Source organism: Cyclopterus lumpus, chromosome 7 (genome assembly GCF_009769545.1).
Source record: "Cyclopterus lumpus isolate fCycLum1 chromosome 7, fCycLum1.pri, whole genome shotgun sequence".
NCBI lineage: Eukaryota > Metazoa > Chordata > Actinopteri > Perciformes > Cyclopteridae > Cyclopterus > Cyclopterus lumpus.
Genome location: NC_046972.1, coordinates 15,635,956 through 15,708,044, shown reverse-complemented (window position 1 = coordinate 15,708,044; position 72,089 = coordinate 15,635,956). Strand labels below are relative to the sequence as shown.

The following is a 72,089-nucleotide window of genomic DNA, read 5'->3' as shown; positions in this document are numbered from 1 at the left end:
CAGAAACCAAACAAGTTCAATTCATGTCACATTGTGCAAAATATGTATGGTAAAGTTTTGGGGCATGTCAGATGCTGTGAGAAATTTCTGGTAAATTACAGTGCTATGATGTGAATACAAATAAATAAAAACTTGCAAACTAACTTTTCATCATCATCATAACCAAGCGTTGGCCATCATGTTAATATGTTTATGCATTGAAAAATCTTTGAGGTGAAAATAAAATGAGATGAATGTGAATTCCAGTGAACATTTAGCAGTTAATAATTCAGAAAACTTCCTCAAACATTGGTGGATACCAAAACAAAGCTAAAAGGGTGAATATTGGACTCATTCCCATAAGTACTAACAGAAACTGAGAAAAGAGATCATATTACTCCTGTATTAGCTTCTCTGCACTGGCTCCGTGTAAAATCAAGCATATTATTTAAATTCGTTCTCCTCACCTACAAAGCCTTATTAATTGGTGAGGCCCCGTCATATCTTGAGGAGCTTATCGTACCATGTTACCCCACTAGAGAGCTGAGCTCATTGAATGCGGGGTCAGGTGTGGTTCCAAAAAGGGAGCCAGAGCCTTCAGCCTTGAGCTCCTCTTCTATGGAACCAGGGGGGCAGACACTCTCTATTTAAGAGGAGGAGTCTTTGTGCTTTCTCAGAGTCTTTGGGCTTTCTCGCCTCACAGGTTTCTATGGATTATGGTTATATCTGGACGTGGTCGTGCCTCCCGCCGTGGCGCTGCTGACACACACTGCTACAATCATTATCATTATTAGTCACATTATACATTACTGCTTCGCACCGACAACGTCGGAGAGAGACCTATTGTATTTCTAGGAATTATTATTATTTTCCTCTATGGTTATTTGCCTTTTTGGGGGCTTTATCATATCCCAAAACTTATTTAAATATTATTCTACTATTTCTACTGCTGCTGTTATTATTAGAAGTTGTAATTTGATCATTAGTCTGCTTAGTACTCTCAACATATGAATAATGTATGTCATATGCATTGAATATGTTGTAACTCTATTATGTTGTTCATTCTGTACACATGACATGCATTGATCCTCCTCTGTTGCTCTCCCTAAGGCTTCTTCCTTTTTTTCTCCCCGTTAAAGGTTTTTTGGGGGGAGTTTCTCCTGTTCCGATGTGAGGGTCCTGGGACAGAGGATGTCAGATGTGTACAGATTGTAAAGCCCTCTGAGGCAAATTTTGGATTTTGGGCCATACAAAATAGATATAATTTAATTGAATAACCTCAACCAAACCTTCAATTGAATGATAACAAAGCATATAGCTCTGTTCGTATTTGTCATCCAAATTAATTTAAATAAATGCAACAAAAGAGCAACGACAGGAAAAAATCAAAGGACAGACAGACAAAAAGAGATACGTTTGTATTAAAACACAACTGCTGAAAGGAATTTGTTGTGTTACTAACAATGACATTTTGAAAATAAGTGCTGCATTTGAAATGTCAAACAAATATGACAAACAGGCTTACACATTGTTGGTTTTACTGTTTTAATGGGCTTTGTTGACGATGCCAACATATACTGTAGAATATCACAAGCCCTTTGCTTTATTCAACATAATGGGCTGAATCAATTGATGTGTTGCATGAAAACCCTTTTAAAACTGACTATGCGGTAGACCTGAGGAGTCAATACAGGTCATGTGACCTAGCTCCTGAACAGGTTGGATAATCTTTGTCTCAATTAAATGATATTATTTGGTGCTTAATTTATGTAACACAATTCTGTATATGATTCTAGGGTTGTACAGAATATGTATAGGATACTTTTTTTTTTTTATTCAGTAGGTTTTTGTGGAAGTGAGAAGTGAGAACAGAGCAATGATATATGATATACCAGCTGCAACTTTTATTTGTCCTGCTTTGCTGGTGAAGGTCCTTCTGCTGCTCTTGAGCCTTGAGTACTTTGTTATGCTATCTAAAGCTGATGATTAAAAATAAACAATTAGAGAGCAATACGTCACATCTAGCTCTCAGGCTGCAAAGCAGACATTGTCTGCAGACAACTGGCCTAGACTCTTCTCTCAGAATGTCCCAGAATGTGCTTGACATGACTGAGCAGCATTTGAGGATGTTTGGGTGAAAATCTGCTATCAAATGGCAAGCCAAGAAAGTTTTTATGTAGTGCATTTTCAGAAGAATACAATATTCATAAAGTACAACATCCAAATAGACCTGCTGAATGCACAGGTACAGGTGTACAGAAAAGGAGATTGGAAAGTTAAAAAAGCGTGTACAAACATGTTTTGTCATATAATGAGAGAGTAAAAAAGGAGACAAAATCTCTTACTGGTGAAAGAAGGAGCAGATAAAAACAAACAACGAAAAGAGACAAGTGGAAAGAGAAGAAGTGTGTGGGAGTCGTGAGGGCAGACTTGGGAGGAGTTTGCATGTGTGTGTTGCTGGTGGAGAGAGGTTAAAAAGGACAGAGCGGCAGTATTATATAATACAAGGGGAGGAGAGGACACAGTATAAGAGATAGATGCTGAGGAAGATAAAAGGGGAGATTATAAGATGCAATAATAGATGCAAAGCCTTTTACTGGTAAAGTGAGGAAGCCCTTGCTTCTTCTCCTGCTTATTTGTCATCAAAATAATTTAAATAATTAACTTAAGAGAAATGAAGAGGGACACAATAAATCAAAGGACAATCAGACAAAAGAGCTAAGTTTGTATTAAAACATATCTGTCTGCCATTGTTCATGTTGTAAGATGAACAATGTCAAATTAGGCGTATTGCCTAATTTCATTGGTCGACCTGTGCTTATGCAAATGTGTTCTGGTACGTGAGTTCGTTCTTCGATAGCCGATGCTGCTTAAACGGGGTCAATGTTTTAGCCTGTTATTGTCGCATTGAATGAACATGTGCAAAAACAATTCTGTGCACCACCACGTCAGCTTGTTACATTATCCAACTTTGATAATGAGTCAAGGGAGCCGACAGCTCGCCTTCAAAGTAAAAGTTGTGTGTTTTCAAACATCTTCTTAAACTAAACGTCTTCTTAAAGCCATATTATACTATTTGGGTGAATGTTACAGCCTAAAGTGTCGAGATGTGTGATACTCAAACGTACCAGAATACAATTTGCATGAGCACAGGAATACTACAATACAGGAATACTTTTTAGGGTTTCACGAGCTTTGTTGACCGATTTATACTGTAGAATATCACCAGCCTTATCCTTTCAAGTATTACAATAATGGGCTGTATTTCTGTGTGAATAATAATTCACTGTGTACTAAATTTGAACTGTTTTGGTTAAATATTACAACAAGACACAATATGCCAGTAAGGGTTAAAAACTGACGGCCGCTCTAAGTCAGAAAAGTGAAGCCAATGAGGAGGTGCCTTAAACTTACATTTATTCTAATAGCCATGAGGGGGCGACTGCAAAAAGAAGTCCATGAGAAAATGACCCTACTTCTCACTTGATTTATTACCTTATACGCATATATACATATACACTAATTGCATTTGAAGGCAGTATGTCAATAAATGGTACCAAGTAGTGTGGTGGTGCTAGAGGTAAGCGTATTAAATATTAAAACCAAAGGGGTTCATCCTCTGGGGAACATTGGCGAACTCAATGAATTTCATAGCAATCCGCCCCTCTTGGCTTTGATATCTCTCAAGTACAAATGGGACATTTTTCCTAATAGTGATGATGAGTATCACCCTGTGGGGAGCATTCGGATCCAAATGAAATGTAATGCAAATCTGACCAATTTTGTCAGGGTTTTGTAAAGGACCAAAGTGATTGTCAAGATGAGGATTTGATCTGAAATGGTGCTGTGCCAAAGGACGGGGTCACAATCATAATTAGGATTTGTCCTAGCATAAATATAAATTACATATATTATGTTGCTCTTGTACTTGTTTGGTAGATCGACAAAGCAACCAATTGTCAATGCTCTTTTTAGAATGCTTGTCAGAAACATTCGCCGTGAGAAACTCAGTACACAAGAAGCAGCCGTCTATAGTATCCACGGTGCCACAAATACAGGACGCATAAAGGATGAAAACAGATGACCCTCAGTGCTGAAAGGGCGACATTGGGAAATTGCGTTTTCCTCTCAGAACAAATTTTTACAAGCTCTGAAAAACAATTTAAAAAGGTAAACTGGTAGTGGTGTTCATATTCTTCTTATGGAGATGCTTCTCCCTCTTGAGTGTCCTAATAATGTGTCCTGGTGTGTTCATTTTATATTAGCACTAGTGTGTGCCTGGTTAGTTAGCCATGGACTAGTCTATTAAATATATTCATTTATTTACTCACCTCCGCTATGTAGCATCTCAAGATGTGCACTGATACATATCTTGGGTTTTATCAGCCCAGTGACCAAAACGATTTTCTTCAAACCACGAAATGCGATGCACAGCAAATTTAAAGGAATAACAACTTCCCAAAGCTTTAATGAGTCTTCAGAGGCAGTAACTCTATTTTAAAAGGTTAACTCGACAAAAATAAAGTTACAAAATTCATTCTGTGCTCAACTTGGCACAGCGGTCAAAGCGGTCTTGCTCCACAGTTACTTATTAAAGACCAGATCATTTGTGAATTTGAGGAAGCAAACTAGATTAGTTTGGGTGTGTGGCTAAATATGGTGGAGAATTTTGTAAATCAAGCTCTTGACTCATAATCTATTATTAATTCTTAATTAAGCTTTTTACTTCTTCACAATAATTGTATATATGCATATAAAGCTTGTACAAGTAGATGATTATATAAGACAGTGTTTCTAACAACAAAAACTATGGCACAAACTATACAACATATATAACAGTCATTAAGTGGATTAAATGTGATTTGTACCGAATGAGCTGACATTTGGAATAAGTCAGGCAAACAGTTAAAAAAATTAAAGAATGAGTCATGCATGGCCATCATTTATTTATTCATTTCATATGCAGAGAAAAATATACAATTTAAACTTTAAGCTTCAGCAAAAAGTCTATGCTTTAAAGACAAGCCAGCTAGCATGGTAGTTCAGTCTGCCATCTGCAGAACAGGAACATTATGTTTATGTAGCTACAGCCAGAGTGATGTGATATAAACAGCTCTGTCACCTGACTCCAACCAATCACAACCAATACTCAAATCCCACTAACAGCAAATTGTGACCGGATAGCATCAGCCAATATTTAAACCAATATAACGATATCACATTTCATCATTGAGCTGATGCTCTGACCTAGTCCCAACCCTAACATGAGAAATAACTGTAAAAACGACTTTTGTGACCAAAGTCAAATTGTGTGAGCAGATTTGTGGTTGAAACAAGGTGAGGAGTGGGGCCTTGACAGCAACAACAGCAAACTGTTTCATTTCATAACTCAGGCAGTGAGCAAAATGCGGTCCACAAGTAATACATAGATACATACTGGACAGTCTCCCACACAGCAACACTAAGGCGACACTGTTTTTCTCTTTTGATAGCAAGAATAGTAATAACAACAACATCAACATTGTATGTTTTTGTCTTCCTCAATTTGGAATTTCAACAGTTATTTCATTTGACATTCATGTGGTCTGTAAAACATAAACAAATGAAAGGAATCTCCCTGCGTTCAGATGCACGGAGGTAACAATACGTACCATTACGGTTAGCAATAAATAGTTTGTATTTATACACCAAGAATAAAAAGAGGTCAGACGTTAAACCATTTTCATATTTTTACATAAGTGTAATATTAAAACAGAATGTTCATACAGAGCTAACAGACAGTATAATTATGTTCACTCTGTGTTGTTAAACAGAAGGATTTGCCCTCTTTGAGGCCTTTTTATGTAATTTTGTGCTACAAAAAAACACCAAACAGTAATACAAAATATTGTAGCGCCTTCAGTTTGAACATACACAGTTAAGCACAAAGAGCCTAACAGCTAGGTTATAGCTTCGCCTTGATAAAGCTGAACCGTGTCGAAGCGAGTGTCTTGATGCTCTGGACATTGTTACTACACAAAGTCTGCTAGGTTGTACAAAAGACGACCAGTATTCATAAAACTATCTTAAGAAAAGAACAGACAGACTTGATCATCAAGGATACCAGGGGTGTGGCAAAACTGTAGAGCTACGAGAATTTATGAAACTTTACATGTCAAAGATGAGCCTCACAAAGCCGGACTATTTAGAAACGAGTCTTTAAACGAAGATTCAGTTACTGATTTTTTAAATACCAAATGGACCAGTTCACTTTTTGAGTGTCAAAATATTCAGTATATGATAATGTGTGGGGAACCTGGATATCAGGAAATTACACAATGTAGAGGCAAAGCCGGCTCTATTATGTTCTATATCCGATCACCTTGGAGTGTATTACCGTGCTTATGGCTGGGTAACTTAAATATATTAAAAAGCAATGTAGGTCATATAAGAATTTTCAAAGTTTGTTTGTGAACAGTGGTTACACCTTGAGCTTAGAAAGATGCTTAAACTGTTGACTCAAACTCCATTTGAAGTGTCCCCATAAACCAAATGTCAGAAGAGCTGACACATTGAGTTTTCCCAATGGCCATATATAAAACAAATTATCAGGATATGTTTAAACTACTGAAAACATGTAATATAATAATGAAGCAATGTTGTCTTACTTTGGCCTAGTTTAGATTTTTCTTTTCAGAAAGTGATTTCGATGGATATTTTAGGAAATTTGACAACCCACAACAATGAGTGGTGTGTTGATCAAATCAGGTTTACCGTATAAAATAGATCATACTAATGTGTAAATAAATGCTAAGATTTTCAGTCATCTAATGGGGCATCTATTTGAAATAATGGCAGAACAAAGCTTTGTCTCTTGTGACCTTCAGGATCACAAAAGAGAAAATTTGACTGTTTTTGTGTAACTAGAAAAAGAAAAAGGTTGCATTTGCAGTCATTGTGGAGTTTAAAATGTATGTGACCTCCACATGATGAGTGAGACCAATACGGTGAAACTCAGTGGGAAGTAATTCATGGTATAATACAATATATGCAGTATCTGTAACATTCTGAGCTGGAGCCTAACCACATCATCATATCCTACAGAAGCCAAGGGTTCCTAAATGTTAAGCTACTCGCTGCAGTGAAGCCAATGTGAGGGGCACGTCAGAACATTACGTAATCATGGCCTCTGCGTCATGTGCGAAGGCCGTACACCTCAACATTTTTGGAACTTGCAAATGCTGCACGCACGATCAAAGCTTCTTAAACACGACTCTCATAAATAATTTACTGATAAAAGCACTATTTACTTGTCTATTTTACAAAAAACGTCAATTTGTTTTAAAATGCCATAGAAACCCAAAGTCTAAAAAAATATTCATTTGAGTATATAAAGTAGTCTATGAATATGAGATATATGTTTAAAGTTAATTACAATTTCTTTCTCGTCATTGAGGAGGTTGGTTTATGGTGTTTTGCCGGTTACACTCATACATAGTATTTTGTTCATACAACGGCGTATTGAGCACAAATGACATCTGTTTACATTTTTGTCGGTGTGCACTACCTTGACGTACATGAACCAAAAGTGACAGCAAAGTTTAAGGGAGAAGAATAAAGAAAAATGACACTAAATTGACCACTGATACTTTAGCTGTTGGTAATAAAGTAGTTCAATGTATGGGTAAAGACAGCTATTCTAAGAACAACAAAAATAAAATTGAATTGTTCTCTGGTTTGATGGCTCTTGTCTTCAGAGGCTTTATGAATACAGGTCTGGACTAGTATAAACTAACAGCGAAGCACCAGTAAAAACTAGAACACATGTTATCCAGCCAGAGAGCGAGCTTCAGTCTGCAGACTTCACTTGATATTTAAGGCAATGTAAGTTCATAGAATGGTTCCTCTCAAACAAAAGACTATTTAAGAGTTATATATGATGCAAAGAGTAACTGCAGAAAAGAAATTGGTTTTCACAGACATAACTTAAACAACACAATTGACAGCAAATCCACAACCATTCATTACAGCAAATGGTGTTAACTTGTTATACTGAAATTCATCTGAATATTTCAAAAGTTTAAAAAAAATCACCAATCAAAAATTACCAAATTGTATGAAGGGATACACATTTAAAGTTAAAGGGGACACCAACCTTAAAACAGAATCCACAGTTAATTCTTAAGGTCTGGGCACTTTAACCACTCACTGAAACTGCAGCCAAAAAGTGTGTAACTCCAAAAATGTGAAATAAAAACTCCATTTGTTTAATTCTTTAAAGCAAACATTGAGCTTAACAAACAAATAATTCCAATGAATACCAAAATTAAATTAAATTAAATATACAGACATTGAAATAGAAACAGTTTCTGGATTGGAACTAATGACTGTTCATGACAAGCTGATTTTAACATTTTTAAAAATTTTAAATTTTGTTATTGTTTTAATCTAAATGTAAAAGTCAAACAGTGAGATCCCTTTGTTATTTGTAATGAGCATTATCAGGAAAATGTGTAAAGACTTTGTCTGTAAAAAATGTAAGGTAGGAAGGTAGTTTTTGGTCATCACGTTAGGGCTCATATACAAACTGCTACAAATGGAACTATGAAAAAGCATAGAAATTGTCTCAGTTCAACGGTTAGAATACTGCATCTCATCTAATGCGTTCAGGAAAATAAGAATACCCAATGTGGTTTCTGTTTCAGAGTGGAATTCCACTTTAAGACACGAAGAAGAGAGAGAGCCCCTTTGTCCCTTGGATTGGAGTCAAAAAGCACTGTGACCCTGATATTCTGCTAACTCATAGCACTCCTTCCCAACCCCGCCCAATGTAATTGTTCCCACCTCAAAATATCTCAAACCCAGAGTTCACAACCAACACTCCCAATCCCTACCGTGACTCGGATCCCCATCAGTTTCAGCTCGGATTCCCCAAACCTGACAGCAGCTACAGACCTGGGAAAAAAACAGCATACCCATATGTATGATTTTCTAAACAACACTTATTATCTTGCCTTTGTACGTTCAGTTTGCTCTTCTCCAAATGCCGAAATAAAATGGTAGGTGTCATGGGAAATTAAAGTGTGAGCTGCAAGCATGCTTATAGTATTTAAACAGGAGGTTTCAAATTTGATCATTTACTTTCTACAGTGGGTCAGATTAAATGGCTTGAGCCAAACAGATGAACAGTGACTTCCCTTTTGACCTGCAATTCGACACATATCATTTACAACTGAGAGTTGAATTTATAATATCCCCAAAATGTATCCTAAAAAGGCCGTAAAACGTTATCAAAACAGAAAGAGCTTGTTAGCCGGTTTCCAAGTGAGTCCCTATTAGATCATAAAGGCTGGATATCAACATAAAGTTTGGAATTTGAACTATACACACATTTAAAAGAACCAGCTCTTCCCTGAAAACATATCCCAACAATTCCTTTTTCCCAAAAGCTAATACACTTCTATATAACCAGTTTTGAATGCATCAATGCTTATGTATAGTTATTACAGTATGGCAGGTAAGAGGTAGTGCTTTAAAGTGTCACTAAGCTTAGCAGAAAACAGTTATGACAAATATAATCAAACAAATATAATCAAAGCAGGGAAGGAGGAAAGTGGTATTTTTCTGCAACAGAAGAATACAATGTTTGTTCATGAACACATCTATGGTCATAATGCTTCATACCAACATTACAGTTTGAAGTTCCAGCTCAGGAAAAACAATTGTGTGAAATCACAAACATTGAACTTGCTTATTTCAGCTATTAATCAGAAAAAAAAAATTATTATACAATTCTCAAAAACTACCTAATAATTTATGAAAACGTACTCTTTAAGGAAGCCAAAATCGTGAAAAAGTGGAAATTTTTAGATTTTGCGATATATATATTAATATTTCTTTATATGAAGAGCTGTTGGCGATAGGTTGCAGAGTACAACTACTTTCACTTTAGCTGTTCACAAAATCATGCCGTGTGCAGCATTAAATCCGATCATGGTTGCTCACAGAACAATGGAAAAGACCAAGTGTTGCCTGACTTCTTTTTTTAAACAGCAATGAAATCTTAAGGATTGCAACGTTACGTTGGTTTCTGTTTGTGCTGAAACAAAATACAAAGATTCAATATTTGGATTCAATAAGAGCTATAATCCTAGACTTGTAAGCAGAATCCAAACAAATCAAGTATAAATGATTTTTCAACTAACTGTGGCAATGTTGGCTCAACGGGCCAACTGTAGCGTGTGACTCAGGTAGTGTGCTTTCAGGTGATGTTGATTTCCTTGTATTCATTTTTAAACCGATTGCCTTGAAAAGTTCCACAAGAGAGATAGCTGGTTCAATTGTAAATATCATGATGTTGTGTTTCCAAATCTACGTTTTTTTCCCCAATTTGTATGACAATTACGAAGAATAAATTCAGTATCATTAATCTCTATCTAATATGTAAAACAGCTTTCATGAATTAATTTTTTTTTGCCCAGGTCATGTAGATAATAAAGAAAGATGATGTTTGTGTCTAAAAAATCTCAAGTCCTCGCTGCAAAATTGATTGACAGGCTAATTGACGTTTCATGTGTGGACACACCACAAAGAGGCACTGTCATTCATCTTGTGTAGCAAGAACAAGAACAAGAATTGATAAACCAGACGGGGCTTGTCGCAAACACAGATTTTTGTTTTGTTTACTATACCACCAGTTTTTCCTCGGCCCCAAACTCTTAAATTCCCCACACCCCCTGAGTGATCATAGAGCGTTTAAAAAACAACAACACAACAACTCTACAACACTTGACAGGATTTCCCAGTCTTAACTTGCTTCAGAACCCATCGAGAAATGTTGCCCCGATAAAAAATAACATTCATGTGTTCCATTCAGGGTCCATAGATACAGTTTAAGAATATTGTTCAAGAGCAGCTTGCAGCACATTGTTCTTTTCCTTATGCCAGCTATTGTTTTACATCCAACTTCATGTCTAAAGGCTGAAATATCACATTATACTTTGATTGGTCCTTACGTGGGCTCATATTACAGCAGAATATTACTATTATGTCGACCTTTAGAGACACCAATATAGACCCCGTACTGGGATGAGTGTGGGACACAGCAAGTTGTTAATTTGGAAACATCAACTGATAAAGATACAATAAACTGTCATGAAAGTGTTTATTCTCTATTTCACACTTCCAGAAAGCTTAACTCTTCCTTGGCAAGTCTTCAGTCCGTGGTCCTTACTGCCAGATAGCCACCATCCGTGCTTCCAATATTGTTTGTTTATATTATTTCTACAAGCACCAAGTAGTGCATGGTCTTTTTTATTTTGGTATATATACCCACTCTATTAAATCTATTAAATGGTCTCTACAAATGTCCCTCCCTGACCCCTGGCGTCTCATACTCAAGCACAGAGCGAGGCATCTTTCTAGAGATGCAGCAACTGATACCAGACTCAGTTGGTACGTGCCGTTTCTGTTAGTGAGACTTTTGTTTTTGGAGCTGAAGTGTCAAATAATGATGTCACCTCTTATGTGTTTACGTCCACCAAGATAGTTGGATGAAAGTTTTACATTCCAAAATATCTGACTGCCTCAGTGGAGTAAGGACCGTAGTCACACCCATCCCATCCAAGCTTTCAACATATTCCATTTCCCTAAACCCATATACTGTAAGTACCCATTGTTTTTCATCCTTATCCATGTTCCTAAATCCTTTTCTTTTCAACTCCATCCTCCTCATCTCCCTCCCCCCCACCCCAAGCCAGTCTTCTAGTTTGGGGGCGGGGGGGGCTCGTGCCGCTAGAGAGCTGTAATCTGAGTCAACTCTGTATTAGAGTTCCCTGTCCCCTGGTTCTCTCCCCTCTCTTTGGGGTCTATCCCCACCAAGGGGATCTCCACGCCTAGTCATGCTGGATTAGACGTCCCTCCTCCTGGCCCCCTGCCATCAGCCTTGTAGCTGTAAGCAGCTGCCACCTCCCTAGCAATGCTCCTCATCCTGCCCGACTGTTGGGTGTCGAGGCGGAAAGGCGAGGGTTTGCAGAACTCCCGAAAGCAGCGCTTGAAGTTCTCATCCAGGAAGGCATAGAGCACAGGATTCAAGCTGCTGTTGACGTAGCCCAGCGCGATGCAGAAGTGCATCAGGACTAGTGTGAACAAACTGCTCAGGTTGAAGCCCAGAGACTGAGCCAGGACCATTATCTGGATGGGTGTCCAGCAGACGACAAATGCTGCCACCACCACCAGGACCATCCTGGTGATGCGCCGCAGGTTGCGGTCTTTTTCCTTGGAGCCGGACAAGATGCGAACGTTGCGCAGGCGCTTGACCATCAGGCTGTAGCAGATGCTGATGATAGCAACGGGGATGAGAAAGGAGAAGAGGAAGACACAGGTACCGAAGACAGAATCCCAGTGAGTCCTTGGTTCAGGTAAAACCATGATGCACTCAACACCTAGATGCATTGGAGAAGCAGAGGGGAAGCAAAGAGATTACATTAAAAAGTTGAATATTGACATGTAGGGTACAGCCTTGTAGCAACAGAGTAAGTCTAGGATGTCTGTAGTCTAAGTCGGCATAAAGACTGGAAGAAGGGAGAGACAGTATTGCAAGTTATACAAATACTATCAATCATACAATCAATTCCACTGGAGCTATTTCTTGAGCAGCCACTATTCAATAAAGCTGTGGTGACTTCTGGATTGTCTGGTGACAAGCTTGCTAGTCTAAATAGCTGTAACAAATCCGTTCCCCAGGCTTCTTGACTTTGTGCTAAGCTAGACAAAGTCTTAATGCATACAGAGGAAATTAATATCTAATGTGACTGATATGTATTTCCAAAAATAAACTATTATTCACACACTATGTATGCAATTAAACCAGGATTAAAGCCTGCTTTGTTTATTACAGGGAACAATGTGGATGACGTCTGAAAAATAATTGTTCATTAAAAATACAAATTTGGACACTCGATGCAGGAAGCAATGGATCGCAAATTGAAGAAAACATATGAAGTTGACTCAACAGCAGTGAGCGAAAGCTCCAATTAATAAGAAGAGATTTGCTGCAGATCCAAGGGGGGCAGTGTTTACCAATTAGCTCATTAGCTCTCGGGGATATGATAACAAATAAAAAATACACATATGCTCAATCTAACGAGTATTGGACAACTTGAAATTCTGACCTAATGATGGCGTTAGATACATAGTTAAGGTTTCACCATTAGAGTTAATCCCAAGGAGGACATGAATGTATGTAACACATATGATGGCAATCCATCGACAAACCGACAAAGCCATCCAACAGAATTTAAAAAATGATTTACATTCTCACTTGCAATACAGCGGACATTTATGAATTTACAGCTTTGAAATACGAGTCATCTTGGGTTATCATTTCATGACTATAACATTCTTATATTGATCTTTTCATGGGAAAATGTTTCACATTCAACATTTTACATTATTGTGTATTATCTAAGTATTAAACTGGAATGGCTGGATAACATCTTGTAAAACGTACTTGATGATCCAGTCGTCAAAAAACAAATGGTCCAAACTATTTATTACATAGATACATTTTGTCTTTCATTCACAACTCTGAAGTTTTTATGATCATGAGGCTGTTTGAGAGGCCAAGAAATCACTTAACGAAAACATTTAAGCAAATAGGCTTTTGGGTGTAACAGGATGTTGGAGAACTGTTCAATCACTGTGCCTTCTAGTTACTGTCATTGTAATAATTATCCGACACGGACAAGTGTTTTTTAAATGAATGAATGGATGTTAACAATAACTCATGAGAATAACTTGCAATAAATCATTGTCCCACTTAAATATAAAGATAAAAGCTTTAATGTTTTTATGCTTTAAAACCACACTCTTCTACCATATCAATTAGCAATGATGGTTTCCATATTTTGAAGTATCAAAGCTGCTAAATTCCAAATTTAGAGCATATCTATCATTGTGGGATTGCCTCCACAAGGCTCTCAACATGGTGACAGCTGAGGCGGCAGCTAGCAGTTAATTGTGCAAACAGCGCTAACAGTGTAAACAATAGCAACAGTGCTGACAGAGCCAACAGTGTTCTTGAACCAGATGGTGTCTGTTATGCTTCTGCTAGGACGCTGTTGGTCACAACATATTAATGGTCTGAATTTTGAAGTTAGCATCTTTAAAAAACTATTAATTAATTCATTAAGTGGTATTTTTGTCTTATTTTTCCTCCAACATAGTCACAAGTAACTTCTCATACTTATGATCTTGTGATAAGAAAAATAAATGCATGTTTTGAGTTAATTCCTTAAACTGTGTTTGCACCGGTGAGATAACACAATACCTACACACACTACAGAATAGACTGCATACATACTCGAGGGAGCTAGATTAAACAAATAGGAATAGGAACTGTTGAAATAAAAAGTTGATATATTATTCCAATTGGTGGATGCTTTTATCCACTGCATCTCGCAGGGCCATGAGTGTGCATGATTTATAGTGTGTGGGTGTTCCCAGTAAAAATGGAAGCCGTAGCCTCTGATCCATTACTGCCAGGTTCCAGCTATTGATCAAAATCACAGTAAAAGTCTGTATGAAAGGACAGGAGTAGTAATAACTTGCTACGTGGTGAAGTTTATGTGTTTAGAAAAATGCTGTGAATGGCTATCTCATCTTAAACCTAAAAGAAAGCAGCACCAACAAATGCAATAATGGTATTGATCTCTGTGGGTAAATAATTCATCCTCACGGAGGGTCAGAGGGCATGTCGACATGTTATAAATAGAATATAAGAGAAGCAAAGTTGCCGCTCCAATCCCTTCAACAGTTTTGTTTTGTGTAATGTCCATGGGTCTGCTAACGTGACCAGATCGTCTTATTTCTACCTTCATTTCATCTTCCCCTTCTCCCTTGTCTTGGAAACTGCTTCCTCTTTGTGTTGATCTCCATACATTCTTCAGACTTTGCTAACATTTCTGACAGCTAAACATTTTGATTTATTCTCTAGAATTTCATTCTCATTCTGCTCAGAGATATGCTGACAGCTTGTCAGTACACTGATACACACAACAACATGAATACCTAAAGAACTACAGATTCATCTTCATGCTACATTATGATCAGAAAACACTTTGCAAGGGACCTGTACATCTCTGTGGAGGTTTTAGGCACAGAAAATGGCTCAGGTTTAACTTTGACCAATCCAGGCATATTTCTCTCAGGCTTTCTAGAAGGGAACTAATTTAAATTACTAAATTACAATTACATTTTTTATTGGTTACCTAGTATGACCATTGTGTTAAGCCACACTTTAAAACACACAGAAACATGTTATTTCAATAAAATATGTTGATAAATCCACATCAAATACATGCAGTTTTCAGTAGTTTGACAAAAGACATCCAATAGCTCTCATCTCTCTAAGGAGCTGGTACAGTAAAAGTAAATCTCATGGATTTATTGCTGTCCCATTAAAGCTTCTCTGCAGCGCTAGGCACTTTTAACAGTCACTCAACGGCTGTTTGGGAATATCATGGTTGATGGTTAGTCGTCATGTGACTACAGAGTGACTTACAACTCGTGACACGTGACTGGCTTGATAAAATACATTACAAAACCTGTGTTTTTCATAAAATAATGCTAAGATGACATCTTATATGAAATAACTATTGTTTTGGCAAAACTACATTGACTGACATCTGCAATATAATATGAGAAAAAGGGACAAGACTAAATAAATTGTTGACAAAATGAAGAGAGAAACCGTAATTACTAACATTTGTAAAACGAATGATACAAATAACTTAAATGTGCCGAAGACGAGTCATTTTTGTCAAAAGACTAAATCTATAATACCTGCAAAATGAACACTGCTTGAAACGTAATCGAGGATTCAGTTTAGCCGTACGGAAATGTATATCCGTAGGTGATAGGATTTTACAGAGTTTCTACCTCAATGAAACTTAAAATCCCAGCCAACCAGTGGGAGTTGCTCATTCAGCATAAAAAGGACATGATCCCTCACTGGCTTCCCACGTAGAAGTCTATTGGATTGCTTGACCAAGCCGGAAACACCACTCCGAGGAACCACACATCTCTTTGGAGTGGTTTGTAGGTACCCTTTTGATTGACATTCAGTATTAATCCACAATAACCTCTCTTTATAAAACATTACATTCGAAAAAGGTGCTAGAAAACAAACAACTTTAAAGTAATTGTAGACTGTGTAAAGTGATCAAGAGCATGAATGGTTAGGTCTGGTTAAGACACACTTGGTATAAGGCTATGGAAAGATTGTGGCTATGGTTTTTTAAAAAGCAAATGACAGGGTGCACACTTCGGTACCTTTCTTTCTTCCTGTCTGTTTTCATATATAACCAGGGATGTGTGTCCCATCCTGATTTCCATTTCACAGTTGGTGATTCTCCACCGCGGCTTTCGTTCTTCTCATTTATGACTTCTTTTCTCTCTTTTGCGTTTAGCCTACCTCTTATTTTTTTCTTTTCCTCCATCTGGGATCGTCTGTATATTTCTCTCTGCTCTTCTCATCTATTTCTTTTCAATCGTGTCTTACCTTTCTCACGTCTTGCTTAAATCTCTTGCTTACAAAGCTTTTTATTTAGGATTTCATTTCCCCATTCACATCTGTTCCATTTATATTCTTTTTAATATATTTTCCTTTCATCTTTTGGCCCTCCTTTCTTGCTTTCTCTTCTCCTCTTTATGGATGTATCTTCCTTTCCTTACCTTTATTCTCTGTAGAAAATATCTTTATCCAATTATCTGATCTCTGGCTTTTTTATTATTCCTCTCTTTTTGCTAATCCCCTCTGCCCTTTCCCTCAGAGTTTAACGGCATTATCCTATCTTTTTCCCTTCTTACTGAAATTTGTTCTAACTTTCTAACTCATCATTTCTTACTTTTCCTTCCTCTCCTCCCCCTTTATCTTCCATGTTCTATCTGAGGACAATAGCTGTGGGTGGGGGTCTTGTGATTGGATCCTGCTGCCCTCCCACCTGAATACACGGACGTCTGTTAACTCAGTGAAGCAGCTGCCTCAGTAACTGCTGAGTCCTTCTGACATTCTGATGACATTTTTGATTTGATACAAGAAAATTGCAAGGTCTTCATGGCCCGGTTTCCACAAGGAAACACACTTTCAGGATGAGAAATGATGAAGAAAATACAGTATGGTCATGATTATATAAGCCTTTACAAAAGTTAAACCACATATAACAAACATATACAACTTCTCAATTCTTATGCTGATATTTCTATCAGAAACAAAAACGTCAACATCGTTGTAGTGCTGTATTAAAAGTCAGGGGATTATCATTATAACTGGTAATCCCAACTGGAAGCAAGACGTAGTCGAGACATGAGAGCCGTGTACATTTGAGGGATTCAAATAGATCTGTGCAGATAATGCCTCGATAAACGCAATTAAAATTGACTTGAAGCATTAAAACATGGGGGTTAGTATGGATTGACAAATTCATTAAAATATGTATGTAAAATATGTATCATTGGTGGAACGAGCTCCCCATTGACATCAGGACAGCAGAAAGTCTCTACACCTTCCGTCGCAAACTAAAAACACATCTTTTTCGACCTGGAATAGGGAAGGTAGCCTCTTAGTAGCACTTTGGTAGCGCTTAAATGGCTCTTACGGATAGTACTTTGTAGTTTAACGTTATTGAAGAAATTGTACTTGCTTGATTCTTGTTGTTCTGAGTTTGGACTCATGGTTTAATGCACTTATTGTAAGTCGCTTTGGATAAAAGCGTCAGCTAAATGACATGTAATGTAATGTAATGTAGTAATGTACGTAATTGTTCCATTGCTTCCAAAAGCACCTAATTTAAGGATTTGGCTAAAGGTCATTAGTATTCATCCTCTGGGGACCATGAATGTCTGAATCAGACGACTGACATTGACATGACATTTTGTACAAACAAGTATTGCCATATATGAGCTATTATTTCTATGCATCAGTTTAGGCTCTGGAACTATGTGATGGGCATTTGCGATGGGATACCAGTTTTGCATTGCTCATAAGGAGAAGCTGCACAGTGCAACCATTATCAGCTACTCAAACACTTAATTACATGTCTGAAGTATTTCCTGGGCTTCAGAGCACTGTGGCTCTGTTCTCAGGTATTTGAAGTGAACCGTTTTTTTCTCTTGCGTCTCCCCTCCCTCTGCTTTTAGAAGAGAAGGACATATTATGTTGCCATTAGTTACGCATAGAGCAATGGTGACTGAAGTTGTTTTTCAGACAAGAGATAAAATGAAAGTTTTTCAGGGCCAAATAAAAGAAGAAATATAAAGAGCATTATTAGAAGCTGTGTTCATACGTCTCAGGCATATACAGAATAAAGTTGGAAGCCAGTTGATTATATGTGAACTTATCCACATATGAAGTGTATCTCCGAGGCTTCCAGCTGTGTCAGCTTCTTAAGCTCCCTCCCTGACAAATGGCTCTGACAGTTGCTGAGCTGGACTTCTACATGAGCCACGTTTGCTCCTGTTGACCTGCTCTTGCATGCAAACATTACAGCTCTATATGTATTTTACAGGCGCTGCCCTGTTGAATATGGTCCCCATTCAAGGATGTTGAGGACAACCAGGTCTTTCTAATTAACCACAGGTTTTATAAAGATACATTGAAAACATGTTCATGTCACCTGGACTTGACACAGCGTCAGCGTCAGCTTTGGTTGTCTGTCACGATATGTACTTTGACACTGATCCAGATAAAAACTTTCATTTTCTGATTAAACATGTAGAGGTTTATGCAGCCTTCATTTTGTGATTTCTAGTTTATTATCAAGTTTGACAACTCTGGGATTGACAATCAATGACAATCCTGATCAACAATTGGTAAAAGCAGGTAACACCAACGGAGACAATTTGACAATAAAAGCGATTTGATGTGGTCTGGCTTTCTTAACCTGTTAATCTGTGTGTGGAAGTGGTATATTATCATGTTTTGTCAGGTCACAGGTCATCACACAGTAGCTTCAGGCAAAACATATGGGTCTGATGCATGCCTGTCAAAAAGCTGTGAGTGTGTGTCAGTTTGATTCGGACACTTCAACAAGATGGCATGTGTGTGTGTAGGTTTTTTCCATGTGTGTGTGTCTGTGTGTGTGTGTGTATATCCTTGGGCGATACAGCACTTGTCATAAAAGTTTTATCAGGTTGCGTCAGCAGTGGAGGGGGCACACAACTCTTTTACAGACACACACACACATGCACACGCACACACACACACACACACACACACACACACACACACACACACTCCAAATGGTATTTCTCAATTACTCCTTTGTTACAGTTCTCTTCCATCACACTTTATTGCTGGATTTTCTATTCCGTCAATTTATCTTCAATATCTCATCACCCTTCACACAGAAAACTATGAGACACAGAACTTTACTCAAGTTACTTTTGGCCTCTTATTCATAAAGGAAGGAAGGAAGGAACCAAATCTGGAGTCTTGTATTCGGACTTGATTCCATTCCATTATCCTCCATCAGGCTTCCTTTCCTGTGTAGACTTGTATGTTCCAAGCATTTGAGGAAGTGGCATCACAAGCAGCCCAGATCTTTACATCATATTTTGCAGGTTTAGATGTTATATACTGCCTAAAGGGGAGCAGCCCCTAATGGTGACATTAAGACCAGGGTTGTAAAACAGGGGGAGGCGCTGCACCCACTTGTCCCACACCGTCCTGATGGCAGCTTGGTTGTCTCTCTGCCGTCAAGCTGGTCTCTCGTCTCGGTTATAAAAGCAGATAATCCTGGAAATTATGTAAGACATTGTTGCACAGAAAAGTGATCTGCCAGTTTCAGCATCCCAAAGGGATTCTATGGACCTGAAAACTCCAGCAAGGATAAGAACCCCATGTAAATGGGTTTAGTCCATCTCCTTCCACCTCTCTCCAAAAGCATGCCTTCCTTCTAAATTAGTGCAATCCGGAATAAGTTTCTGGATGGAATCTGGGATGAGAAACTCAAAAGAAAACTTGATGTCCTGCACATGAGTAACTGCCATCCATGTTGGCCCTGGTCCTTATCACATTGGCAGCCATGCTGGTCCCGGGACCGGCTGCTGACGGGCTGGTCTTTGTTTTGGAACTAGCTGATACTCAATTTCAAATTTCAAAACACACTGCGACACATTCCCGAACATTCTTTTGGATGGATTAATAAAAGCAGCTATTAATGACAGCAGGGTGGCTTGCTGATCATAGCCTCCTTCCTGCCACGTGTCCTTGAGCAAGGCTTTTGACCACAATAACTGAGAGCGTCATGCGTCAGGTCATGAAGCTGCTTAGTTTGTTGAGAGGAGACAGCGAGATGAAGAGAGGATTAGAAGTGGAGGAGGGTGAATGCTAACTACCCCTGAATGTATCCCCCAAATTGTTTGTACAGGTAGCAGTCACAAAACAATATAGATGATAAACAAACGGCCACAGGGCAATACCAACACTTTGTTATATATGAAGCAGAGGAGAGGAGAGGTGGGAGGAAAAAGGAAAGGAGATGATAGTGGAGTGATTCATGGATAAGAAGAATGGTGAGAATATGTAAGAGAGGTGTGGTAACAAGAAGAGGATAACAGAGAATAAAACAAGGGAGAGGAGGAGGAGATGTGAATGAAAATAATGTAATGACAAAGGAATACAATTAAATAATAGACACGAGATGAGGATGAGAATAAGAATAAAATAAAACTAGTGACAGAAGAGATACGAGAGAGACCGATATGAGAATGAAATGACCTTAGGGGATGGAATAAGATGCGAATGAAATGAGAAAGAAATGCCAGGGATGAATGACATTCAAATGAAATTGACTTGACGAGATTGGAATGAAGAAGACAAGACTGAAGTGGATGACGTGAGAATTAAACGAGGGAAATTAATAAAATGAGACTGGAATTGAGATGATAATGGCAGACATAAGATCACAGAGATCAAAATGAGATGGGAATGACATGAATTTGATGACATTCAAATTGAAATAAAAATAAGAAGAAGGGAATACAATGAAAAGAACAAATGAGAGATTAATGAGATACAACAGGAGATTACAAAAGTAAACAGGAGAGCAGAGATGTAGCTCTGCTGTCGAGGAGACTAATAAAAATGATTATAGGATTAACTGTAGCTGCAGGCTTAGGCTGGATCCATATCTAACCACCATTCCCTGCTAGCTGCAGCATATTACTCGATTTAACTGCAAAATAGCCCTGATTATAGCCGTGACATGTGCGGGCATGTGGAAAATAACTGGTGTTTAAGTTAGTGATTTCTTTATGTTTAGTGATATTAATAGCAATATTGTTTCCCCTCTTTGTACCAAAAAATCAGTCATTAACTTTATATGTGTAATGACTCTCAAGAAACAGATTAACATTACACAGAACTGAAATTGTAAATTAGTATTAGGAAACCTTCTGAAGATAACATAGCTTTTTAGGGGTGGAGTTAAAAGAGCTCACTAACTGGGAAACAGCAATTGCAGATGGAGGTTCTCAGGCCTGGATCAGGGAAATCCATTCAAGGACAAGCAAGACCCTGACCATGCAAACCTTTAAAAACCAGATCAATTCTGAAATTGACAGGCAGGCAGTGAAGAGCAGAAAGTTTCCGAGTACCAAGATGACCTCTCTTGGAAATCAGCGTTTCTGCACCAGGCAGCAACCTCCTTAAACGTGCACTCTTTATAATGGCCAGCAGGAGACGGCTGCTTGCATGAAGTCAGACTCTGAGAGAGAATGTCCCTACCTTTCACTTTATATATTACCTCAGTTAACACTGTAAACATGATGTCATTGAATTGAGGAACAAATTAATAGAAAGAACAACACAGGTGTGTTTACCCTGCACTGCAATGTCACAAGATCACATGTAAATAACGGAATCGCATATCACACGTAAATCTATCTTGTCAGGCTTCAGGTAATGCGATTGTGTCCAGTCAGCTGGAGCAATGACCAATCAGTGTCCAGTGAGCAGCTAGGGGCGTGGCTTAGGTGTGTGCACAACAATGACAACCCCTGAAAAGGTTGGCTTAGAATGCTTCAATAGCATCAGTTATATCAGAACTGGAAAATATGTATTTATTGAAAGAAGAGCACAGAACCACATGGAGGCTTTTTTATTGCTCTTCTCCTGATTCGCTTCGGTAAGAGTTTGATTGACAGATGGTTCATCCAATCACCTGCCCCGTATTTTTAAAAAACTTTTAAATATAGTTTCCAATCACTTCTTAATAAATTAAAACAATATTAGGTGAACTATATGAACATGAAGTTAGCAGCTGTAACTGCTATACAGTTCGGCACAGTTGTGTGTGCCCAGTCATTTATAAAAAGCTTAAACTTCAACATAGATATATTTGACCTTCAAATTAAAAGATGCATATTAGGACTTTGCTCTGGACTATTGCCGTCTTTTGGCCAATGAAAGCAAAACATAAAATACATTTGTATTAATCAAATATAATGTTTTATGATATCCTAAGAATTACAACAACAGTAATATAAATTACAACATTGAATGTATCCTCTCCATTCTAACTTTAACTAAACATGTTATAAACAGTTGGGTCCCTCTGTCATAACACAAATGAGTAATCAAGCTAAACAGGCAGTGGGTTAAAACTGCAGTGGGCAGGATCTACTTTGTTCCACAACAGAATAGAGGCAAGAAATGTAGTTTTACACGCCAGAAATCTCAGCGGCTGCTGAAGAGACGTCGAGCTACCAGCAGGCCTATCAATTAACAACCCTGTTTAACAACTGACAACATATTTGTTCACTTTCTGCTTTGGCTTTTTATAAACCCTATATATTGCCCCTTTGTGCACCTGTTACCATATAAACTGAGCAGAATAATTAGAATTGTTTGGCCTTTTTAGGAGAAGAGCTGCCATCTGTGAGCTGTAAACTCCGACAGCAAGTGTGTCATGATATCCACGGCTGCCAGCATGATCAGATCACATACACACACACACACACGCTCATCATCACTCTCACACAACCCTATAAGGCAAATGCCCTGCTTTGAAACACACACACACACACACGCACACACACACACACACACACACACACAGCATATCATGTAAATAGAAGTAGGACCCAGCTGGATCCACTCAGCAGAAACTGATAAGTCGCTATAAGAGGAAGAATTAAATAAGTCTATCTCAAACTGAGAATGAAACTACTGTCATCCATCAGGTGTTATCAAAGAGACAATTATTTGTGGCATTGTACATTCAAACCATAAATATACATTTCATAAATATGTCTCATATAATGAGCCTCTTATGATGCTTGCAGAAACACACAATGCCACATGGTTGTGACACAATTAAGGCAACAAAACTACTTGTTTTGTGTTCAAATAATAATGCTTCAAACATAAGTAACAACCATAACAAATGTAACCAGTGTATATATATATATATATATATATATATATATATATATATATATATATATATATATATATATATATATATATCTCTCAACCACCCTTAGCAAACATTCTGGGCTGGTGAAAGTCAAACTTTCCAACAGTTACAAACTCATTTAAACTTAAGTATTTGGTAAGAATGCAGTAGAAAGTTGCATCAGCTTTTAGTTAGTTCAAAGGCAGTAGTTGCTCTTTTAATATATGAAATATGTATCAAATTCTAATATACAAATGTTTTTTGTGGCTTTATTCAGACATAGAAAGTGATTTATAGAAGGAGTCTCAAATACTACTGGTGCAGAGGGAGGAAGCAGAATAATGTTCTCAGTTCTCTCACAGGTTAAAAAAAAAACACTGATGCTTAATTAATAATATTTGATTAATGCTATTTGTTTTTGTTCTCTTTTAAATAATTTTTCTGTGAGTGTTTTTGCTGTCTTTTGTTTTACGTCTGTGTGTTTATGTTTTGCGTGTGTGTTACTAAAAGTAAATCTAATGTAAATAGGTGACAGATTATCCACATGTCCATGCTCTCAACCACCTTTGAGACATTGTTTTTCACCCTTCAACAATTGAAACAAGAACATTACTAGATAAGCAAATACAGAGATAATGTTACTTATGTAAGTTTTATAAGATTGCATGCTCTCTGGGAACAGTTTGGTAGAATGGAAACATTGCAGTGGGTTTTTTCTAATAAACCTGATTGCAGCTGTCAGATAAATTACTAATCAAATGTGTGGCTCAGAAATATAGATTCAGAACCACAATTTTATATTGAGTTAAAATTACACATTTTATTATTTACGCATATTATTGAAAGAATTACCAAACCTGTCTCCTCCTAAACTATATTCCCATACAATTACGAGGGAAAACTATTTTCTCTATGGATTATAGTTGCAGATTTAAACCACTTTAAACACACGGTTAACATAAAATGAAACTTGATTAGGTTTAGTAAAAATAAACATGTCATGGTCTGACTAGAAATCTGCAACTCTGTAGGGAGGTGTGTGGAGCCACTGCCTCTATATCAAACCAAATTCCCCACTTTAGTGTATTATGGTTCTTCTTTATTGGTATAATAATTCATGTGTAATTGAGGATCATTTTAGGTTTCTGTTGATATCTGAATCCAGCTGTATTCTCCTCATTCAGTTTATCTCAGTCATGCATATTTATAAGATGTAAATGATGATGTTATCAAGTTGCACGTGTTTTTCTACTTTCACTACATTTAATCTCCAATCCGACCCACTCAAAGTCATCAAGCTTTTAATAATCAAAACACAAAAGCGAGTGACTCATGCTGTTATCTCCTTGGCCTGTCAACGTCACCTCTGCTGAATGCTTCATCGAAAGGGATCAAGAGCTGGAAATCTCTTTCTAGTTTTTGTAGACATAAATGTGCACCTGCTGTGTGAAAGTTCATAACAGGAAGCACCATGTGGAGTATCATTTGTCACATCGCAGGGACACGGCTTGATATCCCTGTACATGTTTGATAGGAAATAAAGAGGAAAAGACGCATCACGCAACAATGTGTGTTGAGCCTATTAGTCAGATACTGTGCGATTAAAAGCTATAAAACCTGGGACAGCAACCCTTGTAAATGGGCTCACTCACACCTTCCGAAAAAAATCTCTTCAAATACAGCTTGGATTTTCTGTATATGCAAAAACTGTGTTGCACTGTTCGGCAGCTGTGCATGATTTTGCACATTAATTATACATTCAAATTAACACAATCGCAGAACAAATGCATGTACGGTACAGTTTGTAAGGTGATATATAGCTGTGTGTGTGTGTGTGTAACTGTGAATTACTTACTGTTGTGCTCTTGTTCCTCTTCGACATTTCCCAGGACCATGGCCGGTACACCAAAGGCTGAAGCCAACACCCACACACAGATATTCACCACCTTGGGACAAGATAACATGATGGTAATGGTAAAACTAATTGTGTTCACTTGAGCCTAAACATTTTAGAGGTAATGTTTTTGTATTTATTGTTTCCCTTGCTGAGCAATTACAATCACTGTTCAAATGCATCACAACACTATCATAGCAGGAAAAGCTCAGTTACAACTTAAACAATGTCTCTGTTACACTAAGATGTTGAAGTAAGTTAGAGAGTTAGCCGGCATACACAATACAGGACCCTCTCACTGGGAAACCTGAATGGAATGTCAGACTCATGATGAACAAGAACAACCTGGGCCTACATTTTCCACAATCCACCCCGGCCCTTGACTGTTGAATAAGGCGAGATGAGGAGCAGGCTACAGTGGTCTGGTAAGCTTCTGTTTAACTCAACACTTCCAGATATCTGTAATCTTCACGTGATGTCGTTGGGCCCGAAAATACTTAACATTGGTCAATTGAAAATGTTTTGAGGGTCATCACCTTCCCAATATAATACACTTAAATATCCCATATTTAAATCATTGGGTCCTAAAAGTTGTAGAATGCACCGATAGCCAAATCCAGATATATTTCCCGATAATAAATAAACTATTTGTGCGAGCGAGTTGAGGCCAAGCGTCTTGTTAAAGGGAACGCTTGAGGCAATTTATCCGATTTTGCAGATCCCTCTGGACCCATATAAGATTGTATATACCTTCTTCTTCTTTTTGCATATGCAGTATTAGTCCCCAACACTAAACAGACTTTGTTATGTCAATTTAGTTCTCCCTTCTTTAATATGTTAATATGTTAAATATGTTTGAAAGAATCAGATCTGCAATCTGCTGTTGTGTTTTAGTGTTTTCAAGTCTTCATCAGCACTTGAAACTGCCATCATACACAAATATATATCCACACAGTGAATGGCAATAGATAGATGTATAAATAGACCTCAAACTTGTGGGTCATGTAACACAGTGCAACTCTTCATTTATCGCAATTACTGCAATTAATCAATTGTTTGATGTGCAGTAATTGCACTAGACAATGCTATATTGAAAATGTGCTTACTGGTGATGTGTGAATGTGAAGACAGTGAATGTGATGCAACATAGAAAAGAAAACTGACATGCCGTGTATGTTTTTTCAGTTTCCCATCATGACAACAGCACACACAGTCAGGTTAAAGGATTGGTGAGCTGAAGTGACTGGAACCTGACCGGTCAGCGGTCATTTCAGGGGCAACACAGGTAGATATCGCACTATGAAATAAAATGGTTTTACCTTGGCCTTGTGAGGAGTCCTCATGTCCAGCGCTTTGACTGGGTGGCAGACTGCCACGTACCTGTCCATACTCATCACTGTCAGGGTGAAGGTGCTGGTGAACATGTTGTAGTAGTCGATAGACACCACCGCCTTGCACAGAGCGTTCCCGAATGGCCAGAAGCCCAGGAACACATCTGTGCCCTGGAAATATCCGGATATCAAAGAATGAACGTATGAATAAAGCTGGAAGCTAGAACAACTCCTGTCATATGACTTTGGACATTCAGCAGCTTTCGATATATGTATATATAGCAGTAGTTCCTCATCAGTAGGTGTCTCCATGACCACATTTTGCCACGATGACTCAGACTAAGAAGATGAAAACAATACAAGTGTCGCTGTTACGAATAGTAAATGAGGCTCTTATGAACATGTTGATGCTCTGAAGTGATATATTACCAGAGTGACACTGCATGACAAGGCAAAAAGCAGTGAATCCCTCAAATGATGATGACGTAAACATAGAAGAGTGTCGAGGAGAACAGCCCGCTAACCCAATCTCACTTGAGGAGTCTCATTCTGAAATCTTGCATGATTTCAGAATGAGACAAATGTATTCTATGTCATGGCTGAGGATTAACCCCCTCTTGAGATTTGAGAAAGAGATTTCTCTTAGAGCAAGACAGACAACAGCAAACGAGATCAAGCGATTTAGACACAAATGTGAACAATTACAGACTTTGCCTTTAATTTTAAGATGAGGCCAAATAATAGTTCAGGAAACAGTGTAAAAAGTCAAGGGCGACACTTAAATACATGTGTGATATGTGTAGCAGCAGTAAGTCATACCTGGAAAGGTAAAGTAGCCAGGAACAAAGAGTCAGCCAGAGCCAGGTTAAAAATGTAGATGTTAGTGGCCGTTTTCATCTTTGTGTATCTGAGGAGAGAGGAAGCAACACAGAGGTTCAGTCAAATGATGAAGCTTGAGCCAGGCGGCTCATTTCACTGGAGGTCACACACACACATTTAACACCTTAACCGAGTCCCGCCTGCTCGACAGACAGACTGAGTGCCATTCGATCGCAAACTGTGAGGTGCTGCTGATACAATTGCCACTTTTGTGTGCAGGTGTTGAGACTAAATAGACAACGTAGCATTCAAAACGAAGATGAGTGTATAACTGTGACATATTGGCCCGTTCAGTTATAATCACCCTCTCTTGAGCGAGGTGTGGCTTTATTTGTTAGTCTTCCCCCCTCCCCCCCGAGGTGATGCGTTCTCGTTCAGGTGTGGACTCACAGCAGCCTGATGTGAAACTGTAGTTTGTGTTGCTACTTTCTATGGTCTCCTTGTTTGCGCAGTCTTGTTTATGATAGTTCTCAGATATCTGTTGGTAGACTCCAAGTCTGATGGTCCAGTATGTCTTGCCCTTAGGGTTCGCCTTATTTTCAATTTCATCTTGCGGGCTTGTCTCGCTCCATAACTTTTCTTTTTTTGGTTAACAACTAAATGTATTGGGTTAACACACACACACACACACACACACGCGCACACACACCCACCCACCCACCCACCCACCCACCCACCCACACACACACACACACACACACACACACACACACACACACACACACACAGGTTATATCATTGAAAAATATAAAAATTCAGTCTCTGCAGCCAATTAATATCCTCATAACATTTTACATGAATCTTAAATAATGATATAAATTTAAGTCCAAAAAACGTAATAAATGAGTCACTCATTTTTCCGATTTTTGCTTCTGCTCGCCTGAATAAAACTTTTACAAAAACGCATTGCAGTCAATGAGTTTCCCCCCACCCCCCTTCATTCAGTTTGGCCTCGAGCTCTTTTGCACTTTCCCTTTTCTCCTCAAAACATCTACATTCTTTCATCCTTTCTCTCCGCCTCCTGTGACTCTTCCCCCCCCCCCCCTACACACACACACACACACACACACACACACACATTTCCAATTTTAGCTAACGTTCGCCGTACACAACACCCCACTCTTTATTTAGATCTTTCACTCATCTATTCCCTTGCATCTCAACATCTGTGTCTTTCAGTCTTTTATCCTTCTCATTACCTTCCTCTAACTTTCAGTTCTCTGTATCTTTCCTCCTCTTCACTTGTAATCCATTTCCACGTCCTCATTTTTTTCTGATTCCTTCCATCCTTCCTGCATCGCTTTTTGTTGTATCTCATGTTCCAGGATGCTGAATTTAAGATAACCTCAATACTTGTATGATACTGTAAGCATTTTCATATGTTCGTAATATTGTCATGGATTAATGCTTTTGCTCATCCTGTACCTCTGTCTGTGGTTTCTGAAAGTATTTCACCTTTGAAAATTATTAAAAATAGTGTTTAATTAGTGACAGACAGATAATGTGTATTGACATTTCATTTTAACTCCATTTTGAGCTTGATTTGAGTAAAATATTACTTATGGAAGTATCTGTCCACAGATGAAAACAAAGTGTTCAATAATCTTTTTTAAACACAGGCTTTTCTCATTTATCTGAAAACGTATGATGGCAGCAATGATACAAGACTTTATGAACAAAACAAAGGGACAAGGAATACTCAAGAACAGCTGCAAATTGAACTCAAGTAATCAAAGTTGCATAGAGAGAAGAACAAAAGTAAATCAATTACTGAAGAAATGTCGAATCAAAAGCATTTTACATAATATTAAACCAGATACATCTTAATATCTATGTATTCGACAGTAGACCTGCATGTGGGTCAATCAGACTGTGATCATCATAATGAAATGGACCAATCACGAAAGGTTCATGTCTTTCAGTTCACTTTGAAAATATTTTATTAGAGTCTCTAGATTGAGTCTATTGTCTCTTCATTTCTTTGTCACTTCTTCTGCTTGGTTCCTCCCTTCTGTATTCCTCCCTTTGTCTCTTTCTTTTGATGCATCGTCCCTCTTCTCTCTCCATCCACCTTCCCACCACGTGAAATCCTACCATCCTCACCTCCCATCCTCACTCTTTGAATATATTTCAGCTCCTTTCAGTCTCTCTGTTCATCTTGCATCCCATTCTTCCCCTTTTCCTCATCCCATACCTCCCTTTCCTCCCTACATCACTATCTTTATTCTCTCCTTTATCCCGTCGGTATCTCACCTCGTCGCCTCTAATCCTACTCTTCTCTCTCTGCCCTTTTTGTCCTTTACATTCTGTCTTTCTTACATTCCTCCCCTACCCCTCTCTGCGTACTGAATACTTGCTGGCAGGCGAGTCTTCAGAGAGAATATTTCATGGCTGTTCAGCTTTCCTCCCCTCCTCAGATCAGGGACCAATTCAAGCCAGCCAAACCCTCCATATAAGTCTGTTTCTCTTCTCCAGAACATATTTTCTTCTCTCTCAGTAAGTCGCTGTAGGTTTCACTTGTATTCTGGACTTCTGTTTCTCTGGGTCAAGAACTATTCTCTTTTTTTTATTTCAACATTAGCTGTCTCCTGATATTCAGTCCTGTTCCCGAAACTATATACAATTTTCTCTTTCTCCTTTCCTTTCTCTCTCTGTCAGTCAGTAAAAGTATAATTGCATTACAGTTATGAGTCAAAAGGCTCCTGGCAGCTGAGGCAGCAACAGCGAAGAGAGAGAGAGAGTGAAATAAAAAAGACAAGACGAGAAAAGAAAGGTCAGAGAGAAGCCACATTCATGTAACATACAGCGTGTAGGTTAATACAGAGATGTATAAGACGTGTAATTTCAACTTTCTGGCAGCTCAACACTGACAAGAGTTGCTTCCCTGATATTCTGTTGATGATAGGAACGTCCTGTTTTGTTTATGTAGAAAAGTAGTAAGAAAAACAAGTGTTCAAATATAAAGGTAAACTATTACTTATTCATGCACAACAAACGTCTTCAGAACACAAGTCTCTTTACAAAGAAGCGCGTGTGTGGTTTGATCAAAAAGCATGCGTTTCCAAAATGAGCAAACCACAAGGTTAATTTATCATTAGAGTATATATTATTCATAATTCATTCAGTTACATTTTAAATCTGAAAATAAATGTGAAATGAGTTATTGTTCTATTGGTATTTCTATATTTGTCAGTTGTTGACTACGTACAGACGTTGATATAACTGTCAAGCTACTTTAATATATATATGATGTATAACCTTTTTTGCTTTAAATATCACCCTAATAATACTGTAAATAAAAAATGTAAAATCACCATGTAAGCACACATTTGCCAGACGATCGGAGCGGTATCTTGGCAATAACCTCATAAAGGCTAAATAATAACAATCAACATAAATCTGTTTTGATATCAAACAATATATTAATCCGAGCACTAGCATAAATTCAGGACTATTAGAGCGATAAATGTATTTTGAATTTCTGAACGATTCCCTTTGCTGCATTTTAATGACATTTCTTTGTACACACAATAACAATATACAGCTAGTAGTAGTAGTAGTAGTTCATCACTGGAGCAACCCGAGACACATAGCTCAGTCAAACAATCCGAATCAAAGAGGGAAACACTCACTTCACTGATTCTGTTTCCAAAATCACTGATTTGAATCTTATTATTATGTATAGCTCTCGTGTACAGTAAAACAAACGTATGCCTCTTCTAAAAATATATGAATCATGATATTCATATTTAGCTTGATTACCAATTTATTCTATTTCTCCCAAATTTATTTGCACGCAACTATGATTTTGTTGTGATTTTTGATGGACTTTAATTGTACACAACTTCAATTCCAGATCAGTCATTTACTTTTAGTAACTCTAAAAACACCACTTGATTTAAAGAGTAATTGTGCAGTGATTCCCTGCTCCCCACCAAGGGACACCACAGCAGGCAGAAGCGAGGACGGCCGCTCCGAGGAAAATACGCTTGGTTTTGCGCCGGCTTAACTTGAATTGCTACAGCCGCCAGTCTGTGTCCGAAGCTGGAGCCCACTCTCCTTTGTGAGGCAGAGGAAACACGGGTATTGTCTAATTTGCAGTCTGATAAACTGTAAATCCATAAAATTCCTGTTGGCACACCAACATATCTTTGCCTTTGTTCGCCACCTGACCGTCAGTGGAATAGTGTGACACCGTTGGTATGATTCTTGAAGGATTAATGCAACGGGGGACAAAACTGTTGATACTGGCAGCAATGCTAACTTGCAACTGATGGAAGACTTTTTCAATAAAAGGTGGGATGAGACCACGACCAAGAGCAGCTTCTAACAGTCCGTCAACTGTTGTATAGCCTTAGCGACTGTAAGATATTCTATTGATTTTTCTTTCAGCAAAATGCTTAAATTAATTTGACTCGTATAAAGTTTATATTGGATGAAGTGGATCTGGTATGCACTGCCTTTGTCAAAGTTGAAAGCAGTAATAAAGTTTGTAGTCTTGATTCGGACTCTGTGCTGTTTTACTCATTATCATTGGTTACACTATTGAGTGCATTTGTAATTCTTTTCCACACAATTTGATTGGTTGAAGGCTTTATTTGTTAAGTAAAAGCTTAGAATTAGTTCACAGGGCCAAAATATTGATGTGAAAATTAATTATTTTTGGTAAAATCAACTGTATGATAATTAAAAAGATTCCCTTTTCTGATGAATGTTTGTACTGTAGATCTTCATTTGTCTATTTTTAGACTAGATGGTTCACAATAAGTAGTGAAGGTTCAGTCAAGGTTTTTACATTGTAATGTTCAAGGGTTGTTAACATAATTACTTTTTGAGTACCAGGAAGACCTTTTTTCTTGTCAAGGTGTTTCATTTACCGAATTACCTAATTTTAGTGTTTGGATGGATAATGAATGGCAATTAATGTATAAAGGCGACATTTTTCTCTGCTTTTTCTCTCCATTTACAGAGGGAAGATGAAATTAGTCTATATGATGACTTTTTTTATCTGCCATGCTGTTCCGTTTCAAATATTAATAATCACTTTGAATTATTCACAAACTGCCAGTCAGCACTGTGTCGACGTTTTGCAACCTGATGTAACTAGTAACTGAAATTATGATTTTTCTTTAATTAAAATGTATTTATTTGTCCATACTTGAGCATATTTAGATATAAAAATAACAGTATTTCCTTTTAAATGTAATCAAACCATTTGGAAGTAACTCAGTGACCCACCAGTGGCTGAGAATGGCTGGCCTTGAGCATCCCTGCTGTCTAATCTTTTATACAAAGGATTTGTTTTGCGATCATCCCCTATTCCAAACTGTTTTGCAATCACCTGCCATAACCTTATCTTAAAATAGAAAGGTGTACTCAGAAGAGTCTAGATTTCCAACAGGTGTGTCTGCAATTGGCTAACACACCGCAGAGGCCGCAAGAAGACGTGTTCTTCACTCACGCCTGACACAACGGATGCACCCAGCTGTATGTGGTTATAGTTCCGTTAGCTGTTAGACAAACACTATGTTCTGCCCACTGTGCCTCTGTCCGCAGAGCAGCACATGGGGGTTGACAGCGCACGGAGGCAGTCAGGCACGGACATGCGAACACACACACGCAAGTATCACATAATTCTCCTGGCGGAGATAACAATCACGCATCTTTGTAATTTTTACTTAGTTTAGCTTGAAGTGCTTTTTGCCAGGAGACCAAGTGTATGCTTATCAGAAAACATTTGGGATCACGGCGTTTGCAAGGAGTCTGGCCTGTTTCTAAAATGTAATGAATTTAATTTCATTGTGTAAATTTGATGAACACAATGTGAGATTGAGTTTTAGACATACAACAATCTCTGATGAAAAATATGGAATTGTTGTGCGAAGACTTTGCAACCAAAGTAATGATGAATAGATTTTGAAAATGAGCATAGTTCCCCTTCCTCACTAATTAAAATGATGCATCTCAAATGTCAATTTCTTAGCAGACATGTAAAAGCAAGAAAATATTGTTTTATCTCAACCTGATGGCAGTGGCTTCAACCACTGTTCACTACAAAAAGGTATTACATGATTGTTTATGTGTGAATTAACGATAATCATGTAACATTTTGCGTGAGTAACAATTAATTTTGGACTTGAGAGATTAAATATAATTTTGATTAAATATATTTTACATTAAGTGCATGAGCAGCATATTTAACCACAATGTGCAACATACATATTTCAAATAATGCTGAATTCAAGAGCAGCTGGGAAAGAGCTAGGACCTATTTGCATTACAGAAACAACTTCTGTGTGCACAAAGATATATTATCTTGAATGGCAGCAGGGACAACCAGCTAAGCTTGAGAAGTGTGCTATCTTGAAATCTCTTCAAAATGAAGGTGGCCAGGGTTTGCACAAAAAAAATCTAAAGAAAAACCCACTGCTTATCACATACATTTTTTGAAAGCTCAATGCATAACATCTTATTGGTTATCCTATGTGCGGTGTTTCTTTGACCAAGACTCTCCCCAAGTTCATTATCGTCATTTACTGCACAAATGTGTCTCTACTCTCAGAGCTCTGCAAGTCTGTAACCCTTTGCTGGCTGTTGATCTAAAACCAAAGGATCACAATGAGTCACTCTCAATGAATGCGTTACTCAACACAAGAACACACAAGGAAAACAAATGGAACATGCCCTTAAGAGCCTTTCATTGCAGATGAATGCGTCTTCACAGCTAGAACAACACTTAAGGCTGCGACTTACAGCATGAAGGCTGGCCATGTGTAGCAGACCTGACCTTACACACAGAGCGATACAAAGATGAGTTTAATGTGCTCAGAGTGAAAAGGGAGTTAGCCCACACTCCCCTTCACAGATGGAGTCGCTTTTAGATTGACGGTAACACTGCTGTACATGCTTGTGATATAGTATTTAAACTCTGCTGCAGTTATTAAGTTAAGTCTGTATGGATGATTCATACTTGGGTATGAGATTTTTTTTAAAGTAGTAAGTAGACCACTAGTTTCCACTGTTAACACAGTTAGCTCGCTGCAAGCCGCTAGCTCAGCCGCCGCCATGTTGTGAGCCGTTGAGAGGCCACAAAATGCTACCAGTCTTGTATTTAACGTCTCTGTAACAGGTTTCCCTGTTACCCGGTGAGTCGCGGACTCAGTCCCTCCTGCTCTTATTTGGGGAGAGACAGCCAGATTAACCCCAGCTGAGGCTGATTAATCCTCAGCCCCAGCTGAGACTGATTAGACATCATTCCGGCACTGTTCCCTGAACCACACCCCCGCTCCACCCACTCTACAGCTGAGTCTAACCACACCCCACTGCCACAATCTCCAAGGGCAGTTCAAGAAGCACCAGGTAACACATTCTCCCAAAAGCATAATTAGAGAGCAGAATCTTCTGCCAAGAATTAGCTGAATAAACAGCTCTTTGACAATGAGTTCTTTTCTTTCTCCTTTGTCTCTTTGTGGCTCATCCACTGCCTCCCTCTATGCCTTAATGGCACAGATTTATGAGGAACTGTTTTATCTGTATCCTTCTACAGTAGGCTATGTCATGTGGGTCTTCAGAGGGAAGAGCTCCTGGAGGAAAGCCTTTCTCGATGACACACAATCCAATTCCCCGCCGCCAACTGCTGCAGAGGTGCTGCAACTGTGTTATTATCACAGCTCTCCTCTGGCGACATCATCAGCTCTATTCTTCAAGGTCTATATAAGCAATTCAACGAATGTATAATTATCTATGCCTTGCCGAAAGATTATTCAAGTGGGATTATGAAAACATGAATGCCGATGTTTAAAAGTAGAGTCAGGTGTTGGCATGTATTGTGAGGATTACAATGATTACAGTTTAAACACTTAAGGAATTCATGAATGCTTACAGAGCTGCCATGTCATATTATAAAGCAAAAAATATATAAAAGCATAACATTTAATTTGGGCGTGTACATCCCTATTGTCACATAAAGGCAGTCAGCGCAAGTGTGCACATAAAGGCAGTCAGCGCAAGTGTGCTCAGTGTGGTATGGATGGCGTGCATTGTCACCACGCATGAAGAAGCATGAAACCGGTTGAACGTTAAAAATAAGCAGTTACTTCAGCTCGGCTCTTTCTGGTGAGTGAACAATGACTAAAAAAAACATATTTGTTTGAACAGAGAGAGACAACAAGTAATGTTCAAACTGACCACACTATACATGTAATTGATTTAGTATTGCACATCCATCAAATTGTGTGAAAAAGAATATTCAAAGCAAATGTAACAGCAGCCAAAATATATTGAGTGATTGCATATTTACGTGAGACCTATAACCAGTTATATCATAATATCCAAGTAGAGGGTTCTCAGGGTTGACAACACTGTCAGAGCCACATAACTGTTTAGAAGCTGAACAGTACTCATCATGACTAGTACATTGATCTTGATGTTTTACATTGCTATCGTGCCCCTACCTACACTGTGGTGTTTTTTTCCGGTGTGCCCAAAGCAATAAATCTCAACAGCTTGTAGAAGGATTAGCATAACATTTGGTCTGGATACGTTACCAATGACTACTGGTGGTTCAGATAAGGAATATAAATAAATAAAAATTGAAAATACTTTTTCAGAGAGAAGAAGCTAAATTTCTTGGAATCTCCGGGAAATTACCTTATTTCTAAGGTACAACTTCAGCTATAGTGAACATTATTGATTTTATGACCTGACCTGTCTAATAACTGAATCCGTGCATTTTTTTATGTTGAACTGTGTACAATTTCATGTGAAAAATCAATATATTTTCCAAAGTGGTTCTTTTAAGATAATACAGATTATATGTTCTGTTTAGAGGCTGCAATGTTCAGAGGAGTCCTCTGGTAACCTGAGCCTTTCTGACCTTTGTGTCTTAGTGGAGATTTGGGCTTAAATCCTTCACAATCCACAAAAGAGTACCCTTCTAACAAAATGAGCAACAATCAACAGATGCACAAGTGTATCTTGTCTTAATCCCAGTATAACAATTATAAACTTGTAAAGCCGCTGACAAACAACAAAACCCTTTGAAAAATGGCAACAAAACATCCCTTAGACTTTGCAATTTTGAAATGCTCGATGAAGAAGAACTGAAATATGAGCTGAATTCAAAGGCGAGGAAGGACAGATGTATTTTTCATCTTCCGACAAGAGCACAAGTGGAGGGAGTTGAAATTGAACAGTAGAATGTGAGAGAGATGAGGCTTCAGGCTTTCCAAGCTCTTTAAATAATACTTACGAGTACTGATCCAGGTGGGTCTTGGAGGGCCTATAAAGCACTTCGGAAATCCAAACAAAGACTCAGAAAACCTGGTGTGTCAAAAGAGCTTGAAACCGTTACTCTTTCTCTCATTTACTACAGTGCTGCATGTCTTCATATCCTCAGTGAACACTGATTCAAGATCACATCAAGAAAAGCCTTCAGAATATCAATCATGCAAAAATCTGATTAAAAGTTTAACATTTTCTTCCAAAAACTTTAGGATTTGTGTTTTTGATTTTCTATCTTTACATTTGATTGATTGATTTAAGCAAGGCGTTCTATAAATACCTAAAATGAGAATACAATAATTAACCTGGTATATATACACAAAGTTTTTAATCGTTATCAAATCCAAAACATTATCGGATACCCCACTAAGAAGATTTAAATTGATTTACAAAAAAGGACTAAGTACATTATTGCAAAGCTGAAATTTTCTGAAATTACGTTGCTTTTTCACCACGTAATATTCTCTTTTTTTTCTGTGACAGAATTCATGACACAAACAACAGGAGGAAAAATGTATATTGACTTACAAATTAGTCACGTACAAAGGCCTCAAAATTCCAGCAAAACCGATATGGTGTTTGTGACAAACGTTCAAAGAAGGGTGTTGCTGGGTGTATTAGCAATTGACTTTTACTGCAATTCTGCTCTTCGCATACAAAAATCATCTTTTAGTCCAAGAACTGGACGTAGATATACAAACAAAAGTTGTTTCTCCCAGGAAAACACGTCTGCTAACGTAAGGTGAACATAAACAACAGTTATTTGTTTTTGTCTCGGTTTATCGGTTCATTTCTTTGTACATCCATTACCTTACTTTCATTTACATTACAAAATGTGGCATTTGTGCTGCATTGATGTAGTTCCAGAATAAAATCAAGCAAAAAATCCCATTTTAAAAGCTTACACACTGATAGCTCCAGGATCTCTCAGTGCTTGGCCTGATGAATCAACAACTTTATGTACATAAACACAAACAAATCAATGCCACATCAAAAACACAACAGAATGTGCAGGTGTTTTAATGCATACTGTTTATCCATACCACAGATACATGTCTTTAGGTATATGTTACACTTTTTTGTATTTGTGTGTATATTGATGCTAAAGATTACTCCAAAGTTTCTCCTCAATCATAGCTTTTTGGGTTGTTTTAATTATTTTATGTGCATTTACTGCCTGACAATTGACTCATTTGATTATAAAATAGCCTTTTGTGTACAAACATATCCAAAAGGATTATTTTGGCCAATAGTCCATGGTACAATGTGAGGTTGGACAGTACTGACTTCCTCTGTATTTCTTTCTTTAATACACACAGACATTTAATATCAACATGCCAACTGGTAACTGGTAATAATAAACTGACAGCGAGAGAGACATATTTTTCTCCGAGTACATTCTATAAAAGCAGCTGCTGAAAGTAATTTCCCCTGATGCTGTTAGCTAAGGCTGTAAGAGAAGATTTGAGAGCAGGAAGAAAGAAGACTCGTTCTTTCTACTGCAGGACAATAAGCAAGACATTTAGAAAAATACTGAAACATGGCTTTTTCATTCCTGAGGTTTGATACAATCTCACTTTATAATTAAAATCAGGGTCACAGGTTAGAGAACACTCGCTGTGCTATGCACATGCACTTTCACAAATAGCACATACACACACACAAATATAGAAAACTAAAATGAATATACTAATTATAGTCAAATATGCTCTCAATGAAATTGACCAAAATACATCAGATATTGTTTGTTTGCTCTGGTCTGGTCTTACTGGAACTCTTCCTGGATTTTGGCCTGCAAATGTGTGTTGACGTTTTCAAACTGGTCGATTTGGCTGCAGCTCACAGAGGCTCTGATCTGAGCAGACAGTCATTAAAAGCAGTTTACACTCAGATTCTGCTACCGACTTCTGTCTTAGCTTCAGTAATTCCTTGCCACCAACATTTGGAGTCCTTTAACGACAAATTCAAGCTGCTTAAAGCCTTGATTCGAGGTGCCTTTTTAGAGAACATCCCTTTTTGGCCTTTTGTTCTGAAGTGAACATCGAGAGAGAGCCATAGCTGCACAAAGAAACACTTTTGATCGTATCTGTTTAAATCAGCCAGGATGGCTGTGAATAGAGGAGCTCTCAGACTTTACATGCTGGCTACACTATTTCGATGTCGGGTGAGAACACAGATGGGCATTTTCTCTCTTCCTCTAATTTAACCCCCTACAGTCTTTTTCTCTATTTTACATACTTTCTTAAATTCACCTTATAAAAGGCACTTGCATTTTATACATACCCATGTGTTGTACATCAAAAATTGCAGAACAATCTCAGCTATCTATATAATGAAGCACCATTGTCTTTAGGTACAGCGTAAAGGGGTAATTTGGCCCTAAAGCTGAAAAGTTGAAGTCTGATTTATTAAAATTCTTCAAATCTCTTGTGAAAACATACAGTACCTTTATTCATGTGGACGAACTGTTTTGGTGCTGGAAATTGGTTTACCAAAGCCTTAGGTTGGAATACATGAATAAAATTGTAAAAGTGTTGTCTGTCACTCAACTCTCACCAAATGTGAGAGGGACTGAGATAAAATGGGACTGAGAAATGACTTCATACTACAAATAAAGCATCATGGGATGTATGCAAATGAAAAATGTACATTACAAGCATTTTGTTTTCAAACAAAATATTCAATATATATTTAGTTTTTCAAGAACAGATTTCCAAACAAGAACACAATATGTCCTGTATATAAAAACAAACTATTTACTGACTGAAAACATCAGTGTTCAAAGCGTAAGGTGGGTAGGTCCTTAGTGATTTTAGAAGTCTTCATTGGTTGGTTTCACACAAAATATTGACGGACGCACATTTCAACAAATTACGTTGAAGGGCAGGGCGCGACACAAACGTAACACATCCAAGCTCTTGGCTCGATGTGTGAATCCCGTACGATTTTGTGAGAAGGACACGGAAGTAGAACGTCTACAGATTACGGCAACATCTGAATCATATTTCTGTGTCGTTTTACCACGGAGATATGAATATAACAGTTGCGGAAACACCGTAGGACGCGCCAGCGCGTCCATCGACTCCAGAGGGTTAACTAGCATCACAGGTCAAAAGCTAATTTAAATAGTGAAAGTGGCGAGTGATGGAGAATGTCTGAGGTGATGAGGAGAGTTCCAGAGGGAGGGGGCAGCAATGGAGAAGGCCCTGTCCCCCCAGGTGTGGTGCTTGGTCAGAGTACGGGGGGTACGGAGGTTGGCATCGGCAGATCTGACGTTGCGGGCAGGAGCGTGTCGGTGCAGGAGGTCAGAAAGGTATGAGGGGTCGAGGTTGTGAAGGGCTTTGTAGGTGATGAGGAGAATCTTGAACTGGATTCTCTGCTGTATGGGGAGCGAGTGGAGGTTTTAAAGGTCCTGTGATCTCTGGTGGGAGTGGGAGACGAGACGAGCAGCTGAGTTCTGGATGTATTGTAGTTTGTTGATGATTTTGGTGAATGTGCCGTACAGGATGCTGTTGCATCCAGTCGAGGGGTGATGAAGGCGACGATGAGTGTTTCAGCGTCAGGAGAGGGAGGGGCGTAGAAGGGCGATGTTTTTAAGATGAAAGAAGGTGGTTTTGTGATGTGCTTGCAGTGGCGTTCAAAGGGGAGGGTTCGATCAAAGATGACACCAAGGTTACAGATGTGTGTGGAAGCAGGAACAGAGGCGCCATCGATGAAGAGGGAGAAAGTGTGCCCGGATTTGTTGAGTGATTTGGGGCAGATGAGGATTTCGGATTTGTCGCTGTTGAGTTTGAGGAAGTAAACACATTAGAGTGGATGAACCTGCTTTTGTAAAAGTTGTTGATCTGCAATCATGAGCCGAGTAATCCAGCACCAAATTAGCCACACAGCTTTTCAAATCGTTTGCTCAAAGAAGCTTGGCGTCTTTTGATCTTTAAATTGATCCCGTGCTCATCTAAATGTCCTTTTGTGAGTTGCGGTGGCCCTTAATTTCATTGCTGCCCTTTATCCACAGTCCATGGTTCCTTAATGCAAGTTTCCACTGAGCTACACAGTAAATTACACTCTAATCCTTCACAATGTTCAGCAACCTTGAGGAAGTGTTTTAGAGCTCTCCACGACCAGAGACATTTTTGAGAGAATATCATAAGCTTTTCATTTTGTGAGTGTTGAAATTGCACACAAACACTTTGGTCAATAAAGACAATTCACAGGGAGGTCTGTGGATTATGTGGATTAAGTACCATTGAAATTGTTTCTTGAAAGGCAAATTTCTTTTGAGTACTCAAATTGATTATATGAATTTATTGAAAACAATAAATCAAATTTAACTCTCCAATGTTTTGGATTGTGGGAGATCGCACGACTATATGGAAGTTAATAAAATGAACCCATAACCAGTACCAATAACCAGTACCAATACATGCCCAAACCACAACCCCTAATTCTTACACATTCCTATTCCTATATATCACATATTCCTACATCATATGTTAATCCTAAAACTAAAACCACAAAAACAAAGGGACTCAGACTCATGTCCCCACATGGGACACGAGTCCCCATGATGTAACTGTGAGCAGGTTTTTCTTTTAGTCTGCACCAGCATCCGCATAAGACTCGTGTGTTCAGAGCTGACTGTTAGTAGGATTTTCTAAACTATGAAACACAGCAATACTCAAAGACCTGATTATAATTTGAACCCTTAGTTAGTAGAAACTGAGAGGGCCTGTGAAAACCGTTACACTGATACATGAAGAATGTCTTCACACACACACACACACACACACACACACACACCGTCATGCATAGAGAAGTTACAACACTGCCCTCATTAACTTGAAAAGAGTCACGAACTGAGATCTGAGGAGGTGAAAGACAGAAGGAGACTGTACCCTGGGATGAGATGTTCATTAGAGCCACATTTTCTGCCACTGTCAGCATCTGCATATGCCATGCAACACCTCCCTCCCACACACCAGTGCAGCATGTGCACAGCGGCAGACGCAGACCGTAGCAACTGGTAAATAATGAATGATTTGTCTATGAATCCTGATTTGGGTTGTGGAAGCACTGAGCATGCTTGGTCAGCCGGCATTTCCTCATTTGACAGCCTTTGGTTGCTGCTGCCAGCAGGCCAGCTTTGCTCACAGCTCTGCCGAAAGCATTAGAATGCCGGCTTCATGATTGCTGACGGCTGTCTCCTGGCAAATATTGTGCATTATCGCGAAACCTTTCAACTCCTGTGAACATCACAGCCGAGGCTTTTGTCAGCCCAGAGCAGGTAAAAGGGCCTCATCAGGGTTGTTGATAGAGACGCAGAAGAGGCAGGGAAAAAAACCTTTAACCTTTTTGTTTAAGGATAGAATATAGAGCTATTAACACCCTCTCACCTCACGCCTTCACTTTCAGCTGCACACATTTCTCTCTTTGTTTGTGTCGTATCCGCTCTAGCTGACCACTGTGGCTGAGCTGAGCAAGCTAATAAACATATTTATGAAGTCAAAAGTAGTTGCACTGCAAATCTGTCAAAGCAATTAAGTCAATTAATCCATCAACGAGTGCTAAATGCTTATTTTCTAAGCTTGTTTCTTTTTAAATTGTTCCAGTGGAAGTGGGATAATTGTCTTAACCATCTGTTATATTCTGTTTTATTAGTAGTACTGTTCTTTTATCTTGCAACACTCTTCTTTTGAACGAGGTAAGCTAGAAACAACAGGAACCATGTCCTCCATGTAAAATTAGTTTCAAAATGACTGCAGTGCACCACACAGCTGTTGAGTTGTGACGTAAAGTATTTGTGTCAAATTCGACCTATATTGAATTGGAACACTGGAAAGCATATTGGTCAATTTGGATGTGAGACGTGCAGCAGCAGTAAATAAATCAATGTGCCTTGTAAAAAAACACATACATTGTTAATTAGCATCTGACAACAAAAGGTTGCGAATAGTACTTCATGGTATTTTAATAATTTCCCATTATTTCTAGTAACTTCATCATTCACAAACATCTGAATTATAAGGTTTTGCAACGGTTGTAGGGGGTGCTACAATCCTGGCAGTCCTAGCGCTAAATGCTTATAGAGGAGAAAAAAAATGTAGCCACTAAATGCTTCTTCTTGTCTGCTGGAGAGGCACGTTGGAAAGTGGCATTTTATGCCAGTCGTATATTGATTGTACAAATCCTCCCTCCAGAAAACAGCTCACAGAAACGCAATACAGGCACTGTGAACAGCGTTAACATATCTGGAAAAGTGTTTTGCAGTTAAGCAGTGCACGCAATATCAGAACCTATATGTATATGTTTGACACTATAGATTTGGGGGTTGTTTTGGAGCGCACAGTGAAATAAGTTTTTTTGCAGTTTGCAGTAAGTTTTGGTAGCGATTTTATTCATGTATATATTTATTTATGATGACACCAGGTAAAGTAAGGTTGAGTGAAGTGGATGTGATAACTGCTAGGCTGGGATTGATGCTCCTAATGTCACACTGTTGAGGTGGATTAACCAAGTCAGACGAGTGAAGTCAGAAAGCATTTGTGATCATTTACTACGGGACCTCACTGAAGTTTAAGACTTGCACCATGAGATGTGGGTTCATGCATTTTATGGTATAATGAAGGACTGCAAAAGATGGATGAAGGAAATGGAAATGTATACACATGAGACCTGAAAGTAATTGTGATTGCCGACTGAGAACCACAGCAAAAGGTGTTGCGTCAGTGATTGAGGATCTGGACAGGCAGGTGAAAACATTAGCTGCACCATTGTCAGCATGGTGGATGAATTGTCAATTTCAGGAGGTATTGTTTGTGTGGCAGAGAACTCTTACCTAGTTCATGTGCACTGAATTTTAGCTCAGTGTAAACATCTTTACTTGGGTTGTTGAAATAATCCAAATAAATCAGTACAAACCACAAATACAAACAAAACAAAAAGCAATTGATTCTACTGGGATCTTTTTTGTTGGTTTTTGTGCAACAAGCTGAGCTGTCTTTGAGCAAATATTTAAAGAAGCCAGTCCAAACCTAAATATCCCCAGTTATCTCCTCTTTAAGTCTACATTCCCTCTAAACCATCATCACACCTATCATCAGACTATTGTTCTGAGGGCACAGGTGTAATCATGTGTGAGATTAGTCTGAATAGATTTTGATGGTGGTCTGTGTCTCCATGGATAAATTCAAAGGCCATCTAATTACATCAGCAGCGGAGGGAGAGGAGAGACCAACAATGCAAGAAAAGTGTGACTTTCATCGGTAAGTGGCACTGTAAATTGGAAGTTCAGGTTTACGGCTGTTCACAGAAATTTACGAGCAGCACAGAAAACTCCCGGGAACTGCCAGGAATTGACACAGAGTTTCAATTTCCAGCCGTTTTACATGCATGAGAAGCTTGGCTTCGACCTCGCCCCAGGTCCAGGGGAGGCTATCACATGTAAATGACAATGCTATGAGCTACACACATGCCAATCAAGATTGTAGAGTTAACACATTGTATTGTTGTTGTTGTTGTTTTTCACATACTATTGCACTAACTCACATTTAAAGAAAATATCTGGCATGAATGGATCAGGTTATATATAATTATAGAATCAGACTAAGGGGGTCCTTAGGGGGTTCCTGTCCCCATCGCTCTCCCTCTATCGCACATACACACACAGCCTTTGTGATTCAGGAAATGCAATTATGTGTCATTATTTGAGTATTAAACTGTACAAAAAAATCAAGTATGTTAAGAGTCTCCTCGTTGGGTACATTGTTCTTTGCAGAGGAAACGGTCCAATGACAGCAAACTGTAAGAATCCATTTCACTGAAATAATAATTTTACAATCAATGTTATACTTTAAAAGGACACCAATCCAATGAGAACAATGTGTTAACTGACAAAAAAGTGCACAAATGATGAAGTAGTTACCTGCAATAACTGTGATAACTTGTCTGAAATACACTATTAGTTATTTGTGACAAGTTAATGAACTTTTGTGACTGAATGTGTTGGTGAAAGGAGAGGTTGGGTGTCGGAGTGTCATGAGTGAAATACTTTTTCACGTCCATTTTTTAGGATGGAAGTTACTGGAGGACTCTGACAGAGAAAAGTCACTGCAATATGTGGGTGGGTCAGGGGGTAAGAGATTACAACTGTGCTTAAAAAAAAATAAGGCCTATTATTAATGTCATTTTTGTAATGTTTGTATAAGAGCTTCTAAAGTAAGATGCTGTGTGTATGAAAATTCTTCAAGGAAAACTAATGTCAAGTCACACGTTCGTATGGCTGAATCATGTTATACCAAAAGGAAGACATAATCATCTTGGGAAATACATTTCCACCTCCTCCAGTCAGTTAAATAAATTGATATACATTTCATGTTTGTGTTTCCAATCACCCCAGAGAGACGTCCAGGTGCATGCTAGCCTTGCTTAGCACACTGAGAAGTAGAGGTCGCCTTGGCTTGCTCTACAGTGAACAAATACATCTTTCCAAGAACTCCAACAATGACTCACCCAGATTTAATATCAATCTTCACTTCTGATTGTGGGGAAGACGCAAGTAAGTGTATTTTCAAAATGACAAACTAAAATCGAGCCAAACATGAATTTTCTTTAGCATATGGCTGAGAGGTCTACTTTCGTTTAATTCTTCTTGGCATTTTCTGAAAGGAATGAGTCATAGCGTGTCAGTCTGGTGGGAAAAACAGCTCAATAGAACGATAATGAAAAAGTGTAAAATGTTGTTAAAGGTGGATGCCACCCAGTTGAATAATTCACATATAATCCCAATCCCCAGGAGTGTATATTAAGCATTTGTGGACAGCACCCTCTGTTAAAGCTAAAATACAGAGAGATAACCCTACAATCAGTGACTGGGATGTAAAATCTGGGACTGCTCCATAGACAATCAATTCAATGTTTGTATGAGCAGAACACACATTTGGTTTTAATTATGGTTCCGATCTTCTAACAATGCTAGAATATAAAAGGTATAAGAGCTCCCAAGCATGTCATGGCCCATAAAGACAAACCCCCAGTCAGGTATATGGAGGAGACCCAGATTGGATTCTCTCTTTGATGTCTATCTTTCGGAGAAAAGAGTTGTGCATGTTAGTAAATAATGACTGAAAATCCCAGAGGCAGAGGAAGAACATATATATATTGTTAAATGGGTAAAATACCACACATTGTATTAACCACTAGCAACTAAAACACCTGCTAAGCAAGAAGATGATGCATTATGAATACCATAGCTACCAGTGTGAAAACCTTTATGACAGGAAGATGTAAATATAGCTGCCAGTGATAAATACAGTAACTCTTATGACAGAAATAAAATATATATTAATTACTAGTAATACATGCCATAACCTTTCTCACCAAAATACAGTAGATATGATTAGTGAGTAGTAAGAAATGCATTAACATTCTGACAACAATTAGCGTACATTAATTGTGAAAATAAATGTATTAACATTTCTGTCAGAAATATAGTAGATACCGTTAGCCAATGTTAATTGTAATAAATATGTTCGCCTTTTCTGACAGAAATACACTATGAGCTAATGTTAACTGTGATAAATGCGTTAGCCTTTCTGACAGAAATACAATATTAGGTAACAATTAATTAGTGAAAAACAACATTCAACAAGTATCCACTTAGTGAACATGACCCCTCATGTTCTCTCTATCTCATCTTTTTGTTCCCTCCCTGGTCTCTTCTGATCTAATAGAAATCCATCTAGATGTGAAGTGGTATGTTTTGAAATCCTCCTTTGTAACACTAAGATGATGAAATGAGTTCAAGCTTTTGAGTACGGTTGTTTTGGCAATGCTTTCTATAAGGTCTTTACTCAAATGGAATCTGCTGATTTATTTTTTGGGGGATTCAGAATGATAGTCTGCGTAAGTTTTTTTGCTTCTAATTTGATAGGCAATATTCATTTAAAATAACAAAGCAGCGTCTCTATTCGTTTAAAATCGGTGGAGGATCTCACGTGGAGCTCGTAATACGCATGTGTTAATAGATAGTAAGGCCTTTATAAGATTATTGTACGTGTTTATGATAGCATCGTAAACACATTCACTGTTAGATATGAAACATTCATAAGTAACTGTCAAAGAGTTTATAGACTGCCATATAATGTAAAAAAGAAAAAGATTGAAAAAAGATTATTTTAAAGAAATTAAAAGACAACAAATGGAAGAGGGGCACACTCATATAAATACATTCAAGTCCCACAGCCAGTAAAGGAACAGTGTGGAAGAGATAGTAATACTAGTCCAATATTGTGTTAATTTAGAATCACTTTTATTATTTTTAGTTGACATATCCAATACAGCACATACTTGGTGCACGTCATTGACATTTCTGGAGAATGATTAATGAAACTATATTCTCCCCCATATCCCTTAAGAACAGTTTGGGACATTAAAAAGTAATGTTTTTTACTAAAGCAGAATCTTTATTAAATGCATAATCAATTCACAAAGAGCTCTTTACTGGTGATACACACACTGTTCCTCAGATGAATGAAATATCTTCCAGACGGTAGCGGTTTAATAAATAAGACTAAGACATTAACAATAGACTAGCTATCTATCCTGCAGACTGACCATAGCAGGGTACATTTCCTGGTAGATGATTATTTGGATGCTAAGATGCAACAAGAATGTATGTTCATCAGTATAAGAAATGTTTCACAGGAAAGTTAATATTGTTTACAGTCTGTGACTATTGGGTTGAGTAGCAGGTGTTTTAAGCTTGATTTAATTTGGCTGTATTAAAAAATAAGGTCTCCTCGCAGACTGAACTCGGCTTACTCTCGGCTCTGAATGCAAAAAAAGATAAAGTGAATCTAGCCACATAGCTCTTTCAAATGATCTTTTTTTAGCAATTAATTTGTCTTTTGGTCTTTTTCCTACATTGCTCTTTTTATTAAACAAATCATGTGTCTTTAAACTTCTTGTTACAGTCTCCTGCCTCTCTTGGAAGCCTTTTTCTCTAACAGTAAAGACTGTGCTGTTGTAAGTCGGGCCACTGGGCAGACCCGTCTCTGTCTTTAGCTCGCCCGTTTACATCCACAAGTACCCAATTAAACCAGTGGACCACTCGTCTCTTCTCCCTCCTCTCAGTTCAGCTCTTGGCTCCAAGACTCCATTCTCCATTCTGTACTATTCATTTGCCATTCTATGGTGTCTACCTACTTGAGTGCAGTTGGTTGTAGAAAGTTCATTTAAATGTTACAATGTACATATTCTTCAGGAGATGTATATAACTTATGTCCGAGACGGTTCATTTCAAGGTAGACATGTACATTGTTCAGAAGATGTATGGTTTTAATTTTCTTTATTCAAACATGTTTCAGTGATTTTATATAGGTTTTAAAAGTGTTGACATTTATAGTGGCAGTCGATTTCTTGGGGAAACCAATGCGTTCACCAATATGCTTCCCAGCCTCTGGCCACTACTTATAGTCAGACTACTGCTTCTTCAAATACGACTTTTACTGCTTCAATATTTTGCTGCAGACCATTGTACCAAATATTATCTGCCATATCTCTTTAAAAACATTCCATGGTTAACAAATGTGGCAGCAGCGGCAGCGAACAGCTTAAAGGTCTCATGCACATTTTCTTTTGAAAAAGCCTACTCTACATACCGTAACCCTGTTGTCTTTCTGTTCCCCTCACACTTTAATTTGTTTAACATCGCGCTTCTTTTTTTTAGTCCCTCTCTTGTGTCCTCCAGAATTGAGTTGGACCATTTGTTTGTTTGTCCTGCCTTTAATGGCACTCGTACGCCACTGATGAGATTTTAATGAATTCCAATACTCTAAATATAAGACTCAGTGAGAGTGTTTGGAAACATCTCTGAAAGTGTCACATAGCAACACACTCTGTGGATTATTAACCCTGTATATTATAAAGGCAGAAAGATCGCCAACAAAATATCTATTCATCTTCCTTTTCTGTTTAACAGTAATTATTCAAAATTATATTATTTCAATTTTATTTTCACCTTCTTTTGACAGAGGACATTGTAGAAATAGGGTATATTGAAATGCAACAAAGTTCCCATGGCTGGAATCTAATATGAGTGGTCACGGTTGTATGGGATGCGCTGTAACCAACTGAGCTACTCAGGCGGTCCCTGTCACATTCATTTAAGTCATTCTAATTTTTTGTTTTTCCTCTATATTTAAAATTGTAAAATGGAAAATGAAACAATTACAACGTGCCCAAAAATATTATTTTCAATCAAAAGTGTAAATACAGGTTAAGTCACAATAATCCCATACGCCCTAATGTGGATAGCTACTCTATGCTAGGGCCAATCAACATTTTGAGAAATGAACAAGGGACTAAAATGACTGTCTCAGGATCTTGAGCTGGTTGTCTCACGACCTTGTGATTAAATAATCACAAGGTCGTGAGTTCCATACCCTCTGGTGAGCGAGACATTGAACATAAAATGGGATTGCTTCACAGCAGCCTACTGCGCCTAAATGCAGAGGTCAAATTCATATATGTGTATGTATGTAATGCTATGTAAACAGAGTCATCACTGTTAAGCTTAAGTTTATTTTTGAACTTATTACATGATCCCTATCAGCATAAAAAAATAGCCTGCAATAGCCAGCAACCTGCTCCAACGCCATCAACGCATTAAATATTAGCTAATTGTCCAATACTGACTCAAATTGCTGGATCAGGTATGTGTGACAATAGACTGATCTGGTAACTGACGCCATTATTTTATTAATTAACAATTCGGTAGATTTATATCAATGTATTTATTTGTTCTACTTTGTTTTGACAAAGTTAGGAAAGCCGGATATTGCCATAACGGTGAGATACACCAAATTCGTTGACGTAAGTAAAGTTGACGAATTCTATTCATTTCTTTGTAGAGCAAGAGAGCCTGCCGCGAGTTGCATGATGGATACGACAAGGTGACAGGTTGACAGACCATTTGCCATACTTGTTGCATAGTCACGACTGGACCTCACCTTTTTGCAAATCAGTTCTGTCCATCCGAGGCGACAGGCTCCGATCAAACTGTCAAACTAGGCAGTGTGTATACAAGATGAAGTGATATCCTGTTACTGTATAGCCTATTTCCCGCCTCTATAGCTGAGTAACGTCAAAGTGCGGTGGGAGGTTTGGATGCCGTTCCAGAGAGAGAGAACTTTATCTCAAACCTGTACAATCATTTTTACACCGGCCCAATCCTTCATTATACATTCAATTCCATTTATTCACCTTAACCCCCTACTGTCAGGCCAATACAGCAATCCCACAAATCACAGATCAAACTTCTGTCCACTGTTGAAAATCAAGGTGCTGGTAGAAGGCACGATCAGGGGGAGAAGTGGAGCCGTGATGATGATATATGGTTTGGCTCTGTTTCACCACGTGAGGCCCTCATTAAGGAAAATGGCTCACAGAGGCCCAGAGCAGGGATGATTGCACAAGACGTAACCTGACCACGACCGTGTCCTGAGTGTGCGTGTCTGTGACAAATCAGCCTCCCATCCAAGTCCAATATATTGCCAGGGTGACGAAAACGATACGTCTCTGCCACATGTTGCTCTGTGATACAGACCTGGTGAAACACTGGTTTCTCAGCCAAATGCAGACGTCTGCTGTTTTGCCCCATAATCAGTTCTGAAACTAATTAATCTTCTCATTCAGAACATGTGTTAATGATGGTATTCATGCTGATACGTATTACACAGATTCATTACCTATGTAATGAAGGTTAAATGTAAAGTATTGGGAGAAAGCCCCTGTTATGTCCTACAGATGTCTATAGTGTTATTAACTTACAGACAGTGAAAGAAAGAACAGCATAGAACAAAGAGTAGAGACAGAAGAAAGAGATGGAAAATGAAGATGACAGTGAAGTTCAAAGTATAAAAATGGTTAATGAGGGTTTGAAGAAGCCTCTCCTAATTTTCCTATCTGCCACAGGTCCTCTGATTGGGTCTTAACAAGCAATCAGCTGCACAGAGAGAATAGAAAAGATAGAAATACAGACGGGTGCAGAGCACATGTAGCAGACACGTTTTCTGGGATTTAAAGCAACAGTGTATGCGTAGCGTTTGTAAATTCATAAATTTTGAATAAGCTGAACCTTTTCCTGAAAAAATAGTGTTAATTTGATAATCAACACTAATTTGTTAATTCTCTTGAAATATTGTTTTGTATTTTGTTTGTAGCGCCAGTCTCAAACACATAAATGTATGCAGACTGAATAAAAGACTTAAATAAAAAAAAGAGTTATACAATGTATTTAAAAACATTAGTAGAGTATAATTTGAAATTTATACTATCATGTATTTTGGTTATTTGCAGATCTAGATAAGTATTTTAGTTTTAGTTTTAGTTTTGAAGCAATTGTATAAATTGTATCTGTTGTATGCAACATGCACATTAAAAACACAAGACAGGGGATTTGTATTGGACCCAGAAGCTTTATGACGGACACACGGAATAGTTAAACAAAGCTTTATTCGAGGCAGAAGACACAACAAGCAAACAGTCTTGAATCAGCTCTTGTGGAGAAACCCACTCGATGGAACGCCAAGCCGTCAGGGGAGAAGGCAGCCAGGAAGCAGAGGCTATTCTCGTGGTCGGGGACAGACAGGTGGTAGACCGGTGTCTGTTGTTGGAAGCTACGTGGTATAATAACAAGTATAACAAAGCAGAAAGTTTGGCACAGGCTTAGAATGAAGGGATCGTCCTGCTCACAATCCTTTCATTCTAAGCCTGTGCCAAAATTCATTTGAACACAGATTCAGGTAATGGACCCAATCTCATTATATTACACTGTTAAACCAGCCGGAGATAAACATATGGTGAGAGAGGAGAGGCAGAGAGAAGGTCAAGGGTAGACTCAAAGAATAAAGGACAGAAAAAAAGATTTAGGCAATTATGGTAAATTACTCCGCCCTCCACTAAAGACATGTTGGAGAGACCAAGAAGACAGATAAATGGGACATGATAGATACTAAGCCATTCAAGCTAATGTTTTCACTTTGAATTAAATCAAAGTACTTGATTTCAGACCATATGTCCATCATAAAACTTAACTATAACTCACAAGAGGAAAAGGAGAGGGGAAAAGATATAGAAATGTCTTATTTAATGGTGACTTTTATGACATTTCAATACAGGAAGATGACTTTTAAAAGCGAACTCACCCCCACCCCCACACATTACTCGGAAAAGATAAGACAACAACATATTTAGTGAGACGATGTCCCTAAAGATAAATTGTAATCAGCGTCCTAACATGCTCACATTGTCAATGTGAAGCAATGTCAGCAATATTAACCAGGTTGACCCAAGCCCCCAGGATGAACGCCAGGCCAAGTTACAACTGCCGTGTCCATCCCATGATGCCATTGGGCTGCACATTTTGTTTTCTTTTTCGGCATAGACATACATTGGGAAATAGGAGTCTGTAAATCAACGTATATTCATTTGAGGTGAATCAACTTCTCAGTACAAACAGTCCTTATGTCAATAGTTTTTCGGAAAAGTTGCGTATGAGCATCAAAGGCTAAGAGACGGCGTAGAAGGAAATGCTAGCGCCCTGAGTGGCATGAAAGAGTGATTTAAATGTTTTCATACTTTAAATGTTCTCTTAGGTACAATACATAATTCATGAGGGGCCCTTAGGTCAAGTATAATATATTGTTTAACCTATGACTCATAAAGCCTTAATCTTAATGATTTAGTCTGTCTTGTATCATACTCTGTTGCTGACAGTGTAACATCTCCTGCTGTGGGCTATCATACTATCTTGTCTTAGATATCTCCTTAACCGTCGCTTTGCTTTAGAGAGCAATGTCAGAACATGTACTCTCCATGTGTGTCACAGGACAGCTCTGCTCTGATGACACAACGTTGACAGTTGTATTTATTTTTGGGGTTTTGAAGCTAAAATTCTGGATATCTGGACAATCGTTCAATGGTAATACAGACACCATTACTGTAGCCACAAAGAAACCTCAAAGTTTATCCAATAAAACAAATATTCCTCGGCCATCAATCTACTTGATTAATAAAAGTGTTTTACTTAGCTCAGGACAGCTTCCACACCATCATTTAATTGTGAAGCATTACATATTAAGAAGACATCTGCTTTAAATAATATGTCTAATCTGTAGTAGAAAGTGAATAGAATATGTAATAAAGTATTGAGTTCATACAAGGAACTTTCATTTTTCTTCTTCTATCTCCATCTCTCCAAGCACCAGAAACTTGCTATAAAACCATGAACTATTTAAACCAGTAGAATGTGAAGGTTAAGTTATGGTTTCATTAACCTTAACGTCTGAGTGACAAATGAGTGAGGATGAGGTCCTATCGGCAGGTACACTTCCTCAATGACATCAGTGTCATGGAATCTGATGGTTTTCTTATAGGGCCAAAGCAGACGTTGAAAAAAGTGTCGGTCATCTTCATTGCTCAGGAGGAGATACTTTTTGGCTACAATTGGTGTCAAAGTCAATCTCATTTTGTAATCTTTCATCATCAAGTAACGGTTAAGGATAAATGGGACAATCATTAAGTACCTGCTGCTTTCAGGAGCTCACAGGGGGAAAGAAAGAGCAACAGGAGAGAATCAGATTGAGATGCCAAACTCTAAACTTTGATTTAGCACTATCTTGCTTTGGCCAAATCAGGAAGACCTTCTCTGTAAAGACGTCTGTATCAGGACACTTAGCATTTATTCCAATTACACAGTGGTTAATTATGATTGAAAAGGGTCCCACATGTCAGATGCCATAAGCTTAGACTTTATCGCCAACCTTCTATGACTGTATCACCTGGTTTAGACGTTACCACTAGATTACCATAACATCTGCAAAGTCTTGTTTTCCACACTACACTGGCAGCAATGAAATTACATCCACCTACATACAAAGTGAACTAACTCCTCAGGACACATAGTCATGCTGCACAAGTATCTAGAGTACATGAAACAGGGAATAGACCCAGTCATTGTCCCTCTAAAAACCATGTAGTGAGTCACAAGAGCGTATTTCTTGCTTTTTGTATGTCATTTTGACGCCATTTAGTCTGTACTGACTAATATGTAAAGGCATCCATGTAACTATGATACTGTCTCTACAAATTAAGTAGTATGAAAAGCTTAACTTGTGTTGGGCGAGTAGGGAGATGGATAGGACAAACAAACAAGAAAATGTTGTTATTTTTTTAAAGTTACGTTAGTGGCTTTATGCTGAGCTGTGTCAGGTACAATGTCAAAGTGTCAAAGATGTTATGTGTACATATAATGGCCATAATATGTATGTAGGCACTTTGATGATGCTGTTAATTTTAACATTAACTACAATGAAGTGGGTTGAAATTAAATATGAATAAAGAGAGAGTGCCAAATGGGAGAGACAGAAAGACAGAAGGAAGAGCTACGGGGAGGGCTAAAGAGTGTGTGTGCCCTTACAATATGCAGATGAGTGTGTCTGTGTCATAAAGACTGAAAAGTCATGTGACAACCAGCTATATTGGGGTGTCCATCACAAACCCACACACACAAACACACACTTCTCAGTATGAAGGATTAATTTGCAGTGCAGAATAATGGCCTCATAATTCACTGTGGTCATTATGAAGGAGGAAGGCACAGTCATTAGCCTGTGGCAGAAACACACACACACACACACAAGCCATATAGTTGTGTACAGGTTGCACTATTGTTTTGAAAAGATATGCAGTAAAAACTCAGTAAAACTCTTTATTGCCAAATATTTGAACTTGTTCTCACTCTCAAGGTCTGATTGCTTCTCACAAAGATGGGCTAGATATTGACACAAACACACAGCATCAATACAGCTGCAGAGGTCACAGGATCAAGGACGAGCAGATATAACATAATAGGCCTCTCTCTCTCTCTCTCTCTCTCTCTCTCTCTTTCTCTCTCTCTCTCTCTCTCTCTTTCTCTCTCTCTCTCTCTCTCTCTCTCTCTCTCTATCCCCATAGAGATGAGATGACAGCTTTTCTTTCTTTTTGTTATGTCTTTCTAACACACAGGCATAATCTAGCCAGCAGTGACATTTACTTTGTGCATTGCTACTACATAAAGGACACATTAACTCTTGCATTAGCACTGAATGTTGCCATCGGATTTAAATCGTTAGTTGCGGAATTGTGAAATATGGACATGATTACATTTGGCTGCATTGGAATCTTCTACATAGTTTAACAATACTAAAAATAGTGTTTATACTATGGCCAAAGGCTTAAATTATTTAGAAAAAATCCGTCCCAGTCGTTGTTGCTATGGAGATGAAGCAGGCTAGAAGATCAGAGATCTAAGAAGTACAGAATGCTGCATAGTCGCTGAATTCACACAGACTTACACAAGCCGGCAGGCCTCATCCAATCCCTTTGGCTTTCAACTATCTCCAATGGAAACCCATTTTGCAACTTTCTTTAGATTTTTTTGGGGTTCCCAAAGGCCAATTGGTTCGACAGCAAGGCATACAACAATACAAAAATGAACATAGACCTACAGTAAAGTAAGGGGAAGGATATGCGAGCTGAATACAAATGGACTAGAAGTCAAAAGCACAAAGAAAACGTAAGCCAGATAAATCAAATAGTGGCCATATAAATACATAAATACACATGGAAAGTAAAGTCTGTAGTGACCTGCCATGTTGAATAAATCAATTAACAATTTTAACCTTGTGTTTACTGGGGACATAGTGGAGCGTCATAGTGTGACAGGCTACCCGATGTGAAAGTTACGCCAAGTGGGGGGAAGAGGGGGCAGCAGCTGCTTGTCAAAACCCACATCCAACAACGTGTCATGATCACATTTCAAACAAGAAAACATCATGAAAATACAGTTTATGAACACACCAAGAACAACTTCTCAACTTGGGAAATGAGACAATCCGAGGTGGACATGAATGCACCATTGTCTCCACTCTCCTAGTGTAAATTGCTTTATCGTTCTAGTGTCAGTGTGTTTGTGCCGAGCACAAACCATCAGGTTTTTTTGTGCCAGCTGCTTTTCCAAAATTGTTTCGTCAGCCTACTGACGGGAAAAACATCCACTTCTGCTGCAGCTGACTCGAATGCTGTGTGTTCTTGGCAATCATTTCTTGCAAAAATCTCACAAGTAAGATGGGAAATAAATAAATAATACAATTAGTTCATGATGTTTCATTCCAGCAACAGAAACAAGTTATGTCACATTGTTTACTCTCCTGGCATAATGGTGTGCTCGGGCATCTTTACTTCCTAAACACACACAGTAAACTGTTTATGCTTACACATTTAGTTGTACTTTTCTTCTAATTCAAAACAAAACAAACAGTTTGGAACATTTAGGAAATATTTGCAAATTATTCAGTGACACTTAAACCATTTCAATAAATAATGATGTGTGATTTTTTTTAATGTTATTTATTTCACCACCAGGCTTCTAAAAAAGTAAATGTATGTGTTCAGGGATGCGTGAAGCTGGTTACGGTTAGGGTGGTAGTACCAGCAAGAACTTCAACTTCTACCTATACCCCTAATGCTGCGTTCACACCAAACGCGTTGCGAACATTCACAACGCTTTACTCGCGTGAGTTTACTCGCCCGACAAGTTGTGGTTTATTCGCGTCATTCGCGCCACCCAACGAGAATTCACATCTAGCACCATTAACCAATTTGATCAGAATCAAGATGTAATGTTGCAGAGAAACCTGTGCAACGAATGAAGGAACAAACTAATGAATGAACAGATTTCATCAGAAGGATCATATTGGCTCTCAGTGAATGCAGTATATATATATATATATATATATATATATATATATATATATATATATATATATATATATACTGCATTATATACACACACTGCATTATATACACACACACTAATATTCTGATTTGTAAAGGAAACTATAGAAGAGATACACATAAGAGAGGATATCAGATAATGTGGCACTGAATGCACCCACTCTATTTCATATATATTGATCTTTGGCCTTTAGTTGTCGCTCCTTCTCTCTGTTTATTGACCTCTATATATGTGCCTCTGTTCCCCTCTGCATCAATCTATTTTCACTTTAAAAAACTCAAAATAAAAACCCCAAGCATGACCGTCACCTCCACAAACATACACACACACACACACACACACACACACACACACACACACACCTTGTTTTGGTCTGAATACAGTTGTTAATGGAAACACACAAAAAAGGTCATCTAACACTTTTAACTGTTGCTGAACTACAAGGCACACACACAGACCACACTGTAAGCAATTGGCTATTCATTCTGCTGAATAGCCAACAGTGAACTTATTTTTGGGTTTGTACACAATCCATGTTTTGTTTGCTAAAAAGCACAACCATTTAAGTGAGTTGTAACCATGCACCACATTCAGCATTGCACTTATCCATCACATGTAGATAATTTTGTAGTATACCATTTAATAGGAATTCAGTCAAATTACAACCCTCTGCATGCACAGTCGCATCACATGTGCAACCCATAATGCAACACTGCAATGCAGCACTGGCTGAGCAAAATTGACAATTTTCTTTAGGTAACTTTTGATCATATTACTGGAGTGAATATATGTTTTTATATTTCAGTTAACCAGCAGATAGTAGCGTGAAGGAAAGTCCGCAATGTATGATGACACTTTCTGCTTGATTTTGCTTGCTGTTACCATGTGATCAAGTGAAGGAAAACTCACTGCATCATATTGCATCAGGTTGATGTTCGAATCCAACCCCTTACCCTTCCCTGACTAACGCTATTAAATAAAGGCAAAAACAATATATAAAAGAATAAATAAAAAGAGAGAATCCGATAACTGGACCACTCAATGCAGCTCAGAGCACGCACACAACCTAACTCTGTCTACCAGAATCTCAAATGCCAGATTTCAAATCGGTCAAATCTGACACAAACTGACCTGCCACTTTGTTACTGAAACTCTGGTCACGTTTCCAGGATCTCACACACACACACACACACACACACACACACACACACACACACACACACACACACACACACATTAACATGATTTAATTCATGATGATGTTTTCTTATAATGAGCAAACCGGGAAGAACGTGAAAGATGTATGTTGTACCTTAAATCATTTCCTTCTTCATCTCATTTATATTCCCTCCCTCTCTTTTGTCCTCACACCCACTAAATTAAAGCTCTTAGAAAAATAATGCACACAAAACTCAGCCATTCATATATAGACACTTTTTAATTGTAAAAGCCCAACATGCTTGTCAAAACACTCCACCACAGCTTGGAGACAATATTTATATATGTCTCCGTGACAATTTTACAATACTATCAAGAAGGTTTATGTTATGGCCGGGTTTAAATGATTTCAGTGCGTCTACCAGCAGCTGTTTGTATGGAGAGAAAGCCGGCCAGATCAGAGCTGCTTAGTTGTAACAGTTCAGCTTTCATACTCCCGTCGCTCTGCATCACACTCACCTCTCAGCCACTCCCAGCTATTTTAAAAGTCAAACCCACTAGTGTTCGTCAACACTGATTAAGTTTAAAGTAACATTTATTCTAGGTGTATTAAGCCCGTTGGTTCAGTTGTACGACACCTTAGATTTCACAATTCGTGTTCCTTTTTTTTCACTGCCTGATTTCATTATGCTCCAAGGAATGATGACATCATCAGGCCTCAGCATGTCCTAAAATGTACAACGTGGATTGGTCTGTTGTTATGGAAACAGACCCTTACAAAAATCCGTCCAGGCAGTTTTCCCCCTCACAAAAACAAGCCTTGCTCCGTCTAAAAACAGCTTTGTCCTGCCATACTCTCTACTCTCTGTCTCCAGGCGGCTCTGCGCTGGATTCAGCATGATGTTTATCTCTCCCTGTGGTCCACCTGCTCTTTCTTTGGGCCTGTAGCACTAAACAGATGCTCGGAGAAATCCTCGCTCCTGGCTCTTGTTGTTGCTACGAGCCATAAGACGGCCCTGCACTGCAGTGCTCTGCTGCTGGAAGTTGAAACTCTTCTACCCCTACTGTCCTCTGACAGCACTGGTAGCTGGAAACACGCTGTCAGGAAAAGCACTCGGGCATGTCTGGGAAAACTAAAAAGCAAAAAGACGAGACTGAGAGAGGAGTTTCCCGACAGACACGCAACCTCAATTAATGCTGCTCGGCGGCTTTTCCTCCGTGCCTTTTATCGCTCGTTATTGTTTACAAGGAAGAGGTGCATTGGGCAGCTGCTGTCAGCCGCAATTGGTTAGCATGTCGCCAACCTTGCTATTTAAAGAATGATTTGTGGCTGCTCCATGAAAAGTAGCTTTTTATCTTTCTTGTCCTTCCTTTACAAAAGTCACCGTAACTTATATTTTCAAGTGCTGAGGAAAAATTAGAGCCATACAGTTTGTGTGTACTACATCTACATCTTCATATATTATTTGCAAATGTTTATTTTACTGAGTTTAATTGCTAAAATGCCTTGCTGAATTGTTTTCTTTATTTTAATGAGTGACCTGATTCAAACCAATTGTTGCCAAGAATCAAAAAGTCGCTGTTGCCATAGGACAGTGTTCAGGTCATTTTACAGTAAACAAGATCCTCTGATGTAACTCGTACCACTCCCACTGATAGAAAGTGAGTAAAAACATTTTAGTTCTCTCCTCCATCTGATGTAGCTTCGAGGGAGACATTTTACAATAATTTATTAATCATAGTGTGAGTTTGTTTTGTGGGTTGACTGTCACATAATTCCATCTGGCTTAAAGAGTGACTACGTTGTCTCAGCTGTAACTGTGCGGAATTGCAGAGGCAGCACAGTGTAAAGGTCAAAGGAAAGTTTGGGAGATATAAACTTATAATCAATCTTTCAAATACATACACAAAAAGTTTAGAAAAACATGTAGTATTACATCATCTGGATTTCCAAAGTTGTTTCATTTCGGGGCTAACGACTTTCTGAGCTATATCAGCTCTCACAGAGAAACTACCAAAACAGTCCAAAACGTTTTTATTACACTCATTTTGTCACGGTCTTGGGTTTTTGTGTCTTGATTGCTGTTTTATGTTGAAGTCCTTGTCTCTCATGTCCTCTGTTTGGGTCCTCTATCGGTGGCTACATATGACACATTCCTGTTCCTTGTCAAAACCTGGGGCCTTCATTATCCCCAATGCAACTCAACCACCAACGGTTCTGTCGAACAATCTGTTGTGTTCTGCAAGCTCACTACTTTCTAAATCTAAACTAAATGTTTGCCTCAAATTACATCACTTGAGGTCATTTATAAGACTTTGCGCAGCTCCCTCTGAAGCCATAAAGGCTTTGTGTATAACTGTGTTCACATAAACACTTCTGAGGGCCCTGCTGTGTAACAGGTGGAGAACGCAAGGTGCACTGCACTGCCTTTTTGTTGCCCAAATAGTATCTTTTTTTGTTGTGTGCTAGGCATCCATCAAACTAAAGTTAGCTTCACACAAACCTTGAATTGTACGCTCCCTAATAGTTATTAGTAGTCTAAACAGCCTCCCGGCCTGCTATCTTTTGGTTCAGATCATGCTAGCTACAGTTGGTAAAGTCATATAGCACTAGGGTGACCAGACATCCGGATTTAGGACGGACAGTCCGGATTTTCAATGCCCTGTATTTGTCCTCCTCTTTGGAGTTGCACTGGGCCCGAGATAGAATATTTTGCTGGAACACAGTCTAACAAATGACTGGTAAAAAGTGTTGTCAAATACATATCTGATAGGCTTAGGTTAGGTTCTAACCCTATATCATTGGTTAAAAACATAAACAATGCTCCGTGTGCTGGCTACGTCATATCTACGCTGCTGGCTACATTGACCGAAACTTAACACATAGAAGAAAAACATGCCAACACATCAGACGTTGTTCAAACCAGAATGGACAAAAGAACACCGTTTTATTTGAATGTCCTAGCGCCCTCCTCTGTACAGGTACATACAGATTACATCAAAGCAAATAATTTGCCCTTTTAAAATTTATTTATCTGTTTATTATTTATGTAATTTGTACATTTTAAGTCCACAAATGTTATGCTTTGTGGCACTCAGCACTTTAAAAGACTCATCTCAGTGGTCAGTTTTTGAACACCACAATCTATTGAATAAATACAAATACTGTGAACAAACACTTTTTGACTCCTATTCTGTTACACATACATCATGTAGCAATCACACAAAGTTGTATTGTAGAGGGAAGCACGCCAGAGTCCTATGTAATTATTCACAGCCTCACAAAATACAGCATAGTGTCCTCCTTTTTGGTGTTATGGATATGTTCACCCTATATAGCGCCCATAATGAGGAAAGGACATATTATTTCGGTAGATTACCCCCAAAAAGGTGGATTAAAGGGTTATTACTTCAATAAGAAAAGCAAGCGGCTTTAGGAGGGGTATACTTTGTGGGACATTTGCATGAATAACAGGTCTCTTGAGTTTCCCTTTGACCCTGCTCAGGTTCACCCTGTTGGCCAAATTAAGATTAAGATTAAAAGTGTTAGTAATGGACAAAGATGATGGCAGTAAACAGGATGCCAAGGACCCAAACTCATCGCGCCACGTCGGACGTCTGCGAGAGACGTCCTGCTATATTTTTCAATGGTCTCTCGGCAGGAGACAGTAACTCGTAGAGGTGTACCTATTTAAAAAAAAAAAATTAAAAACGTTGAACACTACATGAAGAAGAGAGGTAGTCTACTGTCTGGCTCCTGAACCTGTGACATCCATCCAAGGTAATTACCCACAACCCTAGACTAATGTAGCAGAGTCCCATTGAGTCCCATTCTTTAAGTCTTTGTGATGATTGGATAACTTTAAATTCAGAGCACTCTGTTGATGCTCAGACCTGCTCTGAGATCATTCTTTCAGGCTTTCAAGCTCTTTAAGGGGCCTTGGAAAACCAGTATGACTTACCTGGGGATGGATGTATATGTACATCTGATTAAGCTGTATGACAAACTAGACCTTGATGAAGAAACCATTTTAATTTGGTTTATTTAATTTTAATTTTTTTATTTCAGATGATGTAGCTAAAAGCTTGATGTAAATTCCTCTTTTTTTATATCAGCAATCGACAGCTTTACTTATTGAATTACAGATTTATATTGTATTATATGCATGTACTCATCCTAAATAAATACATTAGCAAAAGGACATAAAATTCACAGGAAACAGGAAACATTCACCAACTTCAAGATCAAGTGTTGGCCAGCTCAATTCTTCTTGTAAATTTGCCCAGAAAGCTGAGTGTTATATTGTTCTTCAGCCTCCACCTGCTTGAATTGAAAATTGCAGTAAATCCCTGGAACCCTGTGAGTAAAGGTATCCAACATAATCACATACATTCACTGAATCTTTCCGGGGATAAGAGGCTAATGAGGGCAGAGACCTCATTTGGTGACGAATTCAACCAACCTGAGTCTGCTGCCTTCTGGCACCCTTGATAAGGGCAAGTTATCGAGGGCAGACATCTTTACTGTGGGCAATGGCTGAGAGCGGGTATTGTAAAGCAGGAAAGCCAGTTTTAAGCCAGCATTAATGTAACACATTAACACATTGTGTGTGTATTTTCAGAAGTGTTTCAATGTTTCATTTCTTTTTCTCATTTAATTTAGTTTTCATTGGTTCTGGTTTGGGGGTTTATTGGCTTTTTTTTTAGCAGCTGGAAAATGACAGAAAATGGAGGGAGAGAAAGAGAGAGGGGATGATGCGCAGCAAAGGGCTGTGGGTTGGAATTGAACCCCCGGCAGCTCCTAAGGTCGCCCTAATGAGTGAAATGTTGTGGGTGGAAATGCCAAAGAGGTGGAGTTGGATGTAATGATTCTTATTATGTGTCTATGTGTGTGACTCATACATCTATCTACATAACTCCACACAGATGTCCTAGTGAGAACAGGTCTAACAAGGACAGTTATTATTCACAACGATTTAAGTAATATGGAGACAGCATTCTAACACACATACACACACACACACACGCTGAAATTTCCATCCCATCCATCCATTATCACCCGCTTATCCGGGGTCGGGTCGCGGTGGCAGCAGGTTCAGCAGGCCGACCCAGGCCTCCCTCTCACCCGCAGCACTTTCCAGCTCATTCTGGGGGATCCCGAGGCGTTCCAAGGCCAGCCGGGAGATATAATCCCTCCAGCGTGTCCTCGGTCTTCCCCGGGGCCTCCTACCAGTTGGACGTGCCCGGAAAACCTCTAATGGGAGGCGTCCAGGAGGCATCCTGACTAGATGCCCGAACCACCTCAGCTGACTCCTTTCGACACGAAGGAGCAGCGACTCGACTCCAAGCTCCCCCCTGATGTCCGAGCTCCTTACCCTATCTCTAAGGCTGAGCCCGGCCACCCTACGGAGGAAGCTCATTTCGGCCGCTTGTATCCGAGCTGAAATTTCCAACGTATAATTATTTTCTCTTTCAGGTCCCCAGTTCTTTCTACTGCTTCTTAAGCACAAACACATGTGGATGGTAAATGGAAAGCTAACCATTTTAGGAAGACATTTTACAACATTTCCATAACAATGCTATTATTCTCCAGTGTGAAAACAAGAAAGCTGTCAGCTGTCTGTCTCACACAAACACATATTGAGCTTAATAACAGAGCAACAGTATCCCAACAACAACAAAGTCACTCTCACACACACACATACACACACACACACATTCAGTGTGCACATTGTTTTGGTTTAGCGTGATGTACATGAGCAGACAGTAGCTGTCCACCAAGCCGACCATGACTGCACACAAATACACTAACTCATACAACACCCAGATGTTCACCTACGCTTGTTTTAAAAATCAAATACACAGAGAATATGTGCAAACCCACATACACACACACAAAAGACACTTTCCCAGAGATGATCTACGCAATAGGGGATGTGTGTACACAAACAGGTCGACACATGCTGAGGGGGCTTTCTGGCTTTAAAACATCACCTTGATACCTTCTCATGCTGCAACTTCTGATAATTAACTAATGTTTTGTCTTAATCAATGGTGTTGGCTTTTGATCAATAAGCAAATGGAATGGAAGACAATGTTTATAACCATGTGTTCAATATTGTGTAAGAACCAGGAACCAGGAACCAGGAACTAATTATTGTTGTGTTTTTGTTCGTTTAAAATGAGCTTTTCATATCGGGTCTGCAGTCTTGCACCACCATGTTTTCTTTTAAGATAATATTTTTAGGCTTTTATTAGAATAATTGAAGAACGTTAGAAAAGCTGGGGGGGGGGGTGATTCAGCTGGTTGTCACATGGAAACACACCGCTAGATGCCATTAAATCCTACACACTGTCCCTTTAAAACAAAGCAAGGCTTCAGAAGGTCGCATATGCAATCCTTTTTTTGTGAGTTTGCATGTTCAAATTTCATGTGTTCGCATTCATGTAAGTGCATGATGATGTTTATCACTGGTGCCCCCCCCCTCTTTTCAGTGATCATATCATCATCGCTGACTTTAAAGCCTTGAAGTGTTTAGCCTGGAAGAATTTCACATGAAACATTTTCAACAAAAGTGGCAAAAAAAAGCATTGCGGGATCATTTTATAGTGTTTTCCAATGCAAATTAACTTGTTTTAAGAATGTTCTAGAAGCTACAGTGTTAGGTTAGTTGTCTCTTGAAGCATCTCTATCAGACAGCGGTTTAATGTGTGTGCATGTAGAAATGTTCTTCTTACCTTATGATGACATACATGACCAGGAAGTTTCCCACCAGGCCGATGACACAGACAATCATGTAGACGACCACAATAGTGACCTTCACCCCCGTTGGCAGCAAGCCGTCGGTCTCATTGTAGGTACCGTTGGAGTCATTGTAGAACTGCAAGTGGCCCAGCTCAGCAAGGAGGAAGTCATCTGGGAACTCCATGTCTGACCGAGAACCGGGACGTTTTAAACCCACCTGGCACAAGGAAGAAGTGTGGTGTCACATATGTGATATTATAATAAACTACTGTACTGTACTACAGCATTTAGGTGTGGGTACAAATTAAAGAATAACTTAACACTCCATGATATCAAGTGGTTGAACTTTGGTGCACAAGTGATCTTGGGTGTGGTCAGTGGTCGAGAAAACAGTTCTTGTCAGCACTGTACTTGGTTCAAATGTAGCTGCTAGACCTTTTAACTGGAACAAAGAAAAAACAACCAATCACGCCAGCTCTTGCCCATCTGCATTGGTTGCCATGAAGGACATGAGGATACTGGTTGATATCTGTGTTCTTTGTTCTTTACAGACTTCACTTAGGAATATGTATTCTTTTATTGACATTTTAGATGATTCCAGTGAGCCATTTTGCAGTTGTTAACATTATTGTTGCTGCACTAGAAACATTAATTATATTTAAAATATATATAAATTCTAATCCTGTTCTCAATTCATTGTTTTTTTATATATAAAAAAGCAATTATTTACTAATGAAAAAGAACCGATAAGAGTATCGATAAAGAACTAGACCTATAAGGAGTATCGATAAGAGTAGTAGTATCAATAACATCCTGAAGACATCCATCGCGAGACAAGACACAGGGTTTTCTGAAGCTTTCATTGGGACTGGTGAGCTTTTCCCTCCATTTGAATGGCCTTTTTATCCACAATACTCGCCAACAAATTATATTGTAAATGTATCTCTCAAATGCATATTTTAGTCCTTTCTGTCTACTACTCTCTGGTATTTCAGAACTATTATTCATTTGGAATATATCTCACTGATATTGTTAAACACGCCATACTGACTAGCCAGATGTGAACGTTTGACAGGCCTAACAACAGTAACCAAGGGGGAGGGGCTTAGTGAATGATCAATTGTTATGGTTGCTTGAACTTCTCACCTTTCTGCAGTGATGTGCAGTATACGATAGGACCCTGTGACATCACCATTGGGAGTGCTGCTCTTTAAAAACATGCAGTGGAGGAAACTAACGAGCCATGCTGCAATGCCATGAATCAAAGTGCTATTTAGATCATACCACAGAATTATTGATAAAGCTAAATCTCCAATATTTTACCATTTGTTTGTAATATTTTTGTGGTTAATTAATAAGGTCGTAGAAAGATCATCTTCATGGTTTAGAGAAACCAATGTTTAACTTCACTGCTTCCTGCTTTGCTAAATGTAAATAAAGGTTGCTTTATTCAGTGGTAGGGATGGATGAATAAAAGGATAAGGACAGACAAAAGGGAGAGGAGGGGATAGAGAGAATGAAGTAAAGAAGAGAGGGTAAAAAGGGTATGAAATGGAGAAAAAAAATGAACCGTAAAGCCCAAAGAAAGGAGGACCAAAAGACAGCAAGGGAGGAAGGAAGACGCTTGAGAAGCACGGAAATAAGGTAAAAACGATGTGGAAGAGGGATTAGATGGTAGATGTTGAGGTAGAAAAGAAGTCAAGAGATTTAGGAAACTGAAAGAAAGAATACTACAGCAAAAAAGGAGGAGAGGAGCTGGCAGCATCACATTTGCTATTAATGCTCTGCCGCTTGAGGAATATGTTAACGCCAAGATGTATGAGAGAGAGACTTAAGGAAAGAATGAGGGAGAGAGAGGGGGGATGACATCAATATGTATGTGTGTTAAGAGAGGGTGGGGGAGGGAGAGAGAGAGAGAGAGAGAGAGAGAGAGAGAGATTTGTATCAGCAATTATTCTAAAGCAGAACAAAAGATGATCTGCCAGCATTTAAAAGAGAGGGCTGTGTTACACATGTTGCTTCAACAACTCAACCAACAACACTATGCATATTCCTGACCTCTGTGTGTGGCCTTAGGCCCACAAGTCCATTGGTTCCTAAAACACAACTCTAGTATTAAAGGTTTGATTCGGGATTCACACCTATCAAGCTGTTTCAACCAATCAGAGTGAATTGGGAGTTATACATCAATGGGCACAATTATTCAGATCTATTCAAATTGATGAACAAATCTAATATGTGGGCGGCAATTCCTGTGATCTGGAAAGCATTGTGCAAGTCAGTATTCACTGCACGGGTTTGGAGTGAGGAGCTGCCCTATATGAAGGAGTTGAAGTATCTTGGGGTCTTGTTGACACCGACACAGGACTGGACTGGCAGAGGGAGTAGGGTGCTAAACCTGAAGGTGAAGCTCTCAGTGTACTGGCATTTCTAAAGCTATCTTTTCAGGGTGTCTGGAAGGTGTGTCTGTGAACGCATCAGCAAAAAAATGCAAATAAACAAATAGAACTTTTAGAGTTGCCCCAATCATGTTTTTGTTTTTTTTCTTTAAACCGATTGCTGATCGTCAGTGAGCTATATACCAATACAGATCAATTTGTTATTGCAGCTGGTACACAAGTCTCCTGACTATTATTTTTCATCGCCATCCTGGAAAATCATTCCAAGGCAGGTTCAATAATTCCCACTATAGATGACTATAACACAAAGTTCAACTGATAGGAAAATAAAAGATTGTGCTTTTATTGATGAACATATTGGTGATTTTAATGAATTATTAAACATTGCTTAGAGTTTGTGTTACAAAGTAAAACAGATCATAATTCCCTCTCTATATTATATATAATATCTACTTGTGTCCAGCCAAACAACATTTTACAAATGTGCATTTAAACACGTCATGATAACGTGGTAATTTACCTTTGACCAATACTCATTTTTACTGAATATAGCATGAATACATCATATTGCATCAACACATCATATTACAACTCAATGGAGCAGTCGTTTGTTAGCTGTCAGCTAGTAACACATCAAAATGCTGCCATGAACCAGGCTGCCTCCCTCTCTCTCTGCATGATCATGAATATTCATCAAATCAAAACAGCAAAGTAACTGCTGTGTGGCTAAATTTCCCCGGGGTTCCTGCCAGGCTTAATACACATGGGTTATATATATGTTCTAATATCTCTTTCCTTCCTTTCTCATCCTTCAATCTCTTCCTCATCTCTCCCTCACCGTTGATGTCTCTTCTTCCTTTCATTCTCACATCCACCCTCCACATCTCAGACACAGTGCGTTTTGGTTTAAGGGTTTCATCTCTGCGGCAGCTGTGTGTGTGTGTGTGTGCGTGTGTGTGTGTGTTTTAGCTTAGGCTTTGATGAATAAGCAGTTAAACTTGAGCCTGAAGTGTGTGCCCATGTAAGGCTGCAGTTGCAATTTAGGTGGTCCACTGTACCAGTTCTGTCATGTGTGAGAGGACAAAGAAGCACTAATGAACATATGGATATCAACATGAAACTTCCCCGCTGCAATTATCATGCAATCAGAAATTCTTTATGCGATTATTTGCACAAAATTCTCGAACAGAAATATGAACATTGGATGAAGCCAGTTTATTTTGTTATAACAGAGAAATTTGGATATTTCTTTATCGATCCATTAATCAGAAAATACTCAAAATCTATTTAGTGGAAAGTTTGGTGTATGTAAGTGCTGGAGGGGGAGGTAACTTTTACTTTTACAAATGAGGCATTATCTCGTGCTAACTTTTGGTGAATTTAGGAGAAATCTAAAAAGGCAAATAGACAAACACCTGTGTATTCAGCATGTGTTCTTGCCTTTAGAAGACATGTTATGAAAGCCAAAATGTCTGCAAAATATAATGTGGATCTGTATGATGATGTGAATACATGCAAGAGGATGCAACAAGATGACACAATTCATTGATCAACATGAACTCTGATTGATTGTTGTATTTCATCACTGTTTCCAACCTCCGGTGGCAATTTTGTTTTTTCAATAAATGAATATGGCTTCTTCTGGTATTTTTGCGGCTGTGGTGGTAGAAAGAGCGGGTGACAATATGAACTCCAACTGGGGACGTCCAGGTAAACCATCTCCGTTCATTTTATTATGTCCGTTTGGAGTCTTTATACTGAGTCATGAATCACAGCAGGACAGGTTTTGCGACAGTAGAAGTAAGACGACTATATTTCAGTATTGTGTTAACAACTGTTTTACATTAATATAGTCAGTTACATATAATCTTTGTTTCAGCAGCATTTGAATGAGTGTGAAACATCATAAAAAACGCTGTTAAGACTACAAAACATTGTAATGGTTGATGTAATACTTTACAACGCTAACAATATACCAACACTATACAGGCAAGTTATTTCAGGTACTGCCTGAAATAACTTGCCTGTTCTTTGAGTGAGACAATGGACTATGATCCAAGAAATCCAGTTTGAGTAACTCATCCATCATTTTTAAGGATAATCGGATGCACACAGGTCCATAATATTCCGCTGCCTGAGCGGTAAACTAGCAGGTGACCTTTGTTGTTGTAGAGTAAGGAAGCTGCTTTTTGTCAAGTTGTCAAACAGCAACATCTTTTGTTGGTAATTTTGCAGTCTAGGGTGCAGAGCCCTAAAATACATCTACACTAGTGATGTTCCAAGAACCAATGTCCTAATGCTATTTTTTCTCCAGTACCACAGGTACCCCATAGGTACCAGGGATTAGGGCTTGAGTCGAACCACAAACCATCGTCCCGAGACCAATAGAAACATTCCCTGATAATGCTACATTGTGAACAATACTTAAAACATTGTGAACAACAATGTAGCAAGAAGAGACCAATAACAGTCCTGCTTGGCGAAATAACAGAGCCAGCAGAGGTTGCATTGAGTTACATTCTGCTACCTTCAAGCTCTATTCAGTAAAAACATTGTTCAAATGTGATCTTGTAAAATTGAGTTTTAAGCAAGAAACTTGAGGCGGATCATCACTTATAAATAATATATTTGCAAAACTGTATGCAAATGGTAAAAGGAGTGTATGTTGAAGTACATGGGAGTTTTAATTTTTTAATTTCAATGATACTGGTATCACCTACCCAATGTCTGGTACCGTGACACCCCTAATCACTGCCCCGCAGTCTCCTGATTATCCAGTCAGCTTGATTGCCCACCACAGCACAACATTTTTGAGCCATGGGTTCAACTGTTTTTCAGGATGACTGATGTTTTGTTTCCATACTGGTCTTTTCAAAATGACTGAGGAGGCTGAGTTTTATCAACCAATGTGATCTGAATGTCGCCAAAGACCCTCAATGAGACTTGATGAGGAAGAAGACCCACAATGAGGTCGTAAAGGAACACAAAACAGTAAAATATCTGCACAGAGAGCGACCGTTAGGATGGAATAATTGTTACAATCATTACATTACATTACATTACATGTCATTTAGCTGACGCTTTTATCCAAAGCGACTTACAATAAGTGCATTAAACCATGAGTCCAAACTCACAACAACAAGAATCAAGCAAGTACAATTTCTTAAATAAAGTTAAACTACAAAGTGCTATCAGTAAGAGCCATTTAAGTGCTACTAAAGTGTTAAACTACAATCATTAAATATGACTTAATATACACACACACAAGAGTCCACAATCCTTTGTGGTGAAAACCTGCAGGCTCCCCAACCCCCTCACAGGAAACCTATAATATAAACAGCTGTTAATAAGCTTCAGTTCAGGTAAACGTTGGAGGAAGATGTAAACTCTGCTTGTTTTCAGCCTTCCAGCCTATTCTTGGATGTCTAAATGGTTAGTTACATAAATAAGTAGTCCAATTTTTCTTTGTAGCAGCAAATGGTTGGACCACACTGATAGCAAATGTCCTACACTGCTTCTGTTTGTACTGTGGCAAAAAGAAGCTTGTTTTGCACTGATTTTAACGCGGCATGTTGCACAGATTAACATCTTCTCATAATGTGAAGCTGATACAACCCTCTGGATGCAGAAACAGCATTATTGAGTACCCCTGACACATCGGTGTAGAAAATAACAATACATTGTAGGGCATACCTGCCTGAGACAGGACACATCCAGTTAACTAGGATGATTATCTGGCTTCATCAGCAAACTGTCTGCGCTGAAGTTAAGCAGCAGGTTAGTGCCTCGTAAATGTCTGGGACTGCAGGTTGACCAACATCTCTATTGAAGACACAGATACACCTAGAATTGCTAAGGCAGTGCATCTTGATTTTTATAGATTGTGGTTCAAGTACAGTTTAATGTGGATAGACCAGCTTCTCTAATGTTAAACGTGTTATCCTTTGTTCTAGCTGCTGAACATAAAGTGGCAGTAGTAGTCTCGAAGCAGATCAGTTGACTGATTTGTTGTAAGGATCTTATTTTATGGGATTAACGGCAAGTCATTGGCCATTACTGGACAATGTCACATCTCTGACAGTACTGTTCACAAATATGCTTTCATCTTTATGTAGCAGCGAGAGACTGTGCTTCATGACTTAATTTATCTGCAGAGAGACAACAACACTGGAGACTTGAATTTGTGGTACGGCACAGTAACCAGTACATTTTAAACATAATATATACAAACTTAAAGCAAAGAACAGAGACAATAACAAAAGTCCATGATGGTGATCTAATAATATATTTGACTTTTTAATATTATATTTGACCCCCCCAGTCTATGAGAAGAGGAAACAACACAATCAAACTGAGCTGTCTGAATAGTCGAATTGCATCTATTTGTTGTTAAAAGCTTGACATTCAAGCCAACATGGACATTAAGTCTTAAGGTATTTACAGATTTACATGTGATCATTTCACACAGAATGCAAATATTACTGCACATATAATCTTACAACACGGTCTCAGTAGTCCGAACCAAGACAGAAAACTTTAGTACTCATTTCAATCTTGACATGAAGCAGCACATGCCAGATCCACGCCTTCTGTTTTTACTTTTCACAAGTCAATCAAGGATCCAGGTGATTAGTCCTCTGCTTGTACAAATAAATTTAAACCATTCATTCATAAACTGTTGAAACTGTCGTGAATTTGCATCAGTGATGGATGAATAGTTTTGGTCCGAAATAGTTAAGCAGGGCGATAAATACATATTATGGGGGGGGGGGGCACATATCGTCCAGGTCTAGTTGGTAGCTTCGTAACAAGCAGGTAGGCTGAAGTAGACGTTGTGTTGGGATTGTTTGGGAAAATATATATCAATATGTAATTTTAGTAGAACAAACTCAGTGACTCTATGGTTTCTGCCTATGTTTGTTTTCACAAGGACAGACCTCCTACACTTCTTCTTTTAGGCCAAGACTTGCTTCAAATGCAATTAATACGCTTTTGAAATCAACTGATAATAAAAGCTGTGCCAAAAGCTCAAAAACAAAATAAAGCACTAGGGTCGCATTTGCTTTACATTTATGTCCCTCACAAGCAAAGTTCACCTGGATGTCAATCATCATTTGGTTCGACTCCACCTTCTAAGGCAGGTCAGGTGA

The 72,089-nt window shown here is 38.6% G+C and overlaps 1 protein-coding gene across 1 annotated transcript; it reads right to left on the bottom strand.

The window, feature by feature from the left end:
• Window positions 1-11,856: 11,856 nt before the first annotated feature.
• On the bottom strand, window positions 11,857-64,724 carry oprl1 (opiate receptor-like 1). The gene is made up of 5 exons (XM_034537264.1): window positions 64,534-64,724; window positions 27,462-27,549; window positions 26,631-26,813; window positions 25,273-25,363; window positions 11,857-12,401 (listed from the first exon to the last, which is right to left on the bottom strand). The coding sequence occupies exons 1-5, from the start codon at window positions 64,722-64,724 to the stop codon at window positions 11,857-11,859; spliced, it is 1,098 nt and encodes a 365-aa protein (XP_034393155.1).
• Window positions 64,725-72,089: the final 7,365 nt, after the last annotated feature.

Coding starts and splice junctions, on each gene's coding strand:
- oprl1 (XM_034537264.1), bottom strand. CDS start 64,724: ATGGAGTTCCCAGATGACTTCCTCCTTGCTGAGCTGGGCCACTTGCAG. Junction 27,550..64,533: donor GTCATGTATGTCATCATAAG/GTAAGAAGAACA, acceptor CTCTCTCCTCAG/ATACACAAAGATGAAAACGG. Junction 12,402..25,272: donor AGAGGAACAAGAGCACAACA/GTAAGTAATTCA, acceptor CAATGCATCTAG/GTGTTGAGTGCATCATGGTT.